At 36.2% G+C, this 72,089-nt stretch overlaps 5 protein-coding genes and 1 pseudogene across 11 annotated transcripts; all 6 read right to left on the minus strand.

Annotated features, from left to right (window-relative positions):
* Positions 1-1,601: 1,601 nt before the first annotated feature.
* On the minus strand, positions 1,602-2,081 carry LOC126707014 (flavonoid 3'-monooxygenase-like). Its single transcript, XM_050406601.1, has one exon. It carries the CDS (start codon positions 2,079-2,081, stop codon positions 1,602-1,604), a length of 480 nt encoding a protein of 159 aa, XP_050262558.1.
* A 15,698-nt stretch (positions 2,082-17,779) lies between these two features.
* LOC126707015 (uncharacterized) lies at positions 17,780-18,319 on the minus strand. Its single transcript, XM_050406602.1, has one exon. The coding sequence runs from the start codon at positions 18,317-18,319 to the stop codon at positions 17,780-17,782; it is 540 nt and encodes a 179-aa protein (XP_050262559.1).
* A 231-nt stretch (positions 18,320-18,550) lies between these two features.
* On the minus strand, positions 18,551-21,711 carry LOC126706862 (dimethylnonatriene synthase-like; annotated as a pseudogene).
* A 3,027-nt stretch (positions 21,712-24,738) lies between these two features.
* LOC126706864 (trimethyltridecatetraene synthase-like) lies at positions 24,739-28,183 on the minus strand. The gene is made up of 2 exons (XM_050406439.1): positions 27,203-28,183; positions 24,739-25,586 (listed from the first exon to the last, which is right to left on the minus strand). Exons 1-2 carry the CDS (start codon positions 28,145-28,147, stop codon positions 24,963-24,965), a joined length of 1,569 nt encoding a protein of 522 aa, XP_050262396.1. The 5' UTR covers positions 28,148-28,183; the 3' UTR covers positions 24,739-24,962.
* Positions 28,184-31,807: 3,624 nt separating this feature from the next.
* Positions 31,808-38,886, minus strand: LOC126706863 (uncharacterized). 7 transcript variants are annotated; one of them, XM_050406436.1, is made up of 11 exons: positions 37,206-37,344; positions 35,870-36,045; positions 35,583-35,684; positions 35,393-35,494; positions 35,087-35,231; positions 34,758-34,999; positions 34,377-34,598; positions 34,018-34,122; positions 33,821-33,928; positions 33,329-33,699; positions 31,808-32,022 (listed from the first exon to the last, which is right to left on the minus strand). In XM_050406436.1, the coding sequence occupies exons 2-10, from the start codon at positions 36,035-36,037 to the stop codon at positions 33,340-33,342; spliced, it is 1,554 nt and encodes a 517-aa protein (XP_050262393.1). In that variant the 5' UTR covers positions 36,038-36,045; positions 37,206-37,344; the 3' UTR covers positions 31,808-32,022; positions 33,329-33,339. The 7 variants fall into 7 exon arrangements, with proteins under 7 accessions (XP_050262393.1, XP_050262391.1, XP_050262392.1 ...); XM_050406434.1 differs by having other exon boundaries at positions 35,804-36,045; XM_050406435.1 differs by lacking the exon at positions 37,206-37,344 and adding an exon at positions 37,029-37,047 and having other exon boundaries at positions 35,804-36,045.
* Positions 38,887-48,212: 9,326 nt separating this feature from the next.
* LOC126706867 (trimethyltridecatetraene synthase-like) lies at positions 48,213-51,122 on the minus strand. The gene is made up of 2 exons (XM_050406441.1): positions 50,195-51,122; positions 48,213-48,960 (listed from the first exon to the last, which is right to left on the minus strand). The coding sequence occupies exons 1-2, from the start codon at positions 51,101-51,103 to the stop codon at positions 48,337-48,339; spliced, it is 1,533 nt and encodes a 510-aa protein (XP_050262398.1). The 5' UTR covers positions 51,104-51,122; the 3' UTR covers positions 48,213-48,336.
* Positions 51,123-72,089: the final 20,967 nt, after the last annotated feature.

The raw sequence follows: 72,089 nt of genomic DNA on the forward strand, positions 1-72,089 counted from the left end.
GAACTTTTAGGAGTTTTCAAGTGATGAAAACTGAGTTAAGATGATATTTTTGTAAATAACTCTACTTAAGTGGGACCCAACACCAAAGGACATATGTTTATGACCACAAAAAGTTCTATATTTTCTCTCTTCACTATCACAAACTGATCTCTCTCTCTCTGTCTCTCTGTCTCTCTCTCTCTCTCTCTCTCTCTCTCTCTATCTTTTATTTTCACTTCACAGATGATCATGGACTCTTGTATTGGGGTCCAACACCAAGAGTTTGGATTAATCCAAGCATAAAGTGAAACACGCAAAATGACACCTCACGGTATTTCTAACAAATATATCTAAGGTTCAAATTTTCAATTTCCTAACTATTGAATTATATATATATATATATATATATATATATATATATATATAAAAATGAAAGATGTTTTTATTTTATTTTTTGATAAGCTTAATTATTAAACCATTTCAATTCTCTAGGATTATAAATTTTTTGTAACTCTTTTTGTGTTTCACTTTATACTCTATTGGTCTTAGCTTCCCATGTATCCTATTTTACTTTCCTTATAAAATATCAGAGTTTAAAGTGACAAAAAAAAAAAAGAAAAAAAAAGAAAAGAGAAAAAAAGAAGACATATGACATGGCACATTTGATGGAGCATGAACACAAAAGGTGGGACAAATAATTTTTATTTAAATCTCCTTGGTTTATTAAAAAAAAAAGGTATAATTTACTAGTTAAATCAAATTGGTAAACATATCCACTCACCAAAAGAAGAAAGTTAAACATGAGGTAAAATAGAAACATTAACAACTCCTTTGGAAATATGTTTTTCACATAACTAGTTTGGAGGAAAATTCATGCAACCCATTATGTGAAAATTGAAAAAATCATTCATAAAGACTTTGTCACATGATATTTTTTAAAATTTATGTGACTTATTTAAATAATACACTTTGATGATCTTATGAATTGCTATGTAGGGGTTGAGGGAGATTCTTTTGAGTTGGTTTGAAAGGAAATCTTGTCCATCAAAGTATTAAATTACATTTCAATAAAAGTTAGAATTAATTTGATATAATTCTTTAGTGGGATAACAATTTTGTTCATGTATCTTCCCACTAAAGGAAGAAAGTGAAACATGAGGGGAAAAAATACATTAAAATTACAAGTGTTAGATGCACAATATTTTCCCAGTAATGTTTAGGTGGTAAGTTGTTACTGGTTTTCTTTTAGACATACTACTAACATTAATATTTTTTAAAAATTTTATTCATTCATTTACTGTTAACAGTTTGCCTTTTAAACTTGGTTATGAAAGTACTGCAAAAGAAAACTTTTGCGAGTAGTTTTATTTAAATCAGAAAGGTAACGATATTACCTGAGTGAGTGCCTTGATACAGTCATAAGTGAGTTTAATGTAAATATTAGGATCATCAGCCAGCTGCAATAATAAATCTACCGTATCCTTTGGCATAAAATCTTTCCCTCCTTCCTTCTTTGCCTTATGTTCATCAAGTACATGGTCAAGGAATCGATCAAATTTTTTACTTAAACCCTTCATTCGCTTCACGTACCCTTGCAAGTCCAAGAAATCGAGCCACGGTATCTAGTCTCCTATATTAAACACCGCATTTAGCAAGAACAACTCGTCTAACATTTCTTGAAATTCTTCTGGTCTCACTATCGAGGTTTTGTATTTGGACTCATCACTAACATACTTCTTACCCAATGCAATTCTGCTTATAATGCTTAGAGTAAGACGGAAGAGATGGTCTTTTAGCATAACTGGCTTCCCTGACAAGATGCAAAGGCGTGACAAAAAAGCAAGCATTTCTTCTACACGAATGTATCGATAAGACTCGAGTTGTTTTGAGCTAAAAAGTTCAGAGAGGAAAATCTTACGGCCTTGTAGCCAATATGGACCATAGGGTGACCACGTGATGTCGTGATAGTTATAAGTTGTGTACTTGCCAGCGGCAGTTTTTGGTCTAGAGGCAAAGACATGGTCATGTGTTTTTAGGAATTCCTTTGCCATTTGGGCAGATGAGGCAACCACAACAGGGAAAGATCCAAACTTTAGTTGCATAATTGGTCCATATTTTTGGGCTAATTTGTGAAGGGATTGGGGAGGATGGGAACCAATAAGATTTAGATTGCCTATGATTGGCCAAGGTTTGGGACCTGGTGGAAATTTTAGCTGGTGGGATTTGAAGGGTAATAATTTTGAGAGAGAGGCTAAGGCTGCTAGTGATGCCACTACTATAAGAGCCCAAGAAGATGACTCCATTTGGTCTTGGTGGGAATTATGGAGTTGTGCGAGTTTGAGGTATGGTGTACGGGGTTTATATACTTGGGGAAAAGTGGTTTTTTTAAATCTTGCGTTTTATAGAATTATATGTTTATATTCGTATTCGTTGTTGATGTAAAGCGTACACAATTGTCCATATTTGTTTAGTCGGGAAAGTAAAAAAAAACAAAAACATAATTTTCCTTATATTTATCGTTTATGGCAGCTATGCGTACAATGTACATGTGTGTTTTGTGTTGGGTGCCTTACCGTGTGGGTCTAGCCCACTTGCTTGCCATGCCTTGTCAAAGCTCATTTATGAGCTTGGTTCCAAGAGTCTTCAAATTCAGCTTTCCATTTATTGAGAAGTGACCAAAACATGGAGAGGTCTAACTTCTCTTAATGAGAAGTGTTCCAAAAGTCAGCATGCCATTTTCTTGGGCAGTGACTTAGGCGTGTGAGACACGCTGAAACTGACAAAAGAAGAAAAGAAGGAAAACAAAGGCATTCGGCCTTGTGAGCAAAGCTGAAAACTGAGAGCCTTTCTGGGCCATTGTATGTGAGTTCCAAAGAGAGCAAAACACAAAAAGAGAGAGCTTCAGCTGGAGGTGCAGTACGAAAAATAGAGAGAAACACAGTGAGAGTGTGAGAGAGTGAAAAAGAAAAAGGAGACATTTTTCTTTGCTCAAGTTACACATAAGGAAAATAAATTGGTGGAGTTCTCATGGAGTTTTTGAGTGCTACAACCATGGAGAGTTGGAGTATTCAGAGGAAGATTTTGCTACTGGCTTTGTGGTGAGATTGTATTTACTCCTTGAGATATATTTGTTGTATATCCAATTTATTGTGAACACAAGTTTAGCATAAACTTGATAGTTGTAATCTCTATTTTATAGTGGATATTTTTCAGAGCTGCTTCGTGGTTTTTCCCTCTACACTAGAGGGTTTTCCACGTAAGATTTGGTGTTCTTGTGTGATTGTGTTTATGTGGTGCTTGCTGGAATTTTTTTTTGTTTTCATAATATTATTATTGCTTGATAGTCATTAATTTTAATTCACACATAGACATAGAAGAGATTAGGATTTTTTCCCAACATTTTGTACGTAGTAGTTTTTATTTTTTTGAGATAACGGACGTAGTAGTTATTCAGCAAAAAAAAAAAATAAACGGACGTAGTAGTTAAGAGTAAGACAGACGGGCCCGCTAATATCCGTGAGAATCCAAAACATAATTTAACGCGATATATGTTTAGATTCTATAATTATTGCAGCAGGGTGAGCCTTACTGGGACCGCAACTTTCTTGACATTGGCCATGTTCTTTCTGAGACCGTCCAATCCTTCGGTCACCACGCCACCACGTCGGTTGACTGGGGTCCAAGCCTTCACAGTCACACACCAATACTGTGGTGGTTTACGGTGCACCTCTAATTTTGATATCCTTATAATTACATCTGTCCTGTGGTGCTTGAAAATTTGTTGGACTAGGCCCAGTTATATTTTTCTTGAAAGTTAAGGGTGCTTCAATCATGTCAGTGGCCATGCATTATTTGTATTCCCTTGCTCTCCCTAAGCTTGGTTTATAATAATTGTTAGTTTAAGTTGCTAAGCTTATAAGTTAGTTTTTTATTTTTTAGCTTTTAAGTACCATTTTTTAAAACCTCACTTTTTTTTATTAATTTTTTTTCACTTTTTCAAAGTACAATCTATATAATAATTGATAGTTGAAACGTTTAACTTTTGTTAACTATTTCTCATTACATCACGTGGTTACACAAATTGCTACCATGTAAACATTTAAAAACACTGAATAGTTGTGTTGTTTGATTCTGAGACATTTTCACTATTTAACAAAAAAAACCGACTAAATAAAAAAAAAGAAAAAAAAAACTGCCCAAACTAAATAGATGAATGAAATGAAAAACAAGGAGCGGAAAGAAAACAAACCCACCGAGAAAACAAGGACACGCACTCCACTGACCCATATTAGGAAAGTAAAAGAAAATTTAACGTTGGCTTCAACGATGGAACAAAGAAGAATGTTAAAGTGGCAGACAAAAATGGAGTGACAATAAAAAAGTTAGAACTAAAAAAATATTTTGAAAAAAGAGAAAGAAAGAAAAGGAGTCCACTCAGCAATAGATTTTTGACCAGTTAAAGCATTATTTCATTTTGTGGGATGGCCATTGAAGAGTCTTGAGCAGGAACATCAATGTGACAACAGGATGGTTTCAACAATTTTCTCCATATACGCTGACTCTGGATTGCAATTACAAGGGTACCCACAATTATTTTTTTAATTTTTATTTTTTTCAAAATTGAAGTTATTGATCGACTGATCATACAATTAAGAGGAAACGAGTTACGAAAAATTGAATGAAATGCCAAAAATCTGACTGGATAGCTAATTTCTATGGAAATGAACGAATTACTTCAAAGTACTAGCCACATATACAATCAAGTTTATTGGGTTCTACAAATAGCAATTTTGGAGAAGATCTACAGGTTTTTTGTATTTTAAAGAAAGATGAAAGAGAAGAAATTGGGAAGAAATTACCAAATGAATATGAACCACTATTTATAGCTAAAGGTTTATGACCTTTCAATAGGCACATTTTTATAAAATATGCACTTTTTTGATTAGTAGACACATTTTCATTCAAGAACACATTTTCGATCAATAGGCACCTTTTGATTCAATAGACATTTCATTCAATAGGCACATTTTTCGTCAATAGACATATTTTCGTTCAATAAGCACCTTTCATAAATATCCAATACGAAGGGTTATGACCTTTCAATAGGCATATTTTGGAATATCCAATATAAAGGGTTATGACATTTCAATAGACACTTTTTGGTATATCTAATTTGAAAGATTATGACTTTTCAATAGGCACCTATTGCTATATATACTACAACTTACCTTGTATATATCTATATATACAACACAAACTAAACTAGAGACACAAGATTCTATCTTTTTTTCCTTCTCACAAAAAACTAATAAATAAAACAACATTGTTTTCTTTTACGTAACTAATAAAACTATGTGCTACTTCTTTCAATATCATTTTTTTAATGCATTTTTGCTTACTACTCCAACTCAAAAATAATGGCTTTGTTTTGTTTGTTTGTTTGTTTGTTTGTTTGTTTTTTTTTTTCCTAAAGCTCATCCAGTAACTATTCCCGTGCATCACACAGGTTAGTGACTAGTATGTATTAATAGGTAAAGCTGGGAGAAAATCCAATTAAGTTTTAAATTGAATTCCAATTGTTGTCTAATTTTGCGCCACTTGTCCTATTTAAATTTTTAAAATTTTTGTTCTTGATGAGTTAATGAGGTGCAAAAGACGAAAAATCTAATATAAATAAATCATCAATGTGGGTGAGTTAGGCCTAGGCAAGCATGTTGGCCCACTTGATCAAAAACCAATACGAAGCCCAAGACCCATCGGACGAATTAGACTTGGTGCGCGGGGAGACAGTTAGCCTTGGGCCTTATCACAATGGGCCCAGTCCCAAGTTCGGGACCATGGCCGAGAGGATGGAACTTGAGGGATTCCTAAGTGGTTGGTTAAGCACTGACCGATAACGAAGGTAGTCGGGGTAAAACAAGAATCAAGCAAGATAGGTAGCCGAGGACTAATAGTGAAAAAAGGGAACCACCTTTGAACACAATTTGGCGTTTGGAATAAGTTCCAAGAGAATCCTCTAAAATCGTGAGGATCCTTAGGGATTCTAAGGGACATAGAAATACGTGTGTGAAGTGGAGAGATAATGATAAAAACCCCACTAAGGAGAGGCTATAAGAGATGGAAGAAGGTGGAGGCTTAGGGGTTGGGAAAGCTAGGGAGTGAAAGAGCAATAGAGAGAAAAACACAGGGAAACACTGGGAATTTGAGAGGGGCCAAAGGAAGTTTGAGGTCCTATCTGTAGGATTGAGCCTTGACCCACACATAAATAAATTGTGATCCAAATACTATTGCTAAAATCAGTATTCAATGACCACAATCAAAAACTCAATAAACAAAAAAAAGAAAAAGAAAAAGTTATTCGACATATACTGCTGAGATTCTCAAATTATCCACATGGAAACACTTTTAATTCGACATATACTGATGAGATTCTCAAATTTTATTCTCATCATTATTTGATAATGTCCGAAGGTGCAATTCAAACTTGACGTCTACAATACAATGATGGAGAAATCCACTCCCTTGAGAAGCATAAAAAAGGGAAGTGAGGCCTTCAAGAAAAGAATTTTTGTGAATTATTTTTTGTTTATTTGAGAACTCCTACATGTTGCAATGGCAGAGCCACATTGGGACCAAAGAGGCCCTGGCCCCCCAAAATATTTGAAAAAAATTTAATAGATATAAATATAAATATAAATATATATATATATATATATATTTATTTATTTATATATATTTCACAACTCTAATATATGTCCTAACAACTCTAATATATATATATATATATATATATATATATATATATATATATGTATGTATATATATATTAGAGTTGTTAGGACATATGTGATTCACTTGTTAGGAACATATGTCACTATTTTATGTAATTGGCTAATCTTTTGACAAAACGCTCTTTACTTGTATTTGGGTAGATCTAAGATATGTTTAATACTTTAAGAAGCTGTGTTTCAGGATCAAGTGTTGAAACCATGCAAGTTTGTCCAAGATTCAAGCTAAAAAGTGCAAGTTCATTAAAGCTTGACAGCTAGTATCTATCGAGCTTGAAGAGTTGTTCCAATCCCGTGACTCGACAGCAGCTCGATAAACAGGCATTTGTTGAGGTTTATGAAAAATAGAATTTTAGTTCTGTTTTGACTCTAATCCATGATTATGTGTTTGGACCTTCTTTTCTTATAACCCTAGACATATAAAAGAATTATTTTAAGAACCGTCAAAGGTGACACAAGTTGCACAAGTGTTGAGCAAAGTTTGTTCAAGGAAATTGTGACAGGAGACAGAATTTGCCTTAGTTCATCGTTCTTGTGAAGAAGTTGTTGTGTTTGTGCACCGTAGTATTTTGTGACCAAGCATCTTCTTGATCTTCATCGTGGATGGACTGAAGAACTTTGCAGCCAACAATCTTCTCTAGTTGGTGATTGAAGTCGCGTACTGAGATCCGCGCAATTGGTTAGTTACGTATTGGGAGCCGTGCATCAAAAGGAGAAATTGTTACTATAGAAAAAGTCCAATTAGGTATTGGGATAAGGGTTCAACTGTAGGTTGGTATAAGGTATTGAGATTCCTTTACTTGTAACCGCTTGTTGTGATAATAGTAGAATTTCGGGAATGGTGACCTTAAAATCACCCGGTGAGGTTTTTGTCGTGTTAGTTTTCCTCATTCGTAAACAAATCACTGTATCAATTTAATTTCCGCTGCATTTAGTTTAATTGGTGATTTGTTTGTGCTACCACGCGTTTGCATGTTAATTTGATTAATTAATAAACTTGGCTAATTAATCAATTAATTCATCACAAGGAATCAATACATTTTTGGCCTATCAAGAGTTATCTTAACCCATTTGAAAATTTTTAAGGAACTCTTATCATTTTGGCCCCAATACCTGGATAAGTCTAAAATTACATATATTACTTTCATTGAAATGGGATATAATCCAAATGGTGATTAAATATATATGTCAAAAATTACTATGATTAGACATTTTTCAGCATCTTAAAATGAACACATAGTTATTTTAACAAATATCTTACAAAATAAAAGGGAAAAAAAAAAAAATCTAATTTTCACTCCAACATTTCTAGGACTTACTTGCACCACAACAACAAAAAGATTGAAAATCTCTTTGATTCGCCGCACCAACACATAGTTGCAAAAATTTTTCTCATCACAAGATAGGACACAAGTGACTCTCTCTCTCTCTCTCTCTCTCTCTCTCTCTCTCTCTCTCTCTCTCTCTCTCTCTCTCTCTCTCTCTCTCTCTCTCTCTCTCTCTCTCTCTTTGTTTGTCTAAATGTCTCTCTCCATGGCGTCTCAACTCTCTTGCTCTCTCTGTCTGAATGTCTCTCTCTAGTTTTCATCATTTACAATGTAACAAACCTTTTGTGTAAATAATAGTTGCAAACAGCAGACTAGATAACCATGTGTATCGGTGTGTGGCTAAAATCTTCTCTAGAATCTCTACTAAAGCAAGTGGGTGTGTCACGCCTCGAACCCAACCATAAAGATAGGCACGTGACAACGGCTGCACGCTTATAAAGTAATCACCCTACAAGTATGGAAGGCCTTCTTAGTACTAAAAGTTATCCTAAAAAATTTCATCAAATAAATTCAAAATACCTCAAAAATTTCTTTATGAATAGATCTCCAGTAATTTTATAAGGAACAAAATCCAAACCTCATGTACATAATGCAATTTGGCCAAAAGATATAAGACTATTACAAGGCCATCTAATTCCAAAATCACTAAGCTTCTTTCCCTGCTCACAACACAACATCAAAACTCCCAAAACTTGCTATTCTTCACTATATGAAATTTGAGAGGAAAAAGGGGGTGAGTCGACAACTCAATAAGTAGCCAAAGTCCTAATAAGTTCTATCAAGCAATAGATCTGTAAAGTATAAGATGTAATATGTGTTTTCAAAAGTTATAATATACTATGTGTTTTCAAAATAATTGAAGAAGTTTCATAATCTTAAAATAATAAGTTGCACATAGATCACATACTTTAATCTTACAAATATATCATAGATGGTTTAGAAAATAATCAGTTTTCCATATATCTAAAGTTATAACTTATAATAGGTTCCAAAATACATAAGCAGTTTTAGTGACTCAAAATAGTTCAAATACTCAAACGTAATTCATACTCTTAACAATCTTATGACTATGGCCATGTTATATCCCCATGACTGGGCACTAGAATACTAATGAATAACCCTCATTGGCTGAATATCAGAGTATCAATAAATAACCTCCATTGGTTTGAGTATCAGAATACCAATGAATAACCTCCATGGGTTGGGTATCAAAGTACCAATGAATAACCCCCATTGGTTTGAGTATCAGATTACCAATGAATAACCCCCATTGGTTTGGGTATTAGAGTACCAATGAATAACCCCCATTGGCTGGGTATCAGAATCAATTCATAGTCAGATTGTCCATAATCATATATATGAAATCATAGTTTCTAACAAAAATATATTTTATTCAAGCATGTATATTAAAATCATATACTCAGTATTAAAATATATTTGTAATAATCCTTTACTTGAAATCATAATACAATAGAAATAAAAATTTTAACAATTATAAACAATTTTCAGTAGTTAAAAATACATTAATATAAGCAAAATAAAAACCAATTAGGACAAGGTTACTTACCTCCAAAAGCCATACCAAAAAGAACTTTTCCCTAACACTTCTTTTAAAATCCTTGGATATCACCTAAAACAATTTTGCAGGTACCATTTACTCAATAAGAAAATATTTAAGAAAAACTTGTAATGGTATTCAGCCAGAAGAGAAACTGCTAAAAATATCCATCTTATATATTTCAGAACTATCATTAATTTATCTATATAAATTCTGTCTCCTCATTAAGCCTAACAATAATCCCTTGTTTCTTACACCAAACTCACATAGTCATAATATTTTTGTTTCTTTACTTTCTGCCACAAATAGTTCCATAGGAATAAAACCTATAGAACACACTATACTTATAGCCATATAGGGTCTATACGTGTATTTTGTTTTGTTTTGTTTTCTTTTTTCAGTAAAAATGCAAAACTGACCCTCTAACTTTCAATTTTTTTAATTTTAGTCCTCTAACTTTCAGTTTTGTCATTTCAGTTCTCTAATTTTTATTTTTTGTCAATGCAAGACTCCGTTAGAATTCAGTTAGTGGCTATCGTTAATTGAGCCAAAACAACGTTGTTTTGGTTTGTTGTTGTTGTTATTGTTTTTTTTTTTTTTTTTTTTTTTTAATTTATTTTTTTAAATAAATTTCAGAATTTAAAGAAAAAAAAGAAAAATCTGTAAAAAAGAAAAAAAAAAAAAACTGATTTAGAACTCCATCACTGCTCCACAAACCACCATCTCATGGCCCGAACTCGAATCTGAATCTCTCTCCACAGTCACCGAAGCCGACCCAGATTCCACCTCCACCTCCACTGCCAGTCTCCAACTCCACCACATAGACTCCCTCTCCTTCAACAAAACCCTAGACTAACTCTTCAACCTCAAGCTCCAACGCGGTGTGGTGCGAGTGGACTCTTTTCTCTCCCTCGCAGCCACCAAGCACGGCAGAGGCGGAGGTCTGGGCCTAGATTTCAGCAAATCATCTCCGGTCTAACCTTAGGCAGCGACGAGTACTTCACACGAATCGACGTTGGAACCCCACCTAAGTACTCGTACATGGTCCTGGACACTGGCAGCAATATGGTTTGGAGTTCGGTGATGGAGTTCTGAATTGGTTTCTTCTTTCTTTTCTTTTTTTTTTTTTCTTTTTTTTTACAATTTTTTTAAATTATGAAATTTATTAAAAAAAAGAAGCCAAAACGATGTCGTTTTGGCTCAATTAAGGACAACCCCTAACTGAATTCTAAAGAAGTCCTGCATTGACAAAAATTGAAAGTTAGAGGACCGAAATGACAAAAATGAAAATTAGAAGACTGAAAGTTAGAGGTTCAGTTTTGCTTTTTTTTTTTTTTTTTTTTTTTTGTTTTTGTTTTTTTTGTGACCTTTAGTTCTTCTAAGACGAGGACAAACCAAGTACTATATCATACAAAAATCAAAGCACCAGGATATTTACGAATACACCACACCATTCTTTTTCTTTTCTCCTCTTTTCAAAAGCATGTGAGTATATGTCAGACCTCAAAGCATGCCTAGACTACTATGCTTCTGTATATCATCAAGTCTAGTACTTAGGTCACTATTCTTTAAAGAAAAATTGTGTAGAAACTCCACACCTATCAAAAAAAATCTTAACACAACATAAAAATCTACAGTTTCTATTGCAGTTAACGCAATAAAAGGCTTAGAAGATGTCAGATTTTTGAGATAGGAACAGTTGCTTAGCGTCCGAAATAGCAAAGATATAAATCTAAATCTTTCTTCTTCGTTTACAGCATAAAACTCACTGGATATTTTGATAGTTTTAATACAGTCCAAAAATACCAACATAGAAGATGTTATAATTTCATATAAAATATAGATTTGACAATATATGAGACCTAAAGTGTGTCATTAATCTTTCTCTACTTGAACAAACTTAGAAGTCTTCCTTAAAAAATATCTATCGTTATACTCTAACTTAATTAGAGTATATATAGTTAGGGTTTCAACTTAGTTTTCTAAAATCTCCCTGGGTAATGTTAATTACAAAATTGACCCCCACAAAATATTTATTTAAATACCCTTCCTTTTAATATATATATATATATATATATATATATATATATATATATTTATTGGGGGTATTACAGGGTGGGTTGTAGCCGTGTCCTGTGCTACTGTGTAGCATTCCCATCATCCCACTTTCCAAGCTACTTTTCCTTTCATCTTTTTATAATTTGCCTTTTCTTCAATATATATTTAATTGTTATTAAAATAATCCATATATCTTATATCATTATATTTACCTTTTAAAATATACTACTATTTATCATTTATAATTAAATTGCATGTACATTATTGTTCTAGATTTTATATGTAGCATGGATGTAATTAATTTGACAATTCTTAATGTTTCCATTTGTTTCTTGATTGTATCTTGTAGTTCTTTTTTAGTTGAATGAACTTAGTTTACCATTAAAAAAATGTAATAATATATACACAGAAGTTTTATTTCTTCTAATTTTATGTATCGCCCCCGAAGATATATTCGGAGCTCCGCCACTGCCTACGAATACTTTGTTTAAATGTCATGAGATGTATAACAAAGTATTTGATAAAATTCTTTCTTCTTGAGTATTAAATTAAATTTATTATTTTGAAAAAAAATCACTACCTCGAGATATCTCAACAATTGGTATCATAATTGGTTTGATCTCGAGAGAATCTAATCAAAGGAGAAGATTGTCAGTAACTTGTATTTCACATTCATAAGGAAGCTCAATAATTCCAACTACGAATTGTCGAGGTCAAGCTTGGAGTCGTACTTGATAGGAAATGATTTGTGGGAAGTTAATTATAGAGAAGGCACAGACCACCAATCTATCACAGAGAAATTAAGAACGAAGTGGAACACCAAGGCTGCCGAAAGAAGAGCACACACTGGCTTCAACTTCTAAAAATAGAGATCAGACGCATGGAGCATGGAAAACTTGCTACTGCATAATATTTCCTTAAGATGAATACATCATGCCAATAGCTATATAACTATTAGATCATCCACATAACAAGATATCAGAATCCAAGCCATAGAGGCTCCTCATCAATGGCATACGACCTGAGTATATATGCTATTGCCTGTTGGACTAAGGTGGATGAGTTAGAAAATTTATTAACTAACCACAAATTGGTGCTGGCCAATAGTGGTAACATGAAGGTCGGAGAAAAGGATGAGGCATTAATTACTTTCAAATTATTTCAAGGGAAAGCACAAAGTAAAATTTAACTTGATATGAGGAGTGACAGTGTTGGATTTGGAAATGGAGATAATAATGGTAATGAGACTCCTCTTTAAGAGCTTCTGACCCAAGGTCACTACTGTTTAAAAATAATGTAGTTTTTTTTTTTTTTTGAGAAAGAAAAAGAAAAAAAATAAATAATGTAGTTGAATCAACAAAAGTTTTTATTTTATTAATACTACACATTTTACCTATCTCGTTCACCATATCGCAAAATAAAGCCCATAACCAACATCATTTCCAAGATTTTATTTACTATTAAGCAAAGCCTTGGTCCATGACAACAACACAATTATATATCAAATTCACATTTGATAAAGATGAAGAGGGAGTGAAAAAATCTGAGAGAAATCTAAATAGAATTGGGAGAATTTCATTGATCAGAAAAATGATTACAAGAAGTGAATGATAAAATACATAATGCTCTGTTTATATACACAGTGAACATAACTAACTTCCAAGGATGGCGCCAAAATCAGTTATTGAACCTTCTAGAGTTATACACGTGTCAGCTGTGATTAACTGCTTCCTAAAATCCTGGGACCCAAATCTTCAGTGCTCTTGAATGAAGAATTCATGATGTGGCACTACTTCAATGACTTCCAAGACTTCAGTGCTAATCAGGTCAGGTGTTGATGCACGCTGTGTGGCTTGATCACTGCACTGCTTATCAGCAAGTGCTGCACTTCCTACAACTCTTGTGGCTTGGCTAGTGCTCTTCACCTCAGCAGCAACTGCATTACCTATCACACTTGTAGCTTGTCTCATGTTACTCTGCCTTATAGTATGCCCTGCAATTTTAGCACTCCCCCTCAAGAGCACAGCTCTTTCCTTTTGACTTGGCTTAGGTGGGGAAGGATATTCCACTACATGAGCAAAAATATTGATGACACCCAATCTAGTGATCAACCTCAAATAGTTTTCAACCCCTAATGCTTTTGTAAATACATCTGCCAACTGATTTTTGGTTGAGACATAGAAGGTTTAAAGTGTACCATCAATGATTCTATTTCTCACAACATGGCAATTAGCTTTTATGTGCTTGGACCTTTCATGAAACACTGGGTTTGCTGCTATGTGAAGTGCTGCCTGGTTATCATAGTACAACAACATAGGTCTGTCATGTTTAAAATGCAAATCTTGCAACAAATGTAAGATCCAAGGCCATTGCCCTGTATTCTGCTTCAGCACTTGATCTAGACACTATGCTTTGTTTCTTAGATCTCCAAGACACCAAGGCATCACCCAAAAACACACGATAGCCTGTCAAGGACTTCTTTGTGTCAGGGCATCCAGCCCAATCTGCATCACAATATGCTTTTAAGTGTAAATCAGAATCTGTGGGAAAGAAAACACCTTGTCCAGGTGTGCCTTTAATGTATTGAAGTATTCTGGTAGTAGCCTTTATATGTGGTACTCTAGGTTGTGCCAAGAACTGACTAAGACTATGTACTGCATATGTGATATCTGGTCTGCTCAAAGTCAAATACATTAGCGTCCCAATAAGCCTTCTATACTGTCCAGGATTAGAAATCAGATCCCCATTACCTTTGGACAACTTCAATTGCTGCTCCATTGGTGTTTGAGTTGGTTTGCAACCTATCATTCCAGTTTCTTTAAGAACTTCAAGAGCATATTTTCTTTGTGTTAAATTGATGCCAGTCTTGTTTCTTGCAATCTCTAAGCCTAAGAAATACTTGAGTGATCCCAAGTCTTTGATCCCAAACCTTTGATCTAGAACTGACTTCAGAGAAGCAACACAATCAAGATCATTACCTGTAATGATCATATCATCTACATAGACTAGTAGTGCAGTGAACAAAGATCCTTTGCTATGAACAAATAAGGAATGGTATGCTTGGGACTGAACAAAACCAAGTTGTGTAATTGTTGCTGACAATTTTATGTACCATTGCTGAGAAGTTTGTCTCAAACCATAAAGGGATTTCACCAGCTTACATACTTTAGGAGCAATTGATGAAGAAGAGGCTGAACACTCCCCCTTACTGTGAAAACCAGGAAGCAAAGTCATGTAAACCTCCTCATCCAAATCCCCGTGGAGAAAGGCATTGTTTATGTCTAATTGATGTAAAGGCCAAGATTTAGTAGCAGCTAGTGCAATCAAAACTCTCACTGAAACAATCTTAGCAACTGGAGAGAAAGTCTCTAAAAAATCAAGTCCTTCTCTTTGGGTATAACCTTTAGCCACCAACCTGGCTTTATACCTCTCAACATTTCCATCAAGATTGAATTTGACTTTATAGACCCATTTGCAGCCAATGGGAGATTTACCAGGAGGTAAAGCAGTCACATCCCAAGTGTGATTATTCTCAAGAGCTTGAATTTCTTTATCCATGGCAGCTCTCCAAAGAGTATCTTGAACTACCTGGGAGAAGCTCTGAGGTTCCTGAGGACTAGAACCAACTGTCAGCAAGTAAGTTTGGTAACCAGGCTCCAAGTGAGAGTAGGTGAGGCTCTCAGCAAGGTCATAAGCAGCACCAGGAGCAAATGTAGTACAAGCATAATCCTGCAAGTAGGCAGGAGGTCTAGTGTCTCTAGCTGACTTTCTGAGAGGCACAGGAGGTGCTGGTACAACTGGTGGAGAAGAAGAAGGTGCAATCGGAGAAAAGACTTGACTAGGACTAGGTGAAACATCAGCAGACATTAAGGAAGAAGTAATGTCATTATCAGGAACAAGGTCAGCAAAAGTAGAAGAAGGAAATAAGGCATTATCCTCATCATTGGGAACAAAATCAGGGACACTAATGGGAGTGACAAAGGAATCATTACCTGCTGAAGAAGAGGGTGCAACAACATCTTCACAAGAAGTAAAAGAATTTGGAACATTACTAGAGACAGATGCAAAAGGAAATGAATGTTCATGAAAAATAACATCCCTAGAGAGAAACACACTATGAGTGGCCAAGTCAAGAACCTTATATCCCTTTACCCCAAAAGGATACCCCAAGAAGACACATTTCTTTGCTCTAGGAGCAAACTTTGTTCTATGATTAGAAAGGGTAGAAGCAAAACACAAGCAGCCAAAAACTCTTAAATGTGAATAAATGGATGGATGACCAAACAAAATTTCAAAAGAGTTTGATTTGATAAAACTGAAGAGGGAGTTCTATTTATCAAGTAAACAGCTGCAAGAATAGCATGTCCCCATAGATGTGAAGGTAAATGTGATTGAAACATGAGAGCTCTAGCCACATTCAAGATGTGTTGATGTTTCCTCTCAACAACACCATTTTGTTGAGGGGTTTCAACACAACTCAATTGATGACAAATACCTTGCTTAGCAAAGAAATCCCTTATGAAAAATTATGTACCATTATCAGACCTAATGGTCTTAACCTTTTTAGAAAATTGAGTTTCCACCATGGTACAAAATCCTTCTAAAACAGATTGGTTTTGGGACTTATGCTTTAACAAGTAAACCCAAGTACACCTTGAGCAATCATCTATAATTGTCAAGAAACATTTGCAATTATCAATGGTAGACACTGAAAAAGCACCCCACAAGTCACAATGTATCAAATCAAAACAGGTAGTAGAAATTTGAGAACTTTTATTGAAGGGCAAATGTTTTTGTTTTGCAAGTGGACAGATTTCACAAGCAAAATCCTCAACTGAAGTACAAAGTGGTTCACCATTATTCCTAATTGAAACTAATTTGGCATTAGACAGATGTCCTAATCTGGAATGCCATACATGAGTGCTATGGACTAAAGGTATTGCAGCAAAAATAGAAGCAGATATGGAGTGTGAAGTGGAGTTACTCCTTTCCAGCAAGTAGAGTCCATTGCATTCCTTACCTAGACCAAGTGTGCTCCAATGAGCAAGGTCCTAGATAAAGCACAAGGTCCCAAAGAAGATAAGACAACATGAAATAGATTTGGCTAACTGACTGACAGAGATGAGGTTAAAACTGAATGATGGAACACAACACATTGTAAAGGGTAAGTTTTTCTGAAATCCTCACAGTACCAATGTGTGTGACTAAAACTATTTCACCATTAGGCAAATTAACATGAGTATTCAAAATAGTGGTGATGGAAGTAAAGCAAGTGACAGAATGTACCATATGGTCAGTAGCCCCTGTGTCTATGACCCAATCAGTGGTATGAAAACACTCTTTATCAACAACTTTGGCAGAAAATATGGAGTGTTGCAAAGTAGGTTTGAAGAAAAGGCTTTAGGTAGTACCTGACACAGTGTCAATGAAATTGGAATTGTTATGGGCTGATGAGGAAGGCACACCAGTTGTAACAAACACACCACAAGCTTCAGTAGTCAAACCAGAGACACTTCCACTTGTACTAACATATGCAACATGATGATTTTGACCTTGATCAATTCCAGGATTGAAAAGGGCAAGGAGCTGCTCACACTGTGCTTTAGTAATAGGACACTGAGTAGATGCATTTGAAGAATTCTCAACAGTAGCACCTTATGGATAGGAGACTTGATTAGAATTGAACTTCCCCTTGTGCTTATAGCCTAGTGGATTACTATGGAGTTTGTAACACTTGTCCACAGTGTGTCCAAGCATGTTACAATGGGTGCACAAGGGCCTTTCCTTCTTAGGTCCAACTTTGCTGCTAGAATTCCCTTTGGTATTAACATACATTGCCACTGAATCAGGTTTAGGTATGAAGGCAGAACCATGACCATGACCAATTCCTTTATGGCCCTCCTCTTGAAGAATCAAAGCATACACCTTGCTTATTAATGAGAATGGCTCAAGCATGAGAATATGACTCCTCACAGTCTCAAAATTCTCATTGAGCCCCATTAGAAACCTCATTACATAGGACTTCTCATGAGCAATACTGAGTATCTTCATTGCACCACAAGTACAGGTTAGCAAAGGTTCATGATGAAGTAGTTGATCCAAAGCTTCTTGAACTTAGAGTAATATTCAGTCATTGATAATTGACTCTGAGTTATCTGAGAGATTTCTTGTTGAAGGTTATAAATTTTTGGTCCATTTCCCTGAGAAAACACACGCTGCAACTCAAGCCACATCTCCCTCGCAGTCTTACAATATATAATACCACTTGACACATCAAAATGCATCAAATTAATCAACCAAGAAAGCACCATTGTGTTACAACTTTCCCAATCTTCATACAATGGAGAATCAACTGTAGGTTTCTCAATCTTTCCATTCACGAAGCCTATCTTCTTCTTGGCAGTGAGTGCTAGAACCATAGCCCTAGACCAAGATTGATAGTTCTTCATTCCCAACAATGGCTGAGTGACTAAGATATTACCTAGATTCTCACTTGCACTTAGCAGAAAAGGATTGGGCGAATTGGTCTGTGCATTGGAATTGGAGATTGGTCGCGTGGATTGAGTGTGCGTTGGATTAGAGTGATCACTTCCTTCAACAGAAGCCATGAATGATCTTCAAAGCTTGAACGAAAACTTCAATGAAAAGAAGAGATTGAAAGAAATTCTCGAGAGATTTCTCAGAAAAAGAAAATCAAGGAAATTTTCTTGAGAAAATTTTTGTTTGGAACGAAAGAAAATCTTCTGGAACCAAACTAAAGCTAGGAAATCAGTGTAAACTGTACTAGCTACTTTTATACCATGAAAAAATCTGAGAGAAATCTAAATATAATTGGGAGAATTTCATTGATCAGAAAAATGATTACAAGAAGTGAATGATAAAATACATAATGCTCTGTTTATATACACAGTGAACATAACTAACTTCCAAGCATGGCACCAAAATCAGTTATTGAACCTTCTAGAGTTATACACGTGTCAGCTGTGATTAACTGCTTCCTAAAATCTCGGGACCCAAATCTTCAGTGCTATTGAATGAAGAATTCATGATGTGGCACTGCTTCAATGACTTCCAAGACTTCAGTGCTAATCAGGTCAGGTGTTGATGCACGCTGTGTGGCTTGATCACTGCATTGCTTATTAGCAAGTGCTGCACTTCCTACAACTCTTGTGGCTCGGCTAGTGCTCTTCACCTCAGCAGCAATTGCATTACCTATCACACTTGTAGCTTGTCTTGTGTTACTCTGCCTTATAGTATGCCCTGCAATTTTAATAGGGAGTTGAGGTTCCATCACTGCAACAAGTGGGAATTTGCAAGATGTTGCAAATCCATAAACTTCATCCATGCTTAAATCTTCATTTTTCGTATTTTCCGGTAGTTTACAATTAAATCCTTGTAACATATTAGCCAAAGTAGAGCTAATCACCTTCAGCCCAAAGCTGTAGCCAGGGCACATTCTCCTCCCTGAACCAAATGGCAAAAGCTCAAAATTTTGACCCTTCACATCAATATCCTTACCTAAAAACCTCTCTGGGCAAAACACTTCTGGTGCATCCCGTACTGATGAGTCTCTCCCTATACTCCATGTGTTTACAAAGACTCTAGTTCCTTTTTGGATTTTGTAACCAGCTACATCACAATCTTCAAGAGCCAAATGTGGTGCAAGTAATCCAGCCACAAGGTGTTTCCAGTTTCCTCATTGTCTCTTTGACAATTGCTTCAATATAAGGCAGTTGTGGAATGTCAATCTCTTCCACCTCTCTCTTCCAATTATCTTGTCGAGCTCTTCAGTGGCCTTTTTTATAAGATGTGGTTGCTTTAAGAGTTCAGACATTGCCCATTCCATAGTTGTTCCCGAAGTGTCTGTGCCTCCAGCTAGTAGGTCCTAATTAATATTGATTAACCAGCGCAAGATTAATAATGTCAATGTCAAGGGGGCAAGCTAAAATTCGAAACTTTAACAATGGTTGTCATATAATAGTAGAATTAATTACAACCTTTCAGTTAATTGTAACTATCGATGCTAGATTATAGGTGATTTCTAATATTCCCAGTAAACTTTAAAGTTTAATAACTAAAATTCTAATATGAGATCAATCTCAAAATTAACAAATTTGTGGGTTGATTAAGGTGAAAATTGCAAATCGATGAGAACTAATTTGTTAATTTTGACATATTAATATACCTTAGCAACTACGAACTTAGTAATTTGTTAATTTCGACACTAACTTGTGTGGAGAAATTAAAATAAAAATAGATCAGAAATTGCAAATAATCCTATAATTTTCAAATGCAGTCCAATATGTTTTTGACATAATTTTTATTATTATTTGAGACCAAAATCTTACTTTAACATAATTTAAGTGTATACGTAATACGTGTGTAAAACTCATTCTAGAGACTTGAATCTTGATCCTTACTCTCTACCTCTGCAAAAACTTATACTTGTGAAGTAACCATTACGCTAAAGATGTGCGATAATATTTTTGAAATAATTATTCCTTGCAATATTAGTCTGACCGGAACCTTATTTTGGATTGCCCTTATAAGGCTGGCTCTTCCACCAAATCACTCAGTCAATTGTCTATGGCCTTCAAGTATTTTTTCTTTTTTTTGAGAAAGTCGATGGCCTTCAAGTAGAAGCCCCCTAATTTTGGTCACATATAATACAATACTATATTTATATTGCAACATATAGCAAAATCTAGTTCCCAAAAAACAAGAGGAATAAATTTTAAATAAATAAATTTAAATATAGAAAGTGAAATAAGTATTACTTAATCGATTTTTTTTACAATTATTAAGTAAAAAAAAAAAATGAAAAACACTTCCGAAATCTTTAGTAAATACTCTACGTATCTACGTAATTCACTAGTGGGATAACAATTCCCCCCCCCCCCCCCCCCCCCCCCAAAAAAAAAGGGTAAAAGTAAAACAAGAGGAAAATATAAACACTAGAATTAAAAAAGATCTTCTCCCAAAAAATAAAGAAGAAATAAAAAGGTAATGGTATTACCTGAATGAATGCCTTGATATTGTCATAGGTGAGCTTAATATCAAAATTAGGATCATCAGCGGGTTGCAATAATACATTCACTATGTCCTTTGGCACAAAATCTTTCACTCCTTCCTTCTTTGCCTTCTGTTCATCAAATACATGATCAAGGAATTGATCAAACTTTTTAATTAAAGCCTTCATTCGCTTCACATACCCCTGCAAGTCTAAGAAATCAAGCCACGGTAGCCAGTCCCCTTTATTTAAGACCCCATTTAGAAAGAACAGCTCGTCTAACATTTCTTGAAACTCTTTAACTGTGATTATTGGGGTCTCATATTTGGACTCACTAGCATACTTTTTACCAAATACAATTCTGCTTATGATGTTTAGTGAAAGATGAAAGAGATGGCCTTTTAGCATAATTGGCTTTCCTGACAAGGTGCAAAGGCGTGACAAAAAAGCACGCATTTCTTCAACACGAATGTATTGATAGGAGTCGAGTCGTTTTGAGTTAAACAACTCCGAGGCATAAATCTTACGGCCTTGGCGCCAATATGGTCCATATGGTGCCCATGTAATATTGTGATGGTTATATGATAAATACTTGCCAGCAGCAGATTTGGGTCTAGAGGCAAAGACATGGTCATGTGTTTTTAGGAATTCCTTTGCCATTTCAGCAGATGAGGCAACCACAACAGGGAAGGATCCAAACTTTAGTTGCATAATTGGTCCATATTTTTTGGCCAAATTGTGAAGGGATTGGGGAGGATGAGAGCCCACAAGATTTATATTGCCTATGATTGGCCATGGTTTTGGACCTGGTGGAAATTTTAGTTGGTCGCGCTTGAAAGAAAATAATTTTGAGAGAAAGGCTAAAGCTGCTAGCAAGGCGATTACTAAAAGAGCCCAAGCAGAAGAAGAAAAAGAAGACTCCATTTGGTAGGAATTATTATGGGGTTTGTATTTAGGCCCTGCAGTTTACTTGAAATATATATACACCATTCATGCACACGATGCCCTTGTGTTTTTTGGGACGTAGTAAGACACTGAGAGACAGATGGAGCCTATGTTATTGTACGCATATGGCAAAAGTCGGTAAGAATCCGAAACAGTTGATTACATTTCTAATCTATATACAATTTTTTTTTTTTGGCCATTTGCGGCAGAGCCTGAGTCACAATCCACCACTACTTTCCCTTTCCCAACATATCTCTTACTTTGATGAAGCTAAGGGTCCATTTAGTTGAATGGGTGAAAAAGTTGGAGGATAGAATATGATGGAAGAATAAAAAAATGAGAAGATAGAAAATATTTTATTTCCTCTTTTTTTTGTTTGGTTGGGAGTGGAAAAGTGGAGTGATGGAAAAAATGAGTTTGAATAAATTTACTCATATACCCTTGTTAAAGAATTATACACAATTAAATCAAAAAAGTGACAAATAACCACACAAAAAGAAAAAGAAAAAGCAATTACCCAAATTTATTAAAAAATAAAAATCACATCTCTAAAAAAAAACAACTATCACACCCAGCACTAAAAAAAAAAAAAAAAAAAAAAGGCAACGTCACTTACCGTATAGGGAGAAAAAAAAAAAAAAAAGCATGTGCACATGGACATTTTTGTCAATCAAGAAAAAATTCATCACCACTCAGTTTTCTCTCTATTTTGGGGAGAAAATATTTTGGTAGGCTTAGGGAAAAAACACCTGGGTCCCATCAGTTATTTTATTTCCTTCTCATCCAACCAAACACACTCTAAAAAAGTTTTCTTTCTTATTTTTTCTCAAAAATTTTCCATCAACTTTATTTCACCTCCAAACAAACCCACCCTAAATGTTGTCAACATTACAGCTATAGCCTGAGCCACATCGTTCACGTTGCACTATGATCTGGGTCTAAACCTTTTCATTCCACATCCTTTATGTTGTCCCAGAGGGCCCAGAAAACAACTAAACTTTATCTTGGTTTGGAGCTTGGTGCATGATTTTTAATTTTAAGTAGTTGCTAATCTGTTCTATGCACCCAAAAACACACTTTGAATGGGATCTAAGTGAGACTCTTTTAATGTAAAATGATATATTTCTTCTTCCTCTCTTTATCCTTTTTTCTGAATTTTATTATAAAACAAAAGGAATGATGGACAATGCAAATTAAATCAGGTAAAACTTTAGGTATGACCGTATGATACCTTAAGTGTAGTATATTAGGTTCACTAATTAAATTCAAACATATATTTTTTTTTTAATTTAGTTAGAAAACATAATTTTATTGCTTCTAATTAAGTTTTGTGCCCAGTTAAAACATGAAAAAGCTAAACCATCGTACAAATAGACTGTTTTAAAATTTACAATTCTATATTCAAATAATAATAAATTTGAACTAAAAAGCATTATAAATTTTATAGCTCAATTCTAAGTCAACCTACAATCACCTCCCTCCCAGACTATTGCATTTTTCAGATTCGGACTCTTGATCTAAAATTTTCATTCTCTTTCCCCTTGAAAATTCAATGTTCTCTGAAAATTTAATTGAATTTCTAATCTAAATTTCAAAGGGTCAACCTCAGTCTATTTGTCTCAATTCCAAGCATAAAACTTGCCTTTGGACCAGACAATTTTTGGCAGGCAATATGCAAACTAACGCAAGCCAAATACAATTTTTTGATATTCTGATTAGAGCAGTATTGTTTATGCAATCAATATTATCGTGACAATATAATATTGAGTGTCCATTTGACATGATTAATTTTGCCAACTTATTTTACTATTTAGCTTATTTTTACTACTATTTATGGGTCCCATTACACTTTTTGTTACTATTTATGGATCACACTATACTATTTCAGCTAGATTTTACCTTTATCTATAGTACTATACGTTTGGCAAAGAATTGGGTAGAGGCCAATTTAGGGTTACTATGTTTGGTAGCGATATTCAAACAATAGTTTTTAGTGTTTAAACTAGTATTATTGAACCCAACCCAACTCAAACAGTGAGATCGATAATCTGGTGACTTCTCACAAAGATCGGCCCAGATCATCAATTGGATCGAATGTGCATAACACCCGATCAAAACCGGTAAAACTCGGTGGGTTCTAAGAAAAACATGTGACTCAGCTGGGTTTTAATAACTCAGCTGGATTTGTGAATTGTGTAAAATTACATATGTTATTTGAAATATGGAACCAAACACTTTTTTTTTTTTTTTTTTTTTTTTTTTTTTTTTTTTTTTTGCATTATGAATACATTAAACAAGTGTTTTTATAAAAAAAATTTAAATCAAAGTTTTCTCATAGATCAGTGATAGGTTTTTATTTATTTATTTGGGTTGTTTGCATTTTTTATTTATGTTTTGTAATGAGTTTTGATTTGATTTGGGTTTTATTTAGACTTGTGGTGGTGGTTGGGTGATGGTGGGTTGTGTTTTAGTGGTGGTGGAGTGTTGTGGGGTGTGGTTGTTGCTACTTTGGAGAGAGAGAGAGAGATGTAAAGTAAGTTGTAAAATAGTGTGTTATAGTAGATAAAGGAACTTTTAATCTGTTAAATACTAAATTTTTTAAAAGAGCTGATGCTAGTGCTCTTAGATAAAGTAACCTTGCTTTGGTAATATTTCGAAACAAGAGAGTTACAAGTCTGAAAAAGAAATTTTATTCCGATGTGCATATAATTTCTAATAGATTATTACGTGGAGAAGCTGCTTCCAAGATCATGGAGGTAAGTACTCATTTGATTTCAATAAAAAAGAGGTATTAGTTACGATTACTGGTGTGAATATTATAATTCATTCCTCAAACTTACTCATGCATATAGCTGTCCTATTATTTGGGTGGGAGGTGGCTCATTAGGAGGAATTTTATCTTCTTTGGGTAAGAAGGAAGAGGCTATATAATGTGCGGTGGACAGTGATTTTCAATCCCTTTCAAAAGTGGGATGGACAAATAAGAATTACAAATGTAATTGAGTCAACAAAAGTTTAGTTTCTTACTGCACATTTTACCTAGCTCATTCGCCATATCGCAAGATAGAGCCCTGAAGTAACTTCTTTTCCAAGATTTTATTTATTGAGCAAAGCCCATAGTACATAACTACGACACATTTATGTGGTAGAATGGTAGCATGGGCATACAACATAAGTAGGAAATGATTCAATACAGAAAATTTGTTAAAAGAAAAACAAACAAACACACACACACATATATATATATATATATATATATATATGTATATTTTATTCATTACACATCAAATTCACAACTAATAAAGATGAAGAGGGAGTCGAGGTTCCATCATTGCAACAAGTGGGAATTTGCGTGATGTTGCAAATCCATAAACTTCATCCATGCTTAAATCTTCATTTTTCATATTTTCTGGTAGTTTCCAATTAAATCCATGTAACATATTAGCCAAGGTAGAGCTAATCACCTTGAGTCCAAAGTTATAGCCAGGACACATTCTCCTCCCAGAACCAAATGGTAATAGCTCAAAACTTTGGCCCTTCACATCAATAGCCTTACCCAAAAACCTCTCTGGGTAGAACTCTTCTGGTGCATCCCATATTGATAAGTCTCTCCCTATACTCCATGTGTTTATGAAGACTCTAGTTCCTTTCTGGATTTTGTAACCAGCTACATCACAATCTTGCACAGCTAAATGTGGTGCAAGCAATCCAGCCACAGGGTGCTTTCTCATTGTCTCCTTGACAATTGCTTCAATATAAGGAAGTTGTGGAATGTCAATCTCTTCCACCCATCTGTCTCTCCCTATTACTTTATCGAGCTCTTCTGTTGCCTTTTTGATGAGATGTGGTTGCTTTAAGAGTTCGGACATTGCCCATTCCAGAGTCGTTATGGTTGAATCTGTGCCTCCTGCGATTAGGTCCTAATTTTGTTTCACAAGACAAAAATTAATATCAAGAGATCAAGCTGAAACTCTAACAATCGGCTTTCATATAACATGATTAAAGTCTAGAATATTTAAATTATAATGGTTTTTGTCTAATAAAGTCTTACAACTCAATTACCACATCTCATATTGTAACTACCAAATTTATTTAAAAAATATAAATATAGGAGTCTTTTTTTATTGAATTTAAAATATGAGTTAATTGTAGATATCCACAGTATATTATAGGGAATTTTTAATGATAACCATAAACTACAAAATTTAGCAATTAACATTCTAATTCGGTATTAATGTCAAAATAAACAAATTTATGGCTTGTTTGAGGTGAAAATTGCAGATTAATGTGAACTGATTTTTTAATGTTGACATCTTAATATATATTCCTTAGCAACTAATGAACTTATTTTTTAATTTCAACTCTAATTTTTGTTGGAGAAATTATTATTGCAAATGAGTCTTCAATTAGAGTGTTGATTGAATAATATAATACTGAATGAGTCTTCAATTATAATACTTATTGCATATAATATAATTAATAATACCGAATTGATATTCCAAGTTTGCAACATAAAGCAAAATATGATTTTAAAATAATAAGAAGAATGGTTTTTAAATAAACGAACTTAAATATAAATAGCCGAATATTATTATTTAATTGATATGATATAATTTTTTTTTAAGAAAAAAAAAAAAAAAAAAAAAAGAGAGAAAAAAGTCTAATATAAAGTTATCATCTATGCCTCAATATTTACTGAGCTAGGCCAACAGGCGCTACTACTGTAACTACAAAAAAAGGCATGCATGCTTCCACAGTATAATGCATGCTTGCTTAATAAAAATTTGGAATACAATTCTAAAATCTTTTATGGATATTCAAGTAATTCATTTGTGGGATATTGTCTTGAAAAATGTTAGAGCATGTTTGGTAGACTGTAATAAATACTGTAATGTAATAGATATTTCTATGGCATAACTATTCGATTGTTTGACTATGTTTTTATTACAATGAATATTTATTCCTTATCAATAGCTATTCTTCAAAATGAGGAATAATTATTATTTATCAAAAGTACTGAATATCTATTCATTCACTTTATATAATAACTTTTTAAAAAAAAATTCTAAAAAACCACTAGTTGCCACATCTTCAAAAGGAAAGAAAATAAATTTTCCTTATTATTAATTATTAGCTCTATTTTGAACACCTAAAAATAAGTGTATTTTAGAAAATTTGACTTAAAAATGATTTAATTACACCTTTTTTTTTTAATACTCTACTAAATTGCAAACGCATATTCATGATTTTATTTCTAAATGATCACTAAACTAATGAATAGTAATACTTATTACATTCTAACTAAATGTATTCCTTGTAATACTAACCAAACGTGCCCTTAAAATTACAAACTATTTTGCAAAATATTTCACAAGATGTTGATTTGGTGGTGGACTGAAATAAGAACAATTTATAAAAATGTTATAAAATAAATTGCCACTAACATTGTTCACAATGTCTCCGAGAAACAAGAACCAAAAAAAAAAAGGGGGGGGGGGGGGGTGTTGAGGAACAAGAGTAAAATATAAAATATTACCTGAATGAACGCCTTGATACTGTCATGGGAGAGCTTAGTATCAGCATTAGGATCATCAGCGAGCTGCACTAATAATTTCGCCATCTCCTTTGGCACAAAATCATTCGCTCCCTCCTTCTTTGCGTTGTGTTCATGAAAGACATGGTCAAGGAATTTATCAAATTTGTTACCTAAAGCCTTCATTCGCATCACATACCTCTGCAAGTCTAGGAAATCAAGCCATGGTATCCAGTCCCCTATATTAAACACCCCATTTAGGAAAAACAACTCGTCTAACATTTCTAGTAACTCTTCATGTGTCACTATTGAGGTCTCATTTTTGGACTCACTGCTACTAACACAGCTTTTACCAAATACAACTCTGCTTATAATGTTTAGGGTATGAACAAAGAGATGGTCTTTTAGCTTAAGTGGCTTCCCTGTCCCTGACAAGGTGCAAAGGCGTGACATAAATGCACGCATTTCTTCAACACGAATGTATTGATAGGAGTCGAGTCGTTTTGAGTTAAACAACTCGGAAACATAAATCTTACGGCCTTGGCGCCAATATGGTCCCGCTGGGGCCCAAGTGATATTGTGATAGTTATAAGATAAATACTTGCCAACGGCAGATTTGGGTCTAGAGGCAAAGACATGGTCATGTGTTTTTAGGAATTCCTTTGCCATTTCGGCAGATGAGGCAACAACAACAGGGAAGGAACCAAGCTTGAGCTGCATAATTGGTCCATATTTTTGGGCCAATTTATGAAGCGATTTGGGAGGATGAGAGCCCACAAGATTCAGATTGCCTATGATTGGCCAAGGTTTGGGACCTGGTGGAAATTTTAGCTGGTGGGATTTGAAGGGTAATAATTTTGAGAGAAAGGCTAAGGCTGCTAGTGATGCCATTACTATAAGAGCCCAAGAAGAAAAAGACTCCATTTCTTGGTAGGAATTAGAGGACATGGCAGTGAGAGTTTGAGGCGGATTATGGGGTTTATACAGTATTAAATATATATATACAGAATTTATGCACACGATGTACTTGTGTTTTTTGTGTGTAGAAAAATAAGGAAAAAACTTAAGTGCTTTGGATCAATGTTCCTTTCTCTCACATGAGGGGTGGGCCTCACACGTGAGACCCACTACTTATATGAGAGAAGGAAACATTGCTTCCGAGCATGTAAGAATTATCCAATAAACATGCATAACTTTTAATTACGTATTGCACTTGCCCACATATGAAAAGTGTTTTGGAAGAATCCAAAACGACAAAAGAAGAGTGCTAAAATACTTTCCCAATATATCACTTGCTTTGGTGAAGCTACAGCTGTCCGGTCCACATTGAAGCTAGCCTCAGCCACATTGTTCACGTTTCACCATAATTTTGTGTCCAACTTTTGGATTGAGATTAAGTTGCAATAGCTTTCAATCCCAACTATTTAAATAAATAAAAAAAAAGTGAGAAAAAGTTAGAAATGAAAATTAATAAATGAGAGAAATTAAATCTATTTGTGAGAAAAGAATGAAATAAATGCACCTGGTGTTGGATATTGCACTGGATCCTAATCCCCAAATCAGAACTTTCGCACCATTTGGCCAATTTATATGGAAGGAGAGTTCTAGACTAGTAGTAGAGTACTTGACACTTTGTATAACTAGTAGTTAGCAAAATGGCAATACCATTTATTTTCAAAATTTTCAGCAAAATAACATTATGTTGAAACTATTTGGTAAAATATCACTTTTTTGAAACTTAATATTATAAAAATTGAGTTCTGTATAGAACTCGATATTACTAATATTGAATTTCATGCTTGTTTTGCCATAGTGGCAGTCGCTAATGTAGCTTTTCTAAATAAAAAATGCCATGTGAAACTTGATATTAGAATAATCAAGTTTTGTATAATTTTTTTTTAAGTGAAACTCGCTATTACTAGTATCGAGTTCTTTGCAAATTAAAAAATAAAAATAATGTGGAACTTGACTTGTGCTAGTTTTTTTTTTTTTTTTAAATCTTTTATATATATATATATATATATTTAATATTAAAGTGTTGATGTTTGATTCAAATCGGTTGCTATTTTATTTGATATTTTCTATCTTTTAATCAGTGTGATTGCTTTTCTTTAGCAAAAAAAAAAAGTGATTTCTTTTTTTATGTCTTTTTATCTTTAAAGCTAAGATATTAATTTGACTTAAATTTAAGACTAATTGCCTTTAATATTGAAAAAGAAAAAGGAAAAAAAAAAGACGTGAACATCGCCATAACCATTCAATTAAATTTTGCAATTACCGTCCTAGAAGAACATCCGAGTGATAGGGGGCTAAAATTAATAAATTTATTTTGGATAAATTATAAAAATTTCCTTTAAAAATTGAGAAAATGACACTTTTGCTCAAAATTGAGAGGAAACTGATGCACTCTCTTTTTAGGCTTAAAGATTAGTATTTTATTAATGGAATAATTTTGAGAGAAAGGCTAAAGCTGCTAGCAATACAATTACTAAAAAAGCCCAAGAAGAAAGAAGAAGAAGACTCCATTTAGTAGGAAATATTATGTGGTTTGTATATACACCATTCATGCACACGATGCCCTTGTGTTTTTTGGGGGAGTAGTAAGACACTGAGAGAGACAGATGGAGCCAATGTTGTTGTAGGCATACGGCAAGTGTCAGTAAGAATCCAAAACAGTTGGTTACATTTCTTATCAATACACATTTTTTTGGCTTTTCGATTAGGTTCACTATAGCTCACGGATTTGATACAGCCTTGCCTTGGCTATTTGCAGCAGAGTCACCGTCCACAGTACTACTTTCCCAACATATCTCTTACTTTGTTGAAGCTAAATGCTGTCGGACATTGCAGCTTCACGTTTCACTATGATCTGGGTCCAAACCTTTTTACACCACGTCCATTATATTATCCCAGAGGACCCAGAAAACAACTAAACTTTATCCTGGTTTGGAGTTTGGTGCATGATTTTTAATTTCAACTAGTTGCTAATCTGTTATATGCACGAAAAAACTACTTTAAATGAGATCTAAGTGAGACTCTTTTAATATAAAATGATATATTTCTTCTTCCACCCTTTATCCTTTTTTTACATTTTATTATAAAACAAAAGGAACCAATGTGCAATGCAAATTAAATCAGGTAAAACTTTAGGTGTTGCTGAATAAGACAAACCAAACGGTGTCGTTAAACTAAAACACAAAGCAAAACATAAAGCTAAAGAGGATTGACGCAAATATCTGTTACCATTATGGGGTTTGTACACGCATATCCTTGAGGTAATGATTAATAATTTTTTTTTTTTAATTATGAGAAAAAAATTAATATTTTAAATTTTTATTTTTATTTTTAATAAATATAATATCAAAACTTTCTTAAAATAAATTATTAATTATTATCCTAAAAACATTCATTAACAAGACTCTTAACTATACGCACACAATCTATGCACACGATATCCTCGTGTTTTTTGGGCGCAGTAAAACAGACAGGCCCAACTTTTAATTATGTAGTGCACATGTATGGCAAGTGTTTTGGAAGATTCCTAAACAGTAAAACAATGTGCAAGAATATCTGATTCGCAGCAAAAGAAAAATACTGTTTCTCAACAAAAGAAGAGTGCTTGCTTTGTTGAAGCTACAGCTGTCCGGTCCACATTGTTCACGTTTCACCATAATTTTGGGTCCAACTTCTGGATTGAGATAAAGTGCACTGCATTTTCATAAAATTTATATATAAAAAAAAAAAAAAAATGCAACTACTGCACTTGAAGCAATAGCTTTCAATTTCAACCATTTAAATAAAAAGAATATAAAAAAATGGTAAAAATACAATTTTGATCCTTATATTTTTGGTCAATTCTTGTCTAGTCTCTACTTTTTAGTGCATCTATTTTAGTTCTTGAAAACAAAAATCATTTCCATTTTGGTTTTTGTCTTTAACCCACTAATAGAAAATTCATATGTGGCAAACAAAGTGCTTACGTGTCAAGCCTATCCATTTAAATATGAGAAATAATATGTCTACAACATTTTCACAACATTTTTACAACAAATTCTAAATGAAAGGTTGTTACTGGTTGTTATTGTTGGGATAAAAAAGTAATCTTAGTCACTACAACAAAAGTGGACTATGGTGACGAAACCAATTGTCATAATATGTCCTTATTTCGTCACCGAATACATATGGTGACGAAATGGTGACGAAACAGTGTTCGTCACCTAAGCTCCGTCACAGAATGTATTGGTGACGAAAATGTTTCGTCACTAATAAAAAAATGATAGGTGACGAAATTTTTTCGTCACCAATAAAAAATGATAGGTGACAAAAGTTTTTCGTCACCTAATATTTTCGTCACTAAACCTTATTTTCAGTGACAGAATATTTCGTCACCAAATGTTTTGTTTTTTCCAATTTCAACTAGATTAGGTGACGAAGTTTTGTGTCACCGGTTTTTTTTTTTTTTTTTTTTTATTAATTTCAATAGATCAGGTGACGAATTATTTTGTCACCAATTTCTGCTTATAGTCAAATATGGCGATGAAAATTATCGTCACCAATTTTATTTTTTTATTAATATTCTTTACATTTAATTGCCATTACATTAAACTATTCATTTCTAACCAAATCCATAAAAACAAACGTCCATTCATTTCTAACCAAATCCATAAAAAAACATCCATACAATCTAAAAATGCAATAAAGATGTTCACAAAGTAATTACAACCATTTATATACAAATGATGTCTTAGCTTCCAAACTTTATAGAAAATTATTTGAGTTCAAGTAGCCTCACAAAAGCTATCTTTTTGCCACCAATCCCATATCTGCACAAGTATAAAGGAAAATACATCAATAACAAACTAAATTGCAAACCTATATCCCTGATAAGATGTACTGCAACAAAAAATATTATTATTAGTAAGACAATGCAAAAAAAGTCCACAAAATACCCAATAACAAACTAGACAAAATAATCATAGTGCAACATCATATGAAGCCAAACTATCAAAGAAAGAAGACTCACAACATTCTCATCAAATAAAAACCAAACCCACAGTACAAATCTTGGAGAAATCATAAAGAATGCAAAAAAATCTCAATTTAAAATAAAACAAATAAAGTGAAATCCAAAACAAAAACCCAGCCACCATCATAAACACAAACCCAACCACCACAACGAATAAAAAATCTAGCCACCACCATTAAACAAAAACCACAGCCACCACCATAAACAAAAAACATAGCCACCACCATTAACACAAAAACCCAGCCACTACCATAAACAAAAAAAACCCAGCCATCACAATAAATAAAAAACTCAGCCACCACCATAAACAAAAAACCCACCACCACTATTAAACAAAAAAACACAGCCACCACCATTAACACAAAAACCCAACCACTACCATAAATAAAAAAAACCCAACCACCACCATTAAACAAAAAACATAGCCACCACCATTAACACAAACCCAACCACTACCATAAACAAAAATCTCACCACCACCATTAAACAAAAAACATATCCACCAACACAAAAACTCAGCCACTGTTATAAACAAAAAACCCAACTATCACAATAAACAAAAAGCATAGTCACCACCATTAACACAAAAACCCAGCCACTATCATAAACAAAAAACCCACCACCACCATTAAACAAAAAACACAGCCACCACCATTGACATGAAAACTCAACCACTGTCATAAACAAAAAACCCAACCATCACAATAAACAAAAAAACCCACCACTAACATTAAACAAAAAACTCAGCCACCACTATAAACAAAAAACCCACCACCACCATTAAACAAAAAACACAATCACCACCATTAACACAAAAACACAGTCACTGCCATAAACAAAAAGCTCATCCATCACAATAAACAAATAACCCACCACCAACATTAAACAAAAAACCCAAACACCACCATAAACACAAAAACCCAACCACACAATAAACAAAAAATCCAGCCACCATCATTAACACAGTCCACCACCACCATTAAACAAAAAATCCAACCACCACCACAAACAAAAAACCCACCACCACCATTAAACAATATAGCAACATATATCATATACAAGCCTCAATACTAATCTTTTAGGCAGGAAAATAAAACACTAACCAAGGTGTGTTCTAGTTAGTAGATGAGCTCCCTCCACTGCCACAAATGTCACTGTCACCCTTGCTCCTCAAATATTGTATGATGCAATCCATCTTCTCCTCCAGCCTAAAGTTTGCATCTTGGAGCTCTTCTACTCGATCCTCCAGCTTGTAGTTTGCATCCTGGAGCTCTTCTACTCGACCCTCGAGTTGTTGAGTATACTGAGTTGAGGAAGATGAGGCAGGAGTCTTAAGAGATGAAGAAGGCCTCATGCCAAGTCCCTTTACATAGCCAGATCTCGGCTTAAGAACCATCATAGAAATCTCATCTTCAGTTAAAGGCTGTGCTTCAGGAGTGCTACAATGCTCATCTTGTACTCTCAACATCTCTTGCTGTCATTTCAAATAATAGAAACCATCAGAAATACATATGTTCTAGTTTTGCAAACATATATAGAATAAAAATACATATATTCTAGTTTTGCAAACTCAAGGCATGTACTGATATACATACATATGTATGTTCGCAATCAGGGTGTACCCACTGTTTTGTCTTTGAATTGAAGTGGGTATCATAGTAGAGTTGTGCCACCTTAGGAATATGACCTCCATTTTTCCTTCTCTGATCAGTTTGCTTTCAAATGTTAGAAGACAAGTTAATTAATTACAACAAGTAATATACTAAGCTTTTGAAAAATTGAAATAACACACCGCCTCATCCACCCTAACTGCAAGTGACTTGCTTCCACATCTATGAATGTGTTTGTCAACCGTTTCCTCTTTATTTCTGTTTTTAGCATTTCTTTCTGAGACTTTCTATAAAGAATAAAGACCAAGAAAATATTAGAGTTTTGATTTAAGTTATATATATAGATTACAATATAAATCTACTCCACCTTCCAAATAAGTATTAATCCAACAAATTTGATAGAACGAATAATCTAGTAGACATGACACCATAATAAGATCTACATAAAACATTAATCCAATGCATATATAAGTAGGTATTATCCAGGTGAAAGGTGAGAACATACTTCACTTGTAATTAAAATTTTCAAAGTATTAATTACCAGCCAATCTTCATCACTCCACTTTCCATCAATTAGTTCAATCCATTTTTCTCGTGTAACATTTTTTGGTGGGTGGTTTCTTGCATACGTGCTTCCTTCATCCTTTACAAGTTTTTTATATTTTGCAAACAACCTGTAGTAGTGGCTGCTCAATAATCTACCACACTTTGTATTTAGAGATTTGTTCACAAGTATAGATTCTCCTTGTATATCAAATTGATCCTGCAAAGTAAAGTATGTATAAAGAAAATATTATGCCTTAAATTCAATATGCTTAGTGACAACATCAACAATACACTATAAAATATAGTATAAAGTATAAAGTAATGTAATGAAAACAACAAAATCAAACTCATGGACAACTATAAACATTTAAAGTACCGCCACATTTTGAATGATTGCCTCTTTTTCACCGCTACCAACATTCTTCCAACTATAAGCATTCATAGTGGACAAATTCGTACGCACATGTACACCAATTTGACTAACAAGCTTCCCTGTATGTTCACCAACAGGAGCACAAAACTCTGGGGCAATGCGGACCGGTAGCTTCCCATGTTTCTCAAGAAGTCCTCGTACCCCTAATCCACGTGTCATGCCACGGGAACGTCTACTAGTCGATGCTATCAAGACATAATATAAATTAAATCAACAAGTGAACCAAATATAGTGTGACTACGAAATCAAGTAATGGAACTTAAATATCTCACCATCCGTGGTAGACGGTGTGCCCACAAGCTGTGCCTCTACATTAGTAGAAATTTGGGCAAGAGAATCTCCACCAAGATGCGTGCTCAATGATGGGCCAGTATGCTGGACTGCTGGGGTAGATTCCTCACGCTTATAACGAGCCATCTGTATCATGCAAAAGTATATAAAGATATCTAAATTCATTACAAGTTAAAATATAAATAAGTTATTTCATCATTTAAAATATCTTCAATCAATGATTTTCATTGATCATTCCAAGCACAATAATACAAAGTATCTCGGGCACTAGATCATGTATATAGTACCTCAGAATCTCCACCAGGAAGTAGGCTCGATAACGGGTCCTTATGCTGGACTGTTGGGGTAAATTTCTCACGGCGTGAACGAGTGCTACGTCCTGGTGCCATCTATATCATACCAAAATATGTATAGATTTTTAAATTCATTAAAAATAATAATAATAAGTTATCATGCACCATATCATGTATATAGTACCTCAGAACCTCCACCAGGAAGTAGCCTCGATAATAGGCCCTTATGCTGGACTGTTGGGGTAAATTTCTCACGACGTGAACGAGTGCTACGTCCTGGTGCCATCTGTATCATACCAAAATATGTATAGATTTTGAAATTCATTAAAAAAAATAAAATAAGTTATTTCATCACAATATTACAAAGTACGAAGTATCGCATGCACCAAATCATATATATAGTACCTCATTATTTAAAGAACTAGATAACTCATCATCACTAATAGCTGGTACATAGTCGTCGTCATCTACCTGAACACTTACTCTCTTTCTTCCCACATTTGCACATTGAGGCAGAAAAGTTGACAGATACTTCAATCTTAAAGCATCTATTTTCTCTTGGTTTTGCTTGATTCTTTGTGCTCTTTCCATCTCATATTCTGTTATTTTATTATGAGTGTCTTTGCCCTTTTTGACCATTTCTGCAACTATAGATTTACATAGAAAATAAAATATAATATCTATTCATTACAAATTCTTCCCAAGTACGAAACATAAACTGGAACATCAAATAAAAATATCCATGAATAAATAATAGGGAATCAAAAATTATTAAACGCACGTTTCCATATACAAAGGAAAAAAATGAAATCTACATATCATAATCCATATCAGGATCCATATCAGAATTAGGTATGTTATGCACTTCATCTTCATTATTATCCCCTTGCTCTCCCAAACCTTCTGGAATATTCTCAACTTCAATATCACCCTTACAATATTGAACATTATCTTCAACATCGATAGGGACAACATTGCTAATGGCTTCTTTTTGGAATGCTTCATTAGCTTCTGTTTGATCATTGGATTCTCCATCACCCACCTCTGGCACATCAAACATTCCCCTATATTGTACGCATTGCACAACATGCCAAGGTTCACCCCATTTGGTATCACGAAGGTAGAAAACTTGTTTCGCCTGACTAGGTAATATGAAAGGGTCATTTTGATACCACCGACTTTGCACATTGATACTTGTACAATGTGTCTCAGTTCGTATCGTTCTCCTTCAACCGATCTTATTACCAGTATTGTACCATTCACACTGAAACAAAACAACTTTATATTGATACATATACTCCAATTCCCAAATTTTGCACACATAACCATAGAAGTCATGTATTTGTCCATCATGGTCCCCTTCTGTAGATACACCGCTATTTTGGGTTACACGACGATTGTCCAAGTCTTTTTTATGGAACCTTACACCATTGACCATGCAGACCGAGTATTCTTTCATTAGCAACTTAGGACCATTTGCTAATGATCACATTTGTTTTGTAACTTCTGATGAGTCGTTCTCTTTCAATCTATAGATCTATAATGACATGCAACATGTGACATTAGTAGTGAGAAAACTATATAACTGCTTAATACTGTTTAATGTGTCACAAGATTCAAAATTTCTTACACGTTCTTTGAACCACTTAGGAAACTCTCGTCGTTGTATTTGAGTTATGTCTTCTCCAGTTGGATTATGTAATGTGTTTTTGTGTTCACTATTCAAAACAAGTGATTTATATTCAGCTAAGAAATGCAAATAATATTAAGGACAATTCAAGCATAATCAAAATAAGACTTCACATACTCTAAATACGGCTCCAACTCGGGACAATTGTACAACAAATACCACTGAGCAATATCACGCAATTCACGTGACATCCCCACATCATTCTGCCTAGACCCAGTGGGTCGAGCTGTTTGTGAGAAAATCGTCAACCCTTGGCCATATTCACCACAATCAGCATTTCTTTCCCTTCGATTATGCACGGTTTCAGCTCCATCCAGATATAATGACGAGAAAGTAATACACTCTTTAAGAATGTAAGCCTCTGCAATTGAACCTTCTGGTCGAGCTCGGTTAGAAACGTATTTTTTCAACGTTCCAAGAAACCTTCAAGGAAAAATGAATTGGGAGTATGACTACATACGCAATATAATTTGCTTAAAAAAAAAAAACACTCGGCAGACTATAATTAATGGATGGAGAGAGTTACCTTTCAATGGGATACATCCACCTATATTGCACTGGTCCTCCAAGAATGGCTTCACGAGGTAGGTGAACAGCAAGATGAAACATTACATCAAAAAAGGCTGGAGGAAAGTACTTCTCGAGTTTGCATAGTATGAGAAGTATACGTCCTTCTAATTTCTCCAAGTCGCTCTTCCTTAGGGTCCTAGAGCATAAGTCTTGAAAAAAACTGCCCAACTCAAACAATACTGTACAAATGTCCTTATCAGCAAAACCCCGCATCCCAATTGGAAGAATCCGCTGTAAAAGCACATGACAGTCATGGCTTTTCAGATTTAATAGTCTACCATTTCTTGTGTTCACCGACCTCGATATGTTTGCTGCATAGCCATCTGGATACTTAACTGATTTCAAAAATTCATAAAAACCATCCCTTTCTTCAGGATACAATGAAAAGAAGGCATGAGGCTTGTCAAATGATCCATCAGGACGTTCTTGGAGGTGCAAAACACTCCTTATGCCCATATTTTTCAAGTCCTTGCGTGCCTTGTCTGTGTCCTTGTTTTTCCCCTCAATTCCCAACAAAGTTCCGAATGTACTCTCACTAATATTTTTCTCAACATGCATGACATCAATATTGTGTTTAAGCTTCTTATTCCTCCAATATGGTAGCTTGTATAGGATACTTTTCTTTGACCAATTCGGTCCCCCAATAATTGGACGCTTTTTCTTATTGTTTGGATTCTTTCCTAAAATTATATTTGGCATTCGGTCAAATTGCTCATTTATCTTTTCCACCGGTAACTCCAATGATCTCATCCGTTTCTCAATTTTACCATTGAATGAGCAACTCCTTCGCCAAGGGTGGTCCATAGGCAAGTAGGCACGATGGTTAGTGTATCCAATTTTACTTTCCAATGTCTCCGAATATGGTTCATCATTGCAAGTGTAACAAGCATGATAACCCTTTGTCCTCCATCCAGACACATTACCGAATCCAGGATAGTCATGTATTGTCCACAACAAAGCGGCACGCATCTGAAAATGCATACCACAAGATGCATCGTAAGTGCGTGCACCCTCTTCCCACAACTCCTTCAACTCATCAAACAATGGCCTCAAGAAAACATCAAGCTCATTTCCTGGTTGACTGGGTCCAGGAATAAGTAAGGACATCATAAAATAAGGTTCTTTCATAACTAACCAAGGTGGTAGGTTATAGGGAATGAGGATGACAGGCCACATACTGTAGTTATTGTTCATATTCCCAAAAGGATTAAAACCATCTGTAGCCATCCCTAACCTGACATTGCGAGGTTCTAGGGCAAACTCATGATGTTTCAACTAATCACCTGTGATTTGTTGTGAAAATATTGTAAAAATGTTGTGGACGTATCATCTATCTTTAAATATTAATTAACTAATCCTACGTGTACTAGATGAATATCACATGACCCTCCACATCAGCTTCCCACCACAAAGAGCTCCACGTGATCACCAAGTGCTCCACTCATCAACTACCCACCTAAACTCCCTACCTAAACACACAAAGAACCCTAAAACACTAAAAGAGCTGCCTCTACCTTACCCAATTGAAGTTTGCCTCTCTAAATTGTTCATCATATCTGCTACAAATCATGATCAAAAGAGGGAGAGTGGATGAAATCAAGCTCGGCATCATTCGAGGTAAGCTTGAGGAGGAGGGCACTACGTATGTGCTACTGCCCCTACCTTGCTAAATTGGTTCTAGTGGTGTCTTGGATGGAAGACAATCCTGGTGGAAGGTTCTATAGGTGTCTCAACTACTCAGTATTGTTTGATTTCAAACCAAGTTTTGGGTGGTTTTTTTTTTTTTTTTTTTTTTTCAATTTAAAATTGGGGTTTTTTTCTAGTGGGTTGAATATTAAACAATTTTGGAAATAATTTTGGGTATTTTGCAGTTAGTCATCCCCTTAAAATTTTGGGTTGTCATTTGTAGTTATGTTTTTGTGGTTTTTGTGTGTTGATTTGGTTTGTATTTGGGTTCCATTTCAGGTTGGTAGGAAGTGCAAATTTTTTCTAATGGTTTTTGATAGATTGATTCCCATATAGCACCAGTATCCATTTCAGATTGTCCCAATTGTGTTGTTGGATAATGTTTTGTATATGTTGCTTGGTTTGACATGGTTTGGATTGGAGCCCTTGCAAGTGATTTCAATTCAATCCAAGGTGATAACGGGAAGTATTCAATCAGGGCCGGCTCAACGAATTTGGGGGCCCTAGGCGAAAGCTTTAAACGAGGCATTTTATTATATTTAATTATAAATTCATATATTTTTTTCAATTAAAATTTATTTTTCTTGCTTTTTTAGAGGCAAAATTACTAATTAAATTTTTGCATTCAAGTTCCGCTAACATTTCTTTTTCAATTGATAATATGGCTAATTCACTTAATCTTTCTTATGACATAGTTGATCTTAAATAGGATTTTATTAATTTTAATTTTGAAAAACTTCTTTCTGCGGAAGCAACTATAGCAGGTATAGTTAGAAATATTCTGAAAGCATTACATGCATTTGGAAAAGATTCCAGCCTCTTTATATAATTTAGTACATTAATTGGAAAGTTTTCATTTATTTGCAAAACTTATTTTAAAACTTTTAGTTCTAAAAATAAATCTAAGCCATTAATATTGGAATAAGTTTCATGTGTGAGAAAACATTCAAGATTAAGACAATTTTTTTTTCAAACTATCATCATCTAGTGATTTTATTTTTCAAAATTAAATAAAAAAACCAAAAATATTTTCATATATTTGAAATTGTTCAAACCTGCAAAAATAAATTAAAATTAATATTAATACAAAGTAAATTATTCTAAATTTATAATTTTGTTATCAATACTCCTTTTTTTTTTGTGAAGGATTGTCGCAGTAAACCTTTCTTTTTGAAGAAACTGTGTAGGACTAAATTTGATTGGATCCACTACGACCAATGGGGGTTCACTGACTTCTAAAAAAAAAAAAATTATATTTTTTAATTTTTTTTTTAGTTAATACATTAATTTTTTCTTAAAAATATTTTTGCACACCCTGACTTAAATCTTATGCACACTTATTTATAAGTATTTCTGACTCTAAAGTAAGAGTAAGTATTTGTAAATTGTAAGTGTCACTCTTTATTATAAAATTTTTATTATGTGTATGAATGTGTCTAATATTGATTGTGTGCATTACTTTTTTTTTTTTATATAATGTCATTTGTGTGAATAATGACTCGTACATGGATATTTGTGTGTAAAATATAAATATAATATAACTTTATATAATTTAATAATTAGGAAATAAAGATGATTTGTTACATGAATGTGTATAGTTATTATGTTATAATAATTTTTTTGTAATAAAGTTAGAAAAATTCAAGAAAAAAATTACAAAGTTAGCGATTATTCAAGTATTTAATTGGTTAAGTAAACATGTAGTGAATTATTTTATATATGAATGAGTGTGGTTGTGTGCGTCAATAATTAATGTAGAGCTAATGAGTTGAGTTTAGTTATTTAATTTAAAAATTTTTATAAAAACAATGACAAATATATAATATTAACTACAAAAAAATAAAAATTTAGACAAACTTAACAAAATAAAATGGTCATAACTACCCATATTGACAATAAATACTCATAATAAACTATCGTGTAACAATTCAAAATTTGAAAACTTGTAGATGGAAATTGTAAAAATTCATATATATATATATATATATATATTTGTCTATAATTTGATATATTCAAGTTCTTTTTTATTAATTTTTTAATTTAAATTTCTTAATGACCCCCCCTAAAAAAAATTTTCTAGAGCCGCCAATGAGTGGGTTCCATTCCATAGTCTTCTAGAAGATACTAAACTTGATCCACTAAGACTAAGACTAGCCCACTATCCCTCCATACCACTAAATCTGATTTATTTTATTAAAAAAAACAAAAACAAAACAAAACAAAACGTGTAGGACTAGGATCAATACTTTAACTTCCATATCACTAAGGGTGTGTTTGGATACCGCTTATTTGCTGAAAATTGAAAACACTGTAACAAAAAAATTTTTAAATATGTGAATAATACTGTGAGACCCAAATTTATATTGAAATTTGTGTTTAGATGACTTTTGTAGGTTCGTGAACAGTGTCGTGAGACCCATATTTTTTTAGCAAAACGCACAAATGCCAGCCATAAACGCTATCCAAACGTGCACTAAATCTGATTTCTTAATAAAAATAAATAAATAAAAACATGTAGGACTAGGATGGATCAATACTTTAAGTGGGTCCATTCCATAGCCTTCTAGAGAATACTAAAGAAATCAAGATTTAAGAGTACAAACAAAAGAGACTAAAGAGTACAACTAAACTAAAGTTAAGCCAAAAAGGAGAAAAAAACCCAGCAGCAAACCCTGAAGAATACGAAAGAGGCAAAGGAAGAGAAAACAAAAAACGAACCTGAAATGAAGATCTGTGAACACACCAAGTCTATTGCCAACACCAATTGATGAGTAAGAGTTTTTAAAAAAAAATCAAGATAGAGAGAGTGAGTGTTTTCTTTCTTCTTTCTTTTTTCTGCCTTTTCTTACTTGTCTATTCTTTCTTTTTTTGCCTTTTGTTATCTTTTCTTCTGCATTTTCTTACTTGTATATTGAGAAAATCAGTGTCTCTCTTTCTCTCCCTCTCTACATTTCAAGTAATAAACATGGGTTTTCTTAATGAAATGTGGTATAAAGGTTTGATCCAGAGAATACTTGGATGTGATTTTTTTTTTTTTTTTTTTTTGAAAAAGCTAAAGATTTGGTGATGTGATTGGACTTCATGTCATTTCAACCTTTTTGCTTTGTGAGAAACAGTTAGAAATAATTTGTTGTTCTCAATTTTCAAGTAAGGTCTTAAATAATTTGGGTGGGGTCTTACATCTTTTGGGCAGGCCTTACTACCCTTTTTTTTTCCAGATGAGAAAGCAACATTATATAATATATTATTGCTATTGGGAGCCCTCTGACAAGTCGGGGCCTTAGGCAGTGGCCTAAATGACCTATAGGTTTAGTCAGCACTGTATTCAATGTAACAGTATACAAGGTGATTTCAGGGCCAAAATGGCCCATTAGCATTAATTTTTGAAATATTTAGCAACAGAGCACTGTTTCGGAAATAATTAAGGAAATACCACTTTTTCTGGTACTCGAGCTTGGTGAGCTTGAGTACCATATTTTTTTAATCCACCGTCGCCCCATATTCAAGGAGCCCTATAGTGGCGTTTTTAAGCCCTATAGTGACGTTTTCGGGCCCTATAGCGGCGTTTTTAAGCCCCCTACCAGGTTAAGGGGCCCTATAGTGACGTTTTCGGGCCCTATAGCGGCGTTTTCCTGCAAATTTTTTTTTTATAAGTCCCCATAACAGGTTCAAGGGGCCCTATAGTGGCGTTTTTAAGCCCTATAGTTACGTTTTTGGGCCCTATAGCGGCGTTTTCCTGCAAATTTTTTTTACAAGTCCCCATAACAGGTTCAAGGGGTCCTATAGTGGCGTTTTTAAGCCCTATAGTGACGTTTTCGGGCCCTATAGCGGTGTTTTTTTTTCTTTTGAGAAGATGTTTGACCAATGAAAAGATGGTACTCGAGCTCACCATGCTCGAGTACCAGAAAAAGTGGTATTTCCCTAATTATTTCCGAAACAGTGCTCTGTTGCTAAATATTTCAAAAATTAATGCTAATGGGCCATTTTGGCCTGATTTCAGTTCAATCCATTATACGCCAATTTAGCAATGATGATTTCATTTCATTCAAATTGAAATGACAAAGTAATTTGGATACATAGCCGAACAAAGTGTTCCATATTGCTAACTGGAAGCACATTGGCAAAAAGCATGTCAAAACTACATACAAGGCATGTTATCCTACTTCTTTTCTCTACCTTAAACCTGCCAAAAGCCACATTGACAAAAAAAAAAAAAAAAAGCCTTAAACTACTAGAACATAACCCCACCCATCTAACCCACTAATGCTAAAATTACATAAAGGCAAATCCCACACAGCACCAGTATCAATCAAGGTTTTGAAACCTGGACCAGATTGTACAATTCGACCCAGAAAACCTCGAACCGCTCATTTTTACGGTTCTTTTAGTCTTAAGAACCGCTTTATGGGAAAAAAGCAGGGACCCGTGCGAACCGTGGTCAGACATCACGGTTCTTGCAGTTCCTTTTTTTTAGCAAATATCGGTTGAAATTAAAGATTTGGCTGACATGCACTTCGGACTTTTTTCAGATCTGGAACCAAAAGATTTGTAAGAGAAAAAGAAAACAAACTGAGAAGAAGAAGATGACAAAGTAGGGGCTGTGCGAAGTTGAAGCAGCAAGCTAGCAACCCAGCACAAATCGCCAGTCACGGCCTTCATCTTCATCTTCATCTTCGTCTTCTGCTTCTATTTCTTCTTCTTACTTCTTTTTCTCCTTCTTCTCTTTCTTCTTTTCGTCTCCACTACCGTGGTTTCCGTTTCTCACCTTCTCTCTGTTTGTGTTTGTGTTGATTCTTTTGAATTCTTTTTTATGTTTCCAAGGCCCTTTCACGTGACTTACATTGGGTAAGAAGAAAACTTTTAATTTTTTGAATTAAAGATGGCAAAATGTTTCAGCCATTAGATTTTTGCAACTGAGCCCGTGATGTGACTATTGATAGATTGATATGTGACAAGCATTTGATGACTATCAACCCAGCCCACCGGTGATTACAAAAGAAAAATCAAATTGAGTAAAACAAAAAAAATAAATAAAAACGTATAAGGCCTCCACTAGTTATTGAGGACTTGGCACACTCAGATGCACTCATTATTATATACAATTAAGTATATAATAATTATTATATAATTATTTTAATTTAAAATTACAAAGTGTCCTTCTAATTACTATATTATTACAATATTACTACCACCAATTTAACTAATCAACCTATAAATAAATAAAGAAATATTATATCTATGAATGCTTAGGATATGATATTTCTTATTTTGTCCCGGAAAGTTATGAGATATGAAAAAATAGATTTGAAAGATAGATTTTTATATTTAATTGGGTCATTTAATTTAATTTTTCTATTTATACTAATTTAATATATTTATTTATATTTAAATAATTATTAAATTAATTATGATGTCATCACAGTTCGACCCCGTTTCAACCTCGGTTCGACCTTAAAAACCTTAAACCTCTCAATTTTACGGTTCAATGAACGGTTCGGGTTTAAAAACCTTGGTATCAATACCAAACACAATACTATCAAAAATTTCTTCCTCTTCTTGCATATTGATTTTCCTTAATTCTCTTTTGTTGTTCCCACGTAGCACCAATATCCATTTTGGGTTTTCAAATTGATTGATTTTCCTTATTTCCCACACAACACCAATATCCATTTCAAATTGATTTTCCTTAATTCTCTTTTGTTGTTCAAACTTAAAACGCTCTTCTATAGTATACTAGAATTTGTGTATATTTCAAATGGCTATTTTGTATATAAACATACAAAGAATGAACAACCAATACAGTACTGAAGCATAATTTTTTATTTTTTTTTAATTTAAAAAGAAAAAGCCTCTGAACATGCACGCAGATATAATTTATTTGAAAAGTTGCTTTTAACAAAGTGTTTGTATTTGAATTATAAGTATTTATAAATGTAGATATTAGTTTCAGTAATAATAACAACGTGATTAACTCTACAGAGGTTTTTGATGGTTCCTTCAGTGATAGGTTTAAATTAGAACTGGTAGTAACTAAACACCTAGAATTTGTTATGAAAGTATTGTGAATGTAGCACTTCTCAAAAAAAAAAAAAAAAACAATACAAAAAATTTCACAACTTTTTTCAAAACAATTGAGTTGGAAAACTTTTATTAGTTCTCATTTATGTCCACCATTAATATCACATTTTTACCTACACTATCATTCTGCCACATCAACAGGTGTGAAAAGTTTTGTCAATTTTTTTGTGAAAAAATTACGTGGTTAATTAGTAATTTTGTATCTAAAACAAAAGAATAGAGTTTAAGTAATATTTAAATTTATTTTAAAAAGTCACATTTAAATATATAAAAAGCCTCAATTTAGTTTTCACCCATGGCCCCAAATGCTTCAAGCCTCCCCTGCCACAATGAAAGGAAAATGAACTATGCCCAGTGGCGGCTCCATGAACTTTTTTTCAGAGTGGTCATTATGAAACTTAAATTATACAAAATCTAATAAAAAGAAAACCTCATATATTGTCAACAAAACACACACACACACACACACACACACACACACAAATACATAAAGTCTTACAATTATTTTCTACAAGTTTTCTTATATTGAAATCGTTGCATAATAGTCTTATTATCAATGTTGCAAGCTACATCTCTTTCTAAATCTTAGTTGATAAATTTTTTTCTTGAGCTTTTCCTTTTTGTTTGTAAGGGTCTAATCTATATATTGTTAAGGGGACCAAATTTTAAATATGAATTTTGGCTAAAAACTTAGTTATAGCCTAATGCTACAACTCTCCCTAAACAAATTAACACGGCTACATATTTTTGGAAAATCTAACCATTGAATTGCAGTTTCTTTATATTTTTAAAACCCATATTATTTACTATTCGATCTATACACTTATTTTTTTTATGTATAATTTTAGCCTACAAAAAACAATTTTAGGGTGATCAAAAATATTTTCTAAAGGTAAAAAAATTATATAACTTTTAAAATTTATATTTAATTATTCAAGCCAGGGTGGTCTTGTGATCCTACCCTGACTTCAATGTAGAGCCACCCTTGAGGCTGATGTTTCTTTTTTTCTAAAGTACCCTTCGTTTCACCACCTTTTTTTTTTCCGCTTTCGAAAGAAATATTAGATCCAAGAAGTGCAGCTAAAATGGAGCCTAACTTGATATGATAGAAAATAGGATTTTCAAACCTTAAAGTGATCGATTTAGCCTAAACAACAATTAAGGCTTTGTAATTATGTATATATCCAAAAAAAAAATCTTGAGTTGTTATTGCTGTTTTTATTATAGCTAGAGATATGTAAAGATATTAAAAAAAAAAAAAAAAAAAAGTTGATAATAACAATTAAGATTTTACGTTTATTTAAAAAAATTGATAAAGCAATAGATGAGAAGTACGTTGATAAGAACAAATAAACACACCAATGTTACGAGCTTGAGGAAATTTTCAGACCCTAGTCAACTCAATTATCCATCATTCTCCATGGTATTTAAAAACATGAGGGTTGTTCAATACACCCGCGTGTTGACCAATGTTGTGGCTGCTGGGTTTGTTTATGAAGTGACCATCAATGTGCCAATGATGGTGGTCCTAAAATAAAGCCTACAAAGCTTGTTTTTAAATATGTTGGGAGAGAAACGAAGGTACACTGTTACCTTTGTGACTAAGAGAGATACGCCCAAGGCAGCCAAGTCTTAATTTGGGATAATTGTGTAGAGCAACGCCAAACACTATGTTAAGAGCCCAATTGTTTTTTCATGGACACAATGGTGAGATTAGAGTCTATGCCATGCCGTTTTTGGGTTAAGTTTATGATCCAAGGGGCTAGTAGAGGGACACGTGTGGATCAAGTTATGAGTTGCCTGAAGTTTGGGGTTGCTAGTTGGTTGGTTTAGGAATGTCTAGTGATAGAATGTTTTCCAATGAGACTTCCTAGTGTTAATGAAGATGATGAGTGACATAATAAATAAATAAATAATAACAAGACAACTACAAAATATTTACAAATTAATGCGACAATTAGTATGATTTGTGCCACATCAATAAAATAGAAAATAAATTTCTTAATTTTTTTTTTATGTTTAAAAATTGATACATCAGTTTGTAAATCCTATGTGATAAAACTTATAATAGTTGTAGTACACAAAACATCTTTTTGAAGTATTTGCAATTTTTTTTTTTTTTTTTTGGAAAGAACCAAATGTAGCTAGGTTTTCCATAATTTACCAATCTAATAAAAGTCATTTCTCTCAAAAATAAAAATCTAATAAAAGTCATATATATCATCTAATTATATTTCATATATATTTTAACCTAAAAGCTAATTAATTTTACCAAGAAAGGTTGCAAATAGAGAATAACAAAAGTCAAACAAGGTGTTGATTCCTATGTCTTATCCCATTGTTTTGTTCTTATTTTTTTCCTCAAATAAAAACTCTGTCCTTATCTATCTATCTTGCATTAGTATCTACTTATTTTGCAATTGGATGCCAAAGAAAGTGAATACCTTTAATCTCTACTCCCTTATCGAATGGGAGGTTTGGGGTAGATAGCTAGCAAAGCAAAGTTTGGCTACAACACTTGTTGGGGTAATTTGGTTTTAGTAAGCAGGGTTTTTAATCATATAACTACTTTTTAAAAAAAAATTTCTTTTGATTCAAATCGTTGAAAAGTTTCAATGAAGTATTTTTGAACCGAAGAGTTTGTCAACTAATTTTTATCAAATGTATTTCAATAGAAATTCGTATTTGTGAACTACCATGAACTATCAAGTGCGTCTGAAATCGCGCAAAACAAAAAAGCATAAGTAGAAATCATTTAAACAACCAAGTTGCAATTTTATTTTCAATTAAGGCAGAGTCATGGCACATGATTATTGGTTACAACACAACCAAGTACAGCAATAAGGATACACATAATAGGAAACTGGTACAAAATATAAGAAAATACAACATACGAGATCGATTATTGTCATAACTAATAAAGATGAAGCGGGAGTCGTGGCTTCATGACTGCAACAAGTGGAAACTTTCTAGGCGTAGCCAAGCCATAAATTTCCTCCATGTTCAAATCTTCTGGCTTCATATTGTCTGGCAATTTCCACTCAAATCCATGCAACATATTAGCCAAGCTGGAGCTAATCATCTTTAGTCCAAGGCTATACCCAGGGCACATCCTCCTCCCTGAACCAAACGGCAATAGCTCAAAATTTTGTCCCTTCACATCAATAGCCTTACCCAAAAATCTCTCTGGGCGGAACTCTTCTGGTGCATCCCATATTGATGGATCCCTTCCTATACTCCAAGTGTTTATGAATATTGTTGTTCCTTTGCGAATGTCATAACCAGCTACATTGCAGTCTTGAAGAGCCAAATGTGGTGCAAGCAATACGGCAACAGGGTGTTTTCTCATTGTTTCTTTCATAATTGCATCAATATAAGGAAGCTGTGGGATGTCTTTCTCTTCTACCCATCTGTCTCTTCCAATAATCCTATCCAGTTCTTCCGTTGCCTTTTTGATGAGATGTGGTTGCTTCATGAGTTCAGACATAGCCCATTCCACAGTAGTTGCAGAGGTATCTGTACCTCCAGCTACAAGATCCTGACATTAATGAACAAAAACAAAAATTGTCATTCACTATATATTTATCATTTAGGGGAATAAGGGCAGGCCTTTTTTTTTTTTTTTTTTTGAGACCTATAACTCCAACCATTTATAATTAAGGTTGATATCTTTTAGCCTATCCTACAAATTTTAGAACATGTCTTATTAAATTGATGAGTCAATTTTTAAATACAATACAAAAAAATATTTTTATTATTTTGTTAATGTGGCACCATTCAAATTCATCAGTGCATCTATTTATAAGTTTTTTTTTTTTTTTTTGGAAAAATGTTGTTAACTGTAACAACATTTTCCTTTTTTTTTTTGTCATGTTCAGGTTAGGTTGGTTTGCCATAAACACACCTAATATGTATGCCTGGAAAAATTAGACTCGAGCTCATTGACACACTCGATTCCGAAAGATAAAAATGGGTATAAATAATTAAACTTGTGAGAAAAAAATTATAAAAATAAAGAAAATATAAGAAAAAGAATAGTTAACTTGAAACTGACCTACTAAAATGACAGGATGGGTCAGGATAGACCCGTTTTTAGGGGATGATTTTATTTCTAATCTAGTTTTCATTCTCAAATATTTCTCTATCTAATTCTCACTTTCTCAGTTTCTTCTCTAAATTTTTCTTAGACTCTCTATCTCTTAGTGTGAGTGTGAGCCATGATAATATTCAAACAAATGTCATAAACCTGAAATTTTTGCTTTGAGGCCAACTTTTAATACCAGTATAATATATAGGCAGATAGATGTATGCGTACGTGTTAACTTAAGTGTAAGTGAAAACTATATATATGAGTAAATTAATACTGTACGAAGACTATTGATTCAATTTTTTTTTTCTGAACTTTTTAATTTTATATTCTTTATATATAAATATAAATATATATATATATATATATAAATAACTTATTAAATAGATAGATGTATGCGTACGTGTTAACTTGAGTGCAAGTGAAATCTATACATATAGAAATGAGTAAATTAATATTTTAGGAAGATTATTTATTCAATTTTCTTTTTAACTTCTTAATTTTATATTATATATATATATATATATATAAATAGTTTATTAAAATTATTACTTTTACTTTTACATTATTCCCTCTGCATGCATTCACGGTTAGAAAAATAGAAGGCACCAAAAATACAATTATTCTCCGTCTGCTAATTACAAGAAAAAAAAAAATTTTAATTAGAAAGGTTAATAAGGCATACCTGAGTGAGCGCTTTGATATTGTCATAAGTGAGCTTAACATCAATATTAGGATCATCGGCGAGCTTTAATAATAAATCCACCATATCCTTTGGCACAAAATCTTTCACGCTTTCTCTCTTTGCCTTATGTTCACCAATAACATGGTCGTGGAATCGATCAAATTTTTTTGTGATAGCCTTCATTCGCTTCACGTATCCCTGCAAGTCTAAGAAATCGAGCCATGGTATCCAGTCCCCAATGTTCAACACCCCATTTAGCAAGAACAGTTCGTCTAACATATCTTGAAATTCTTTGAGTGTCACTATTGAAGACTCGTATTCAGACTCACTGAAATACTTCTTGCCCAATACAATTCTGCTTATGACGCTTAATGTAAGGTGCGAGAGATGCTCTTTCAGCCTAATCGGCTTCCCAGACAAGGCACATAAGCGTGAGAGAAGAGCACGCCTTTCTTCGACACGAATATACTCAAAGGACTCTAGTTGTTTCGAGCTAAATAGCTCAGAGAGATATATCTTACGCCCTTGGCGCAAATATGGTCCATAAGGTGCCCATGAGATATTGGTGAAGTTATAAGTGGTGTATTTCCCAGCAGCAGTTTGGGGTCTACATGCAAAGATGTGATCATGTGTTTTTAGGAATTGCTTTGCCATTTCGGCAGATGAGGCAACCACTACTGGGACAGACCCGAACTTAAGTTGCATAAGTGGTCCGTATTTTTGAGTCAATTTATGAAAGGATTGGTGAGGGAGAGGACCAATAGCGTTTAGATTGCCTATGATAGGCCAAGGTTTGGGTCCTGGTGGAAGTTTTAGCTTGTGGAATCGAAGGGGGTTATTTTTGAAGAAAAAGAGCAAAGCAGCTAGCCATGCCATGGCTAAAACAGCAGCCCAAGAAGTGAGCTCCATTGCTGAGGATTTTGTTGGTTGCAGTGGTGAGAGAGTTCGGGTTGGTTTGGGGGGGTTTATATAGGTTTAAATCTAAGGGTAGTCATGAAGAGTTTCATTTTCATAGCTGTACTGTATCTTAAACACGAGCTGCACATGGAGTTGTGAGATAGTCAGATAGAGAATATTACGCACCAATCACATATAATTAAAATGAACACGTTAGAAAAATGTGAAGAAGTAAAAATAATTATAAAATAAAAGAAGAAAAAGCTACAGCTTAAAGTTGAAGGTTGAACTATTGTTATTTTCTTAAGATGATATTAGAATACAATATGCACGTATGGCTAATAATGATCCCTTTAGTACCTAATTAGTACACGTAATCATATTTCCATTGAGTAGAGAGAGGAAAATAGTAAAGGTTTCACGATGCACAAGGGGGAGGTAATTAAAACACGCCTGTAATTAGAAAAATAAAAAATAAAAAATAAAAAAAAAGGGGTGAAACAAGTTTGTCTCATGATTTAATAATCCACCGCTGTAAGCTTTTAACTTTTCTATCAAATGTGACCCCTCCTAGTTTCCTACCTTCACGGCTTCACTGCCTTGTGCTCAATCAAATTCACTTGCTCCCCTCTTAGGGTCCATTTGGAAGGAGAGGTAAAAAACAGTGAGAGGGTTGAAAATAAGAAAGACATAGAAAAGTTAGAGGATACAAAAAATTTTAGTTTTTTTTTTTTTATTTGTGTTTGATTGGAAGTGAAAAAATGGAGGAATGAAAAAAATAAATTTGAATAAATTTACTTATATGTCCTGGTTAAAAAAATGATGCACAATTAAAACCAAAAAAAAAAAAAATGAAAACAACCAAAGGAAAAAAAAAAAAAAAAAGGCAATCACCCAAATTTATTAAAAACTAAAAATCATGCCCAAAAAAAAAAAAAAAAATCACGTCTAGTTAGACCCAAAAAAAAAAATAAAAAAATTTGTGTGTGTGTGTGTTCCACCCACAACTTAAGCCTAGAAAAGGGAGAAAAAAACAAAAAGCAACCAAAAAAAAAAGCACTACAACTCACACCTAAGAATAAAAAATTTAAAAGAGAGAGAGAGAGAAGCAACCAGCAAGCACATAAAAGGAGGAGGGCTAGTTCAATCATTAACTGAAACTATTCATTCACTTGTTCCTAGCAATTTTCCATCATCTCATTCTCTCCAACAAAACACACCTAAAATTAGTTTTCTCTTTCCTATTTTCTATCCTCCTTGTTTCACCCCCCAACTAAACAAATCCTTACTCTCACAATTTCAATCTCTTATTCCAATTTCTACATAGAAACTGACTTATTAGTAGGTTTGGTTGGAATTATGGAAAAGTGAGGATGAAAAATGCAGGTGTGGGGATCGGCCCAAAATCACAGTCTGGCTGGGCCCTAGGCCCGTCCGAGAAGTCAGTATGACCCAAGCAATCCTTATTTAGGCCTACGGGGGTAAAGAGAACATGTCAGATGAGTAATTTCTCCTCGGATACTGCAAAATCCGGAGCAAAGGTACATCCAAGCCATTATAGTCCATCCTTCCAATGCGTAAAGAAGAAGGAAACCCGAAATATCTCAGCAAAAGCTGCTACCACCACATTAAATGCAGTACAACTACTCTCCTGACTGCATTAATGAGGAGAAGACCCCTGAACAGTGCTACCTTGGCTACAGCAACTCACAAAAAATTGATAGGGGTGTTTGATGGGACAGGTGCTCAAGTGAGGGTCTGGATGATCAACAAGTGTAAAGCCCAGATGATTGGAAATGACCTATATAATATGTAAAAGTCCCCCAAGAGAGGGGACGGAGAAAAGAAAGAGAGAATACTGTAAAGAAGTCTTACTGCATTGATCTGTGTCCATTAATCAAGTTTTTAGCCTTCTCATTTGTGAGGGACCTCTTCACGGTGACATTTTTGTTCTTGTTCTTCAGCCCATACTCTATAAAAAATTCATTGTGTGGGACTTTTTGGGTCAAGACTTGACCGACAAGTATTGGGCCACTAAAATTGTGCCCCTACAATTGGCGCCGTCTGTGGGAAGAACCTAAGTGTCAACAAGCATAACAGTTAAGCATGGCAGGACTAGGTCCATACTAGGAGAATCCCCACCAAGCTAACCCTCAACAGACAGAACCTATTGAGTCTCAACGGTAAAATAATCCTTCTAACCCAGGCAACAGAAGGAATCATGAGGGAAGCGTACATACTACCCAGACGAGCCAAAGTCATACCCAAATAGGCAGTCACGTATCTCAAAGGCGAAACAACCATCAGGCTATACAGTGAGAGATAGATGACCTGAAAAGAAAGTTGCGACATGCACAGCGAAAGCGATCTCCCTCCAGCTCAAATGCATCCTCTGACGAGGAAGACGTGAGTTATCAATGGAGGTCGAGAACATCCCCAAGTGAAACCTTTTCTTATGAAAAGGAATCGCACCTAGTGCGAAAGTATGAGAGCCCATCTAGCAAGGGTTTGGGAAATGACGCTATGAACAGGGCATTAGACCAGATCTCTAAATCACCCTTCGTGCACAGGATAGAAGGGGCTAAATTACCTCAACGTTTCAATCAACCTACGTTTACGATCTACAACGGCCGAGCAGACCTAGTGGAGTACGTGAGCCAGTTTAACCAAAGAATGGCCATCTACTCCTAAAATGAAGCCCTAATGTGCAAAGTCTTCCTGTCCAGCTTGGGGCCAATGGCGATAAGATGGTTCAACAGTCTGAAAAAAAATTCCATAGGCTCTTATAAGCAGCTCACTCAGGCTTTTTGTTCTCACTTTATTACAAATAGCAGAGTCCCTAAACCCCTAAGTTCGTTGTTGTCCCTGTGCATGTGCGAGGGGGAGACCCTAAAGGCGTATTCGGATAGATATTGGGAGATGTATAACGAGTTGAATGAGAACCACGATAATGTCACTATTAGCACATTCAAAAGCGGCCTCCCCACCGAGCACGGCTTAAGGAAATCTTTAACTGGTAAACCCATTGTCAATGTTCATCAGTTGATGGATAGGATTGATAAGTACAAAAGGGTGGAGGAAGATCAGCTACAAGGAAAAGGAAAGGAGAAGATCATTCCCTCCAAAGGGAATGATTACAGGTCGGAACGATATATCCATAACCAAAAGAGGAGAGATTTTCCGAGATAGGCTGGACAAAATAGCATGCAAACGGTTAATGCCGTATTCAGAGAGCCAGTGCAGAAAGTTCTGGAGAAAATCAAGAACGAACCTTTCTTCAGGTGGCCAGGAAAAATGGCTGGGGACCCTTCGAGGCGCAACCAGAATTTGTATTGTCACTATCATCAGGACCATGGGCATACCACTGAGGATTTCCGGAATTTATGGAATCACCTAGATCAACTGGTCCGAGAGGGAAATTACGTCACCTTTTACACCCCTTAAGCGGTCATCTAGGCCAGGCATTGCAAGAGCCTCAAAAAGATGTATCATTAAGACCTCCCACGGGAGCGATACACATCATCCTCGCTGCTCCAGGAAGAGCCGGCTCATTTCCTTCCAAGGTGCTGTCCGTGGCTCAGCTCTCCGCCGAGAACAGGGTAAGAGAATTTAAAAGGTCTAAAAAGGAAAGTGCTCTGATATTAGAATTCTCGGACGAAGATAAGAGGGGAACTATCCAACCTCGCGACGATGCCTTAATGGTTACGTTGAGAATCAGAGGCTTCGATGTGAGGAGGGTACTGGTAGACCCAGGCAGTGCAGTAGAGGTAATATACCTTGATCTATACAAGGGGCTAAACTTAAGGCCAGAGGATTTGACGGCTTATGACTCCCCCTTTATCAGCTTCGAAGGGAAAACTGTGGTACCAAAAGGGCAGATCAGATTACCCATACAAATCGGTTCAGAGGTAGTGGAGGTAGACTTTATCGTGGTCGATGCTTACTCGCCCTACACAGCGATAGTAGCCAGGCCATAGATCCATGCCCTGGATGCCGTATCTTCTACACTTCATCAAAAGGTAAAATACCCATCCGGAGGCCGAGTGGAAGAGATCCATTGAGATCAGACCATGGCTAGGCAATGTATGGTGGCCACCATCTCACGTCAGTCCCATGCCGAGTCCTCGGCTTTTGAAAACTTATAGCAATCAACCACCTCGGCAGGGCAAAATTGTGGGCTAGCCGAGGAGATAAGGTGTGAAAGTTTGGAAAATTTTACTGTTAAAAACGATCCCGAGAGATTTTTCCAGGTCGGCTCAGAGTTACCTCCTCAAGAAAAAGAGGAACTTGTCGGATTTCTGAGGAAAAATGTTGACATATTTGCATGGGATGCTGACGATGCCCCAAGGGTTGACCCTAGTCTCATTTGTCACTACTTGAATGTTAATCCATCTTCTATTCCAAAGAAGCAACCATCCCGACGCCCTTCGAAGGAACATGCCAGTGCCGTTAGAGACGAAGTGACGAAGCTGAAAAAGGCAGGAGCTATCAAAGAAGTTTTTTACCCTGAATGGCTGGCAAATACGATGGTGGTAAGAAAGAAAACGGGGAAGTGGTGAGTCTGCGTGGACTTCACAGACTTGAATAAGGCATGCCTGAAAAACCCATTCCCCTTACCTCGAATTGACCGATTGGTGGATGCGACTGTAGGCCACCCTTGAATGAGCTTCCTGGACGCCTTCCAGGGCTATCATCAGATACCACTGGCACTAGAGGATCAAGAGAAAACGGCGTTCATGACACCCATTGGAAACTATCACTATAAGGTAATGTCTTCGGGACTAAAGAACGCAAGGTCAACTTACCAAAGGATGATGACCAAAATGTTCGAACCATAGCTAGGCAAAGTTATTGAAGTCTACATAGACGATATGGTTGTAAAAAGCAAAATGGTGTCCAAGCACGTGAAAGACCTGGAGATCATCTTTTGCATCTTAAGGGAGCACAAATTGCGGCTCAATGCTTCCAAGTGTTCATTTGGGGTCGGATTTGGGAAATTCCTAGGCTATATGGTAACCCACAGAGGAATAAAGGTAAGCCTAGATCAAATCAAAGCGATTAATAGCCTACAGGCTTCTCGGAATCCAAAAGAAGTGCAGAAGCTCACTGGCATGATCGCAGCATTGAACCGGTTCATATCACGATCTGCAGACCGATGTCGACCTTTCTACCTCTTGATAAATAAGTGGAAAGAGTTTGAGTGGTCGGAGGATTGTGCCCTGGCTTTCCAGCAACTCAAAGAATACTTGTCGCGATCGCCTATCATGTCTAGCCCTGAGGCGGACGAGGTACTGTTCGCATACATAGTAGTAGCCCCTCATGCTGTAAGCTTGGTACTGATACAGGATGATAATGGAATACAGCGACCGGTGTATTACGTAAGTAAATCATTACATGAGGCTGAATTGCGCTACTTACCATTAGAGAAAGCAATTCTGGCAGTAGTACATGCCACGCGAAAACTCCCCCATTATTTTTAGGCACACACGATCATTGTTCTAACCCAACTTCCCCTTCAATTGGTGCTCCGAAGCGTCGATTACACAGGAAGGATCGCCATGTGGAGTGCACTTTTAGGGGCCTTCGGCATAAAATACATGCCTAAGTCCTCTGTCAAGGGTCAAGTCCTCGCGATCCTAGTTGTAGAATTCATTGAACCCTCTGTAGAAACAATAACAAAGAAGGAAGACATGGATGGAAAATCGGTTGGCACAATCTCAGCATGGGAAATCTCACGTTGGAAAGTCTACGTGGATGGTGCGGCCAACCAAAAAGGATCTGGAATTGGGCTAGTTTTAATATCGCCCGAAGGTATTGCCATTGAAAAATTTCTAAGACTCGGGTTCTCGGCTACAAACAGCGAGGCTGAATACGAGGCTTTACTTCAAGGAATGATGATGGTTCAAAAATTGGGTGGAAAGGCAATGGAAACGTTCTCAGACTCCAAATTAGTCGTTGGCCAAGTAATGGATGAGTTAGAAGCTAGAGATGCTAGAATGTAAGAGTATCTCGGTCGAGTCAAACGCCTGCAGTTAGACTTTGAATCCTTCAATCTGACGCATGTTTCCAGAAGTGGGAACACACATGCAGATTCGCTGGCCACTCTTGCCACGTCCTCTGCGCATGATCTGCCGCGAATAATCCTTGTTAAGGATCTATGCCAGACAAGTTCAATTAGAAGAGACACAGCTCAGGTCCATCAGGTTAGAAAGAGTCCCAGTTGGATGGACCCTATAGTGAAATTCCTTAAAGACGATACATTACCAAAAGGAAAACTGGAGGCCGAGAAGATATGGAGGAATGCTCATCGGTTTTGGTTATCAGAAGACCGCAAGTTATACCGACGCTCCTATTCTGGGCTGTACCTATTATGTATACACCCAGAGGAATCCGAGTCCTTGCTTGAAGAGCTACATGAGGGGATTTGTGGAAGTCACACAGGAGGGAGATCGTTGGCGCACAGGGCACTCACCCAAAGATATTGGTGGCCGAACATGTAAAGAGAGGCCTAAGAATATGCAAAGAAGTGTAATCAGTGCCAGAGATTCGCCCCAAATATCCACCAACTAGGAGGAGTCCTTAACCACCTCTCTAGCCCTTGGCCGTTTGCTCAGTGGGGTCTTGATATTGTCGGTCCTTTCCCTAAGGCAGCAGGGAATAAACAATACATAATAGTCGGCACCGATTATTTCACCAAATGGGTAGAGGCTGAACCTTTGGCCAACATTAAGGACGTGGATGCTAAGAAGTTCATTTGGAAAAACATTATTACGCGCTTTGGAACTCCTCACACCCTCATCTCGGACAACGGTCTCCAATTTGATAGTAAGAACTTCAGGGAATACTGCTGCAAGTTTGGAAGCACAAACCGATATTCCACTCCTACCTACCCCCAAGGAAATGGGCAAGCCGAGGCCATGAACAAAGTCATAGTGAGCGGACTAAAAAAAGGGTTGGATGATGCGAAGGGGAGATGGGTGGAAGAGCTCCCACATGTTTTATGGACCTATCAGACGACGCCACGGCGGTCAATGGGCAAAATTCCCTTTTCAATGACTTATGGGGCTGAAGCCGTACTCCCAATCGAGAATAGCTTCCCCACATTGAAGTCTAACACTTTTACCCCAAACAATAATGACGACTTATTGGGGAGAAGTCTAGACTTAGCCGAGGAAAAAAGGGAAAAAGCAATGATCCATATGGCCTGTTATCACCAGAAGCTAAAGCAGAGGTATGACGTTAATGTAAAGCTGCGACCTTTGAGTCCAGCCGACCTTGTGATGAGAAAGATTCTCGACAGTGTTAAGAACCCTTCTTGGGGCAAGCTGGGACCAGCCTGGGAAAGACTGTATTGCATCACATTTGTGGCTGGAATAGGTGCTTATTACCTAGAAGACTTAGATGATAAAACTGTACCTCGCCCATGGAATGTAAATAATCTAAGAAGATATTATTATTAATGAAAACAGCTCTGCCTATGTTTTGTTCCATGATCATCGCATACCTATTGGTCCATTTCCATCTATCCAAGTTTTAAACACAACCTAAGTTATGCATGGCTCCTCGGACCACAGACTTAGAGGAAATTAATAACTTGTGGCATCTATCCAAGTTTTAAAAAAAACCTAAGTCCTGCATGGCTCCTCGGACCACAGACTTGGGGAAAATTAATAACTTGAGGCATCTATCCAAGTTTTAAACAGAACCTAAGTCCTGCATGGCTCCTCGGACCACAGACTTGGGGAAAATTAATAACTTGAGGCATCTATCCAAGTTTTAAACACAAGCTAAGTCCTGCATGGCTCCTCAAATCACAGACTTGGGGGAAATTAATAACTTGAGGCATCTATCCAAGTTTTAAACACAAGCTAAGTCCTGCATGGCTCCTCGGACCACAGACTTGAGGGAAATTAATAACTTATGACATCTATCCAAGTTTTAAACAGAACCTAAGTCCTGCATGGCTTCTCGAACCACAGACTTGGGGGAAATTAATAACTTGAGGCATCTATCCAAGTTTTAAACACAAGCTAAGTCCTGCATGGCTCCTCGGACCATAGACTTGGGGAAAATTAATAACTTGAGGCATCTATCCAAGTTTTAAACAGAACCTAAGTTCTGTATGGCTCCTCGAACCACAGACTTGGGGAAAATTAATAACTTGAGGCATCTATCTAAGTTTTAAACACAAGCTAAGTCCTGCATGGCTCCTCGGACCACAGACTTGGGGGAAATTAATAACTTATGACATCTATCCAAGTTTTAAACAGAACCTAAGTCCTGCATGGCTCCTCGAACCACAAACTTGGGGGAAATTGATAACTTATGGCATTTATCCAAGTTTTAAATAGAATCTAAGTCCTACATGACTCCTCGGACCACAAACTTAAGGGAAATTAATAACTTATCTTATCTATTCAGGTTTTAAACAGAACCTAAGTCCTGCATGACTCCTCGGACCACAGACTTAGGGGAAATTAACAACCTAAAACTCCTGTGCAATTTTTAAGGTACGTTCGTAGTTGCATGTAATAGCCTCTATTGTTCTAAGTTCACCGCACAGCATTGCTCTATTTCATTTGTTTATATTAGTAGAATCTTAAGGATTGTTGCAAACATCAACATCAGTTATAAATACAAAAAGTGAAATGAGAAGAAGAACATTCTATATTAATAAACTGAGAATAATACAAAGGGAAGTCTTTACAAAAGGGCAAAAGATAAGACAACTCCCGTTTTAAAGAAAATACAATATAAAAAAATAAAAAATAAAAAAACCCTAAAAGCTAAGCCTCAGCAGGAGGATTCTCTTTCTGCTCTGGCTAAGGAGGAGGAACCTCGGAGACAGACTGCTTGGTAGAATCCTTGGCCTTATCAAGCAATGGGATGGCATCAGGAATAGCCATGGCCTGCTCAGAAGCTTCAGGAGCGCCGTCAGGAATCTCACGGATCTCAGGCGAGAAGAAAACCTTCTTGGGCAAACTTAAGGCCGAGTCTGCAGGAAGCCCTGCAGCATCAAGGGCATGAGCCCATGAGATGCTGTAATAATCCCTGCATACCTCTGGAAGCTCCTCAGAGAGCTTAGCTTCAGTCCCCTCTGCCCCAAGCTGATAAGAAGCCTTCTTTTCAGCCTCGGCTGCCTCCCAAACTAGCTGAGCCTTTTCTTTAGCCAGCCAAACCTTCTCCTCGGCTGAGCCACGTAAACGTTTCGGCTTTGAACTATCTCTTGAGGTTAGAAATCTACGTGAACGAGGACGTGCAACTACGCGTGGCTCATCTGGTTCTGGGCTATCACCCCTATCACGCACCTTCCAAGATATTGGCCAAGCCATTTGAGCCGGTAGTCCAAGGTTGGCTAGGATTGACGTGTCCAAACCCAAGTTTTTGGCTCGACGAGATCTAAAACTAGTCGTGTTATCTGGCATTCAGAATCCTCCACCAGTTGCGCAATTACCTCCACCAGACAACGTTGAAGTTGCTGCGCAAGCTAAAGGAGAGACAGAATCATCTCGTCTTTCTCTTGAGGAGGAGATAGATGGGTTTTATTTTGAAAAGGAGACTCCTAAAACTCCTTTGATTGAGCTTTCAGACCCTGAGGGAGAGCACGATCGAAATTCTGTGGTCAGCGCCCCCATTATTATAGCCTGCTCGGAAGACTCCTCAGATGACGAGATAGACAATATAGCTTCCAATGAAGGAAAAAGCTTTAGAGAGTTGATGGCCTCCCGAGGCAAGGGCCAATCATTAAAGGCGCCTGCTTAGTCGCAAACCCAGGTTCTTCCTCCAGTTGCTCCTCAGCTCCCTTCTGACCTCGGCCTAAAGGTTAACCTGTACCTAAAGAAGAAAAGGCCGGTGGAGACCCCTGAGGAAGGTAAGGTGGTCCCCCGCCCGGGCAAGCAGCAAAAAACCACCCAGGAGCAGAAGAATAAAAGGGCTCCCTCTGTAGAAAGCCAGGATGAAGAGAACTGGGCCGAAGTGTGTGTTAATCCGCGCGCTTGGAGCCCGAAGCTGGAGGTAGACGGGGTCACTATTCCCTATACTGTCTCGGTTCGAGAATACAACAGAGGCCGAGCAGGATATATAGCTGAGGCCCTAGAGCAGCCAGTGCTCCTTTCCTAGGACATGGAGGCCTACGGGCGATTCTCTTAGCCTGAGCTCTTCGGAGCGCACTGATGCGGTGTTAACCTATGGTTGAACAAGTAGTCTCGGGTAATCCTACACATGGGGAGTGTCATTCCTCCTTCTATAAAAGCAATCATGGGAATGACGACTTCACCCACGTCTCTATCTATTAATACTCCTTCTGGGGGGCAGTACTATAGAACCACCCCCTGTAGGATGTGATATTTTGCCCTAAACGCCTCCATGGCAGCCAGAGTGTCTACTAGATCTTTGAATCTACCCATCTAAGTTGAACTAGAGGGATGGGAAGGAAAATCAAAGTGAAAATTGAAATCCAAGGAGAAATTTGAAGCAACGAAGCGAGTAGAACTTACGAGTGTCTTCACAAACAATCACCCAGACGTTTGGAAATCTTTTCAAGGAAGGACACTTTGCAGAAATGGCTACAAAAATTTGAAGGTCAGAAATGTTCGTAAATCTCTGGACGCTAGAGTTCTCTGGAGTTCTCTAGACTTCTGATATGCAGATAAAAAAGAAAAAACGAGCTTCTCTAGGGCTTTATATAGCTTGGGGGAAAAAGGAAATCACTCCCGCTCAAGAATTCAGGGGAGAATGTCAGCCGTTAGATCTACGCCTCGCCATTGGATAAGGGAGACATAAAGCCACCTGGAGTAAATAAATGCACCTCGTAAATTGTAGCGCGTCAAAAGTAACTGCCCTCACACGCGTGAACCAGGAACTAATTCCATCCTTTGTAATGTCAAAACCCCATTTTTCTCCTCGGAAAGAGATCGAAAACTGGAGTTTTGAGGGGCTATTGTGGGGACCGGCCCAAAATCACAGTCTCATTGGGCCCTAGGCCCGTCCGAGGATGCGGCCCGTCCGAGGAGTCAGTATGACCCAAGCAATCCTTATTTAGGCCCACGGGGGTAAAGAGAACATGTCCGAGGAGTAATTTCTCATTGGATATTGCAAAATCCGGAGCAAAGGTACATCCAAGCCATTATAGTCCATCTTCCCAATGTGTAAAGAAGAAGGAAACCCAAAATATCTCAGCAAAGACTGCTACCACCACATTAAATGCAGTACAACTACTCTCCTAGCCGCATTAATGAGGAGAAGACCCCTGAACAATGCTACTTTGGTTACTGCAACTCACAAAAAATTGATAAGGGTGTCTGATGGGACAGGTACTCAAGTGAGGATTTGGATGATCAACAAGTGTAAAGCCCAGATGATTGGAAAGGGCCTATATAATATGTAAAAGTCCCCTAAGAGAGGGGACGGAGAAAAGGAAGAGAGAATACTGTAGAGAAGTCTTACTGCATTGATTTGTGTCCATTAATCAAGTTTTTAGCCTTCTCATTTGTGAGGGACCTCTTCACGGTGGCATTTTTGTTCTTGTTTCTATATTCCCTTAACCCATGCAACAAACCGTTTAAACTAACTGAAACCAAGTTCTTCAGCCCATACTCTACAAAAAATTCATTGTGTGAGACTTTTTGCGCCAAGACTTGACGGACAAGGATTGGGCCACTAAAATTGTGCCCCTACAGCAGGCATTCTCATAGGATTGGGGGATGGAAAAATAAAATGATAAAAAAAATTTCATTTGATTGAGAAGAAATATAAGATAGACAATATAGTTTGTATAAATTTATTATCATATCCCTATTAAATAAAAATAAATAAATAAATGAAATTATGTATGAATGGTTCTTCATATATATATATATATATATATATATATATATATTTTTTTTTTTTTTTAATTTAAGAAAGGACAAGTTCAAGACCCAAAACTTTTGTAACAAAAAAAATAAAGCCTAAATTGTTGAGAAAAGAAAGGATAAGCACAAAAGAAAAGAAAAGAAAAGAAGAACCGAGGAGAAGATAAGCACAAAAGAAAAGGTAATTAAAAAAAAATGAAAGAAAGGATAAGCACAGGAAAAAAAAAAAACAAAAACAAAAACAAAACAAAACAAAGATTGGTTTGATAACATAGAAAAAGACCAAAAAATAAATAAAGAAGCAAAGAAGAAAAATACAAAAATGCTTTAAAAAATATAAGCTTTAGGTTGGGCAATTTTGTCCAAAACATAGCTCTCATTTTCACTTGAGTTTTCTCCGCCATTTGGAAATATTGAGTTTTGGTGGGCCCGGGGATAAAACTGCCGAGTCTCACCATTTTCTTCCCTCCTTTCCACTTCTAACCAAACACACATTCTCCCAATTTTCTCTCCTCATTTTCTATTCCTCCAGTTTTCACCCCAACCAAACGAATCCTAAGTGTGTGTTTGAGAAATGATTATAAAATAGTCTTTTACTTAATTTATGTACTTTTTGTGAGTCTCAAACTACTTTTTGTCTTAACTTTATTTCGAATACTTTAACTTTCAATTTTTTGAAAATAAGCTAAGTTTTAGCTTTTGTGTGCATTTGGAGAATGATTATAAGCTAGATTTTTGCTTATTTATAGATTGTTTGCATGCCTCAACTTTTAATTTTTTTTTTTTTAAATATGCTAACTTTTAGCCTTTTCTTTCACATTATGCAAATAAGCTAAAAAAAAAAAAAAAAAAAAAGCAATTCTCAAATAGATACCCTACCAGCCTCTTTCTTTCTCTACCTATCCATAGCATACCTAGCTATTTCAAAGCTTCTACACTATGCTTTCAACTTGTTTTCCTTAACGTGGGTCTGTATGTCAGTTCTCAGCTTGAAGAGACAAGTTTGAATCTGATGAGTGAAGCTACACACACACACACACACACACACACACACACACACACACACACACTCTCTCTCTCTCTCTCTCTCTCTCTCTCTCTCTCTCTCTCTCTCTCTCTCTCTCTCTCTCCTATTATAGGGATGGGATTGTATTTTGAAATTAATTGAACATGAAACTTTGATTAAAAGGGTTTTTTTTCCCTATTCATATTTTGTGTTCAAAAGGCTAAAATATGAGTTTCTTGTTAAGTGTTTTGGTGTTTTCTAAGTAATCTTGTTGATGTTTTGGACTATTGTTTATTGTTATTTGGCCTATTTATTTTGGTTTAAGAGACCAAAGAATTTTTTTGAGGGGTCAAATTTAATTTTCTTAGGCTCAAATTCTAGATGAAAATGGCCGGATCTAGCTTAGATCTTGCCAAAAATGTTTGAGATGGTGAGATCTCACCGGATTTTGGCCGTTTTTCATCGTTTTCATGTCAGATTCTCATCATTTTCCAGATCTTTGACCCTGACCGACCCGCCTAATTTGATCATCCTCTCAATTGGTAGTGGGTTGAGGGTTTCTCCACCTGATTAGGTCGGATCGAATACGAGTTAAGTCTAAACCCAATCCAACCCGATCTGTGGACAGCCCTACATAAATGTAAGACCCACATATTATAAATTGAGAAGTTCGATATATCAATATACCATATATGTATGTTGTAGGAAATTTGTTTTGTACCAAGAGGAGATTTCGTGAATGATGAAGTCATCTCCTTCTAGCTACCACATCTATATAATAATATAAAAGCACGACGTGTAACTTTTTGTTGACCATTCTTTATTGTGCCACATGACTATATAAATTTATACCATATATACATTTAAAAACACCAAACAGCTGTGCCTTTTTATTTTGCCTGTTAAATTTTAGTATCTACTCACCATTTCACATAAAATGTATATATTAAAAAAAAATTGTCATTAAGAAGAAAGCATCAATAGGGCATAGGGAAGAGAATAAGAAATCTTAGAAGGATAGCTTTCATAAGGCATGTAAAGAAATCATTCATTATTATTGTTGCTACTGTTGGTGTGACTTGATTCCTAGACCATTTTCACTATTTAAGGGGGGGAGGGGGAGAGCAGACTTACAAATAACAATTTTAGAGAAGACCCACAAGTTTCTTGTATTTCTAAGAAAGATGAAAAAGAAGAAGTTGAGAAAAAGTTAACAAATGAATATGAACCACTATTTATACCTAAAGGATTATGACCCTTCAACAGACACATTTTCATTCAATATGTATCTTTTCAGTCAATATGCACATTTTTATTCAATAGACACATTTAAGTCAATAAACACATTTTCATTCAATATGCACATTTTCAGTCAATAAGCACCTTTAATATATATCCAATATGAAGGGTTATGACATTTCGATAGGCACATTTTGGTATATTTAGTTTAAAGGGTTATGACTTTTCAATAGGCGCCTTTGGTATATATATTATAACATATCTTATATATACCTGTAAGAACCAAGTGCAAGACTTCTGGACCTTAGGTCACTTAGGCTCACAATTTATTTGTAGTGGGCTTAAGTATTTCCTACAATGGGTCGTTCTCGGCAGAGAGACTCAAAGTAACACCCAGTTAGTACCCTCTCCTTGACTGTTTTCTCTCCATTTTTTTGAACCCCTTCTTCTCCCAACTTTCTTCTATTTATAGCTAAGGTTAGTGGGAAGATCATGATTACAGCCACCGTTAGTGCTATTGAAGGTCCAGTATTATCTGGCTAAAGTGGTTGTTCAGGTGAAAGGGCGGTGCAGCATTTATGATCTTGGAACTTGGTTCCATTTTCACCGATTATGTTCGGCAACTCACGTTCCCGTGCATATTATGACCTTCCCGGATATGACTCCTGCGCTCTACCGGGAAAGATTAACCGGTCAACTCTGAGGACTTAATACCCAAAGCTTGTTTTTACTCTAAGGCAGTTTCAAGAAGGTCATAAGGTAACTGGAACTTCCTGCTGGGCCTGCGCCCAAGGCCGGTATGGGCTTGGGCCCGGGGCCTAGATGGGTCTGGGCCCAAGGCCAGTATGGGCTTTGGAAGCTCGGTGCCGTACAATAGCCCCCCCTTGATTCATACTCGGTCGCCGAGGAGGATCAAGGATCTGCCTGGGCCTTTTGACCTCGGGAATCTTCTAGCCTGGGACTTCTGGCTGTCACTTCTCATTAATATTCATCTCAAAAGACGCGCCGTTTCGCGGCGCCAGGCGCAGTCGTCATTATTGCCTGACGGTTCGTGAACCGAAGCGGTGCGCAGATCGGTTACGCCTGGCGTTCGTTGGGTCGCTCGTAGGTTGTGCCCATTTATTGCTTGATTAAGCGTTTCTTCTTCCCCCATTTCTTTTGGCTCTATAAATAGTCCTTCTCCAAACACTATTCCATTTTTCCTTCGCCTCTGATCTTTAGTGCCTACTCTCTGCCGACCACATTTCTGTGCGCTTGCTTGCTCAGCATTCTTTTCCTCCTTAGAACCCAAAGTAAGTCTTTCTTCCCCTTCCTGTTCCTTCAGCTTTATTTCTTTGAGTTCATTCTTGTAGTTTTAGGCTTTATAGATGGGTTATTCTTACCTTCTAGACACCCCGGCTGCTTTGGCCACCTTTAGGAGTAAATTTAGTATCCCCAATGACGTGGACGTGGCTTACTGCCATGAGAGTGATATGGAACTCCACCGAGGGCAGGGTACAGCCTTCTTTCCTCTGATGTCCATTTTAGAAGGTGGGGTTAGGTTCCCGGTAGATCCCCTCCTGATAAGCACACTCACCTACTACGGGCTGTGCCCCGACCAGCTTCCCCCCAATTTTTACCGGGTAGTTAGTTGTGTCAGCCAGTTGAACCATACCTTTGATTTACAATTAGACCACCATGATATTAACCAAATGTACAGCCTCTGTGGGAGCAAATCCACCAATTATTACTTAAAGACAAGGGATGATCGGGTACGGCTGATATCGTGCCTACCCGATTCGAACAGGAACTCCGCCGGGGAGTTCGTCAGGGTGCGCGGCAATTGGTTTGCCGGGGAGATCCCTTGCCCCCTCACACGGCGTGAAGTGGGTTCATACCATCCCCTTCTTATAATTGTTTGAGTAAAAGAATTTTTTATTGTTAAAAACTAATGCGTCACCTGTTCTTTTGCAGACGGCAAAGTGTTTGTTCAGGACCTCAGAGCCGTTCACACCAGGGACTTAAACTTCGTCCTCCGTTCCGAGATCTACGTGCATTGGGACGGGCAGCTCCGGGCCTCACACCTGATCCTCGGCGTGGAACCGGTTTACTCTACTTGGCAGCCTTTCAAGCAGGCGCTGATAGTTGACAGCCCCCTGCTATCGTACATAGACGTCCGGTACGTGAATTTCTTGCCGCCGAAGCTTACAACCGAGGAAGCGCGGGAATTTGGTCGGCGGTTCACTGCCGCGGACGAACTAGTTCCCCTGCGAGACGATTCCGCGGAACGGGTATCTCAGCGCCTTAGAGAGAGAGCTCACGAAGCCATACAACAAGGGGACCAAGCCCAAGAGCAGCCCCATCCCGAGGATCCACCCGCCGAGCCCCAACAGCAAGTGACAGAAGCGGCTAACTTGCTAACTGAAGCAATCCAGCCCGGTGCAAGAATGGTGGCAAGGAGAGTTATGACCCTTGATCGGTTCGTGCCTGGTGCCCGGCCGACCAACCAGCCCCCGCCTACTCAGGGTCGGGGTCCAGTGTCTCAGCCTCCTCCCCCTCCGCAGTCCGGACGGGCCCGTAAGAAGCAGAAAGTAACCGAGCAACCTTCCACAGGCCCGGGGGATGCCGCTGTCCAGACTCCTCCCTGACCAACAGGGGGAATTGTTATCCGCGAGCCGCCAACCGAAGCTGGCACAGGGGGCGCGTCCTCCTCCCAAGTGGCTCCAGTGTGGGAGCCAAAGTTCCTTCTGGACGGCAAGCCATTGCCCTCAACCGCCTCTGTTCGGATGTGGGATAAGGGCGAGGGCGGCCGTATTGCCCAAACCTTGGCTGGAGCTCTCCAACTTCCCGAGGACGTGCACGCTTTTGATGATGGGTCCGAGGAGTCCGTGGGGCGCCGGTTAGAGTGGCACGCCATTGCGGTAATTCTTTTGTCTATTTACTCCATGTAGATTTCCTTTATTCTCTTTGCTAACCTTCGTGCTTGCTAGGCCGCTCAACTGGCTCACATTGTGGCTGTCCGGGCACGGGAGCTTGATGAGGAAAATGAGCGCGAGAAGGGGGCGCGGGAGTCGGCAGTAAAAGCGGCTAAGGAAAAGGCGAAGATTGCTGAGGCTGCTGAGAAGAAGGCTGCTACTGCGGAGAAGTTCCGGGCATTAGCCGAGAAAAGGAATGCAGAGCTCCTGGCCAAGCAAAATGAGACGGAACTCAAACTAGCCGAAGCCCTCAGCCTCAACACTTCCCATGCCGACGAGATAGCCGATCTTAGGGCAGGCTTGGTGGCCGCGGAGCAAAAGTGGTATGACGTAGGCTTTGCCGACGCCAAGAACTCCGCAGAACCGGTGGTGGCTCGGGCTCGGCATATGGGTTTCGAGGCCGGGTTGGGGGTTGTGGTTCCTTTCGTGGCGCCGACCCCTTGCTTCCAGCTCCAAGTCCATTACCAATCTGCGCAACCGCTCCAGCTCCCGGTCTCTATCATCATGTTGCCGATGTGCTGAGACGTTTGAAATCGTCCGGTGTGTCTGGGCCGATCCTTCTCCCAATCTGGACCTTTCCTCTCCTCTTGGATGCTCCCTATCCTCCAGCCGTTTCTGCCTTCTCTCCCTCCACGTCGATCCCCGAGAAGATCCTGCGGAATTGCTCGGAACGTGCCCTCCTGAACGCTCCTCAGACATCTCCCTTGCTTGAGTCTCACTCAAACCACAGCTTCGTAGGAGAGCCCCACGGTGGGCGCCAATTGTAAGAACCAAGTGCAAGACTTCTGGACCTTAGGTCACTTGGGCTCACAATTTATTTGTAGTGGGCTTAAGTATTTCCTACAATGGGTCGTTCTCGGCAGAGAGACTCAAAGTAACACCCAGTTAGTACCCTCTCCTTGACTGTTTTCTCTCCATTTTTTTGAACCCCTTCTTCTCCCAACTTTCTTCTATTTATAGCCAAGGTTAGTGGGAAGATCATGATTACAGCCACCGTTAGTGCTATTGAAGGTCCAGTATTATCTGGCTAAAGTGGTTGTTCAGGTGAAAGGGCGGTGCAGCATTTATGATCTTGGAACTTGGTTCCATTTTCACCGATTTTGTTCGGCAACTCACGTTCCCGTGCATATCATGACCTTCCCGGATATGACTCCTGCGCTCTACCGGGAAAGATTAATCGGTCAACTCTGGGGACTTAATACCCAAAGCTTGTTTTTACTCTAAGGCAGTTTCAAGAAGGGCATAAGGTAACTGGAACTTCCTGCTGGGCCTGCGTCCAAGGCCGGTATGGGCTTGGGCCCGGGGCCTAGATGGGTCTGGGCCCAAGGCCAGTATGGGCTTTGGAAGCTCGGTGCCGTACAATACCTATATATACAACACAAACTAAACTAGAGACATGACATTATGTTTCTTATTTCTTTCCATAAACAATCAATAAATAAAACAACATTGTTTTTTTTTCCCCCCTGAAACTCATCCAGTACCTATTCCTGTGCATCATACGAGTTAGTGATTAGTTATAAATAAAAGAGTGCACTGGTGATGTCTATCTTATGGACATAGGATAAACTAACTAATGATTATAAAATGTTTAGATAAACTAAAAATGGTTTGTTAAGATGGGATGCTTTAGAGTAATGCTATTTTCAATAACTTAGAACATTGTACAATGGAGTTACCTGATATTACACCTTGTTCTTGGTGTGTCAACCAGAGATGTATATCTGAAAGTAAATTTACTTGAGAAGATGCAATTAATCTACACTATAGAGATATTAAAATATACAAATTTGCTCGGGAAGATGCAATTAATCTGCACTATAGAAATATTAAAATATAACGTTAAACCGGGCCGACCACTAGGGCCTGTTTCCTTCGCGGCACACAAATAAATGCCTTAATTTAAGAAAGCTAAGGAAAAATTATATCTTTTATCCAACATTTATGTTGCGTCTCTCACACATAAGTGGGTTCCACACTTACACAGTATACTACCTTTTAAGTAAGAGAATTCACTTTTTAATTACTAATTACTTGAATAAATAAATAAATAATAAGTAAGAGCATGCACAATAGCCTTGTATGTATATATATATATATATATATATATATATATATATATATTTGAACTACTTTTAGCACTTGGCAATTCTACTATGAGTGCTCTAACTTTTAAGTCTCTTGGTGATATATGAGGATCAAGTTAACAGTCTCAATAACAAGGTTGTAAACAAACTGAGCTTTATTCAAGTATTGAGTTTTTTAGTTTGGATCAATACCCAATAACAAAAATAAAATGTTCAAACTCGAATTGAATTCAAACCAAGCTTCCAAACAATATTCAAATTCAAACTCATCCAAAAGTTTGAACTCGGTTTGACTCAATTTAATTCATTAGTTAAGTCGAGCTTAAACTCAATATCAAACTATTATCCAAGTCCAACACAAGTATATTATCAGGTCTATATTAAGTATATTATCAAGCTCATTTAGGCTGAGTTTGGCATTGGCTTAAAAAGCCAGCTTTTTTTATTATAGAAAATGCTAACGGATACCCTTAAAGTAATAGTTAATAATCTATTTAAAGAAATTTTTTATGAGAAAAAAATTAATATTTTGACAACTTTTTGCATTTCTCATAAAAGTGGAGTCAAAACTTTCCTAAAATGGATTATTAACCATTATCTTAAAGGCACCCGTTAGCATGACCATTTTACTATTTAGCTTATTTTTCCTACTATTCACGAGTCTCATTACACTTTTTGGTACTATTCATGAGTCCTACTATACTATTTCAGCTATATTTTAGCTTTATCTATAGTATTTTCAGCAAAAAAGTTTTCAATTTCAGCTAAATAAGTTATTTTCAAACAGACTCTTAATTTGGACAAGTGAACCCAACTTCCAATTAATTAAGGCTTACTAAGATATTTGTTTATTTTTTAAGTTTTATCAATCTTTTTACCAACCCTTAAATGAGCCTAAGCTCGGTCAATTTATTTTTTATTGAACCCTATTGTTTACAAGCTTGTTAATGAACAAATATATATATATATTACTTGGCTTGTTTATTAAACAAGTCCAAAACTAATACTCAAACTTGACTTGTTTGTAAATAAACAAACTAATATGAACAAACAGTTTTTTGAGCCAAACCCAAGCTATTTATGATTCATTATCAACCTTACACATGCAATAGATATCTAAATAGAGGCAATAGCGTGCGTAGAAGTGAAACAGTTACTCTCATGATTCTGGCCATATTCCCGTGATTGAGAGTGCATGTATTTCTCATTGTTGCACTACAATTAACCACTTCATAATCCTCCCTGTTGAAAAAGTATACCACGTATACTTTCTCCCGTTGAAACATGGTATATTTTCTCCTCTCTATTGCACTATAAACATTTTAGTCATTAAATGTGTTCACAATTTTTTTTTTATTGGAATATGTTCACAAATTGAACTTGGCTACTTGCGACAAATAATTTCATCAATTCACTTGGTCAATTTCTAGCTTCTGGGCCATTTGATTAGTTCATTAATTAAATTAAAGGACGTGTGACACGAAAGTTGTGTACTAATTTTCTTCTCAATATAATCCATAATTTGGGCTTACGAATGCTAATAGTTAGCAAGTAGTTGTGAATTAATCTTACAAGAATATGCAAATCTTCATTTGTCATCGTTGCACTTGAACATGTACGTATACCATGTCATGTCGGTCGTTACGTGATGACCACGTATCTCAAAGCATATGCATATCTATGCATGCATGTTTAGTTGGAATTATACACAACTTCAATGGTAAGTTTGGTAGGAAAATTGTTGAGAGAGAGAGAGAGAACGTATAAGTGTGTGTTTGGCTTCAAATTAAAAAGTAACTTATTTTACTATTCAGCTTATTTTTACTATTATTTATGAGTTCCACTGTACTTTTATGTACT

Source organism: Quercus robur, chromosome 11 (genome assembly GCF_932294415.1).
Source record: "Quercus robur chromosome 11, dhQueRobu3.1, whole genome shotgun sequence".
Lineage (NCBI taxonomy): Eukaryota > Viridiplantae > Streptophyta > Magnoliopsida > Fagales > Fagaceae > Quercus > Quercus robur.

Bases quoted from the DNA above. Each gene is read 5' to 3' on its own strand.
- LOC126707014 (XM_050406601.1), bottom strand. From the start codon at position 2,081: ATGCAACTAAAGTTTGGATCTTTCCCTGTTGTGGTTGCCTCATCTGCC.
- LOC126707015 (XM_050406602.1), bottom strand. From the start codon at position 18,319: ATGGCTTCTGTTGAAGGAAGTGATCACTCTAATCCAACGCACACTCAA.
- LOC126706864 (XM_050406439.1), bottom strand. From the start codon at position 28,147: ATGTCCTCTAATTCCTACCAAGAAATGGAGTCTTTTTCTTCTTGGGCT. The intron at 25,587-27,202 runs GTAATATTTTAT...AAACAAAATTAG, and splicing joins GTATCAAGGCGTTCATTCAG to GACCTAATCGCAGGAGGCAC.
- LOC126706863 (XM_050406432.1), bottom strand. From the start codon at position 38,885: ATGGCTACAGATGGTTTTAATCCTTTTGGGAATATGAACAATAACTAC. The intron at 37,512-37,614 runs GTAACTCTCTCC...TTTTCCTTGAAG, and splicing joins TGGATGTATCCCATTGAAAG to GTTTCTTGGAACGTTGAAAA. The intron at 36,936-37,028 runs GTAAGAAATTTT...ATGTCATTATAG, and splicing joins CTAAGTGGTTCAAAGAACGT to ATCTATAGATTGAAAGAGAA.
- LOC126706867 (XM_050406441.1), bottom strand. From the start codon at position 51,103: ATGGAGCTCACTTCTTGGGCTGCTGTTTTAGCCATGGCATGGCTAGCT. The intron at 48,961-50,194 runs GTATGCCTTATT...CATTAATGTCAG, and splicing joins ATATCAAAGCGCTCACTCAG to GATCTTGTAGCTGGAGGTAC.